Consider the following 72,089-nt stretch of genomic DNA (forward strand, 5'->3'; position numbering starts at 1 on the left):
AGACTGAAAGATTTAATGCCATGTTGGAGGAGTATCTCAGGCATTTTGTCATTGCCAACCAAAAGGATTGGACGAATCTACTTGATGTCGTACAGTTCTGTTTCAACCTTCAGAAGAGCTCTTCCTCCAACAAGAGTCCTTTTGAACTTATTACTGGCCAACAACCTTTAACTCCTCATACTATTGTTTCAGGATATCAGGGACAGTGTCCAAGGGCGTACAAGTTTGCTAAGTTTTGGCAGGACAACAATGAAATTGCCAGATCTTACCTTGAAAAAACGTCTAAGCGGATGAAGAAATGGGCTAATGAACATTGTCGACCAGATCGTTTCAAAGTTGGTGACTTAGTTCTACTCAAGACAGATCAATTGAGAAGGTTCAACCGAGTACAACGAGCACACAGGGGACTACTACAGCATTATGAAGGTCCAATGCTAATCCTCTCTCGAGTCGGCAAGGACTCCTACAAGCTGAAGTTACCGCACTGGTTACACAACATCCACCCTGTCTTCCATGCCAGCTGTCTCAAGCCATTCCATGCAGATCCATCAGATCCAGCACGCAGCATTCCAACACGTTCACCTTCCCGTTCAACAATCCAACCGGAATGTGTTGTCAACCAAGTTCTCGCCGAGCGTCAAGTCAGCAGCAGTTCAAGCAAGCAGTAGCACATGGAGTACTTTGTCACATGGAAGAACTTGCCAGAATGCGAAGCCACCTAGGAGAGAGCAGAGAACCTACAACCATTCAAGCAGAGGATTGAAGAGTTTGTCAGGGACAATGCGACAAGGACGTCTGCAGAATAGGTGGGGGAAACTGTAACGGCCATGTACTCTGACACCTAGAGTTTAGGTGTAGCTCGCCCAGGAGTCACCCGAGAGCACCCATGTAATACTATGTAAGGCTCGTTATGAAGTCATGTCAGCCCCCGTACTAGGGCATATCTGTTAGCTTAGGGTACGTGTCAGCCCCGTGCCAGGGCACACTTGTTAGCTTAGTGGCATTTTCGTAATAAGGGAGTATGACCGGGCTCTACTTTTGATGTTTCCTTCTGGAAACCTAGTAAAGACTTAGCATACACTTTGTAGGAAGGGTGTCAGTGCTATCCCAATCCCCGGCCTACACCCACGTTGTTGAAGCCCAGCTCTGTGGAAGTCCCGTGTGTCATAGGATCATCATTTGCTTGTAACGCATCTATTGCTTTTGTAACGCATTACACCGTGTAATTAATATTATATCAACAAAGTTGCCTCCGGGCTTTGCCTCGTATTGCCTCGTTTACTTGTTTGCTAGCTACGTGTGTGTGGTGTACGATTATTTTACAGGCTTGCAAGTGGATTTGACCCCCTTGCGCCGCACGACCCCGCTTCAAAAGAATAGGGTCGTGACAACGTGGCACATGTACCACGATGCTCACAATACAGATTCTGGGAGTTTGGTGGACATTCTTTTCTTCACCTTTTGGAGAATGGGATTGGATGAAAAGTTTTCCCTTGTCGGGTTCAACGAAGCTTCTACCAAGATCGAAAACCATGTTAATGTATAATCGAAGACAATTTACGCAGTCTTTTTGTTTTTGTTTTTTATAGGTATAGGGTTAATGATTAGCCAATGAAGTTGAATTCTAAAAGGTTTGAACCTAGGATATAAGAACAACACTCCACACGTCTTACCACTTAGTTAAATTGACACTTTGGACATCTACAAGTGTTGATACCACGTGAGTTCCAAACCCGCCTTCACCTACTAATTACCAATTGCTAATCTTATTTGCTTAGGGTAAAAAAAGACCACTGAATTAGTTGTAACACCTATCCTAGGAATCAGTTGCAAAATTAGGCATGCTATTCCACATTCACCGTTCAGACGTCCATATCCGTGACAAACAAAATCAAACACAAATGTTCTCAACTTTAAATTGTTTTAGAATTTTAATTCTTAAATATTAACATTATGAAACAATTGTTCTTTATTTCCCCATTTTCTCAAGCCGTTGTGTCAGATCCTCTCATGAAAATATTCAAAACTTGAAGAAAAAAAAAATCAAAATGAAATTAGTCACTCCTATTGTGAATATCATAATTAGTGTTACCCCATTCAACGGAAACATTGATCTTTCATGGGCTGGAGATCAGATAAAACTGAAGGAGAAACATTGGAGGAGATACAATAATAATAACATAATAATGATACATGGAAGTATAACTTGTTGACATTCATCCATGCTTTAAGGAGAGACATTGAAGTAGAAGGATTGGTAGTGACGCTGTGGGCACTGCATTCAGACCAGTTACCACTTCGTGACTACAATGCGATATGTCAACCTATTGAGGAACAATTCATGTCCAAAATTTGTTTGACTGCCACTCTCTCACTAACCCAAAAATCATTTACCCTTCTTCGCTTGAGTTCTCAATACCTTTGACATCTTATGTTGTTTGGATAAGATATCTGCAATTAAATGGCGCCCAAAGAGGTCTGAGTTCTTGAGAAGAAGATTTCTTGATGATGAGTCCACCACATACCCTTGTCCTGTCATCCATTGAAGCAATTGCAGAAGAAGTTCCTTCTTTTCAGGTTGTCCAATATAACGTGATATGGCCATATCAAACACCTCCTGATTTAACAAACCAAAAGCCCTGAGTAAGCTTTCCACTACGAAAAGATGTGAAATTAAAGCAGACTTATTTTTGAAAATTTCTAGGCTAAACCAAAAGTAAGATTAGATGATCTTTGACACCGTGAAGAGATATGGATAAATGATGCAGGACAACTAAATCTAGACCCAAATAAGTGGAAACCTAAAGAATTACAAATTTTCTGTTGGAACCCGTGATTGTTGGCTTGATTTGCGTCTCACATTAACAAAGTAACAAACACGAGAAGAAGAAAATAGTAAAAAAAGAAAAATTAAGTTCAGATTAGTCTAAAACAGCTATTGAACAACCGAACCGAATATGGGGGGAGTAATCTAAGAAAAAGAAAATAAAAATAGATAACTCTGAATAATTAGGTAAATTAGAATACCAAATAACTATAATATTTCATCCTACACAATCCATGAAGCAATAGATTTGCAGGATACGATCATTGTCTTGCAGTTGAAAGAAATTTACATGAAAAGATTATTTAAAACAATAATAAGGTTGCTTTTTTAAAAACTGAACCCAAATTTGCACACCTGGTCAATCATGTGGTCAGAACTGTGAACAGCTTTCATCACATCATTTATCAAGTTAATGTTACCCGATTTCATAAATGAAATTGCAAACTTCTTCAAAGAAGTACGAGAAATCCGCTCTGCATTGTCCTGATCATAATGTAAACTGTGAGAAAGTAATCTATAAACATAGCTTACAGGTTTGGACTTCAGAAAGCATGATTATTACCATACCTTTACTACTACATAAGCCTCTTTGAGAAGCCCTCCGGCAACCAAGATGTTTAACATCTTTCCATGAAGGGCCTTGCACATTGTTCTCTTACTATATCTCAAAATATTGTAAATAGAAAATGCTTCTGATGATGCACCAACTTTTCCAAGCTGTAAAATTAAGGATGAACAAAGTTCCTGCAGATGATAAACAATATCAGAGGCTTTTGAAGCTGAAGCCTTCTAATTTTAACTCGTCAAGAGCATTATCTACTTCAATATCATGCAACACTAGTAGAGAGAAAATAATAATTACGATAATATGCAACAATCAATTATTTCTATCCCATGTTTTGTTTATCTTGTATGATTATGTTCCCTAGACGTCCATTTGTATACCCATTCTCAGTTAAACATTACACATTTATTATACTAAAAAATGTATCAACCTTTCCTTTATTATTATAGGGATTATTGTTTAGACAGAACAAATAAACCTCATCGGTATCTGATGATGCCATGCACATCCATGTACCCCCCCCCCCCCCCCCAAGTTATTGAATCAACAAGATCTAATAATAAAAAAATATTGTGGATATTATTCAATATAATCATCGACAAATAAATAATGAAGGGAAGCTATTACCTCATCTGGCTGATGACCTTTACTATTCATGTCCACTATTGTCTTATATGCAAGCTGATATAACCTCTCCTTGAAGAAATATTTGATTAGGATGTGAAATGTATTCCAATCAGGAGAAATTTTCAATTCATCCATCTTTCTCAGCATCTGCATTACACTTTCCATTTCACCTGCTCTGCAATAGGCCCGTAGCATTGTATTCAACATGACCAAGTCATACTTGTCATATTTGGCTTCAAAATCTCTCGCAAGCTGCTTTGCTTCCTCCAAAAGTCCACTCCGACAAAAAGCTGAAATCATGATACTGTGGGAATATCCATCTGCTCATACGAGAAACGACGATAAAGTTACACCAAAGAGACTCTTAAAATCAGCGGTTCGTGCATAACATATGAACATTCAACAATCAATGCTTCACAGATAAAAATGATTTTCACATGAAGTCACTATTCTTTATTCTTACAAGTTACAAAGAAACATTTATGCCAAAAAGAGCATTTATGGGGAAAGGTTTCCTAAGCAATCCAGAAGCTTACATGTGGCACCCCTATTGTTAATGTCTGACTAGCCTAACTAAGTTAGTAAGGATTTCACCCTTACTAACGGTCCTTGGGCTCACCTTGTGGCATTCAAAAACATGTTCTGATGCTTCAGGGTTGTAAAGGACAAAATTTTATGAACTTGAATTTTGTTTTTCACTGTTGAATTTCAATTTCAAGTTTGGGAGTTATGTCGTTCGGTAGCCGTCCATTTTCAAAACCTTGGATTAAGCTCAAAAGAAATCATTTTTTGATTTTTGGATCTGAGTTTTTCGATGAAACTTGGAGGGCTGTGGTGTTGGATTGCTAATGTGGTAATCCATTTGAGCAAAACGACCCTAGTAAGGCTAAAAATCTTACTGTGTTAGTCAGGAAAGTGTTTCGCATTGTTAATCTGGACCAAGGTCACCAGGTCTGGAGTGGGTGCAGATGGATGAGCGGGAAAAGGAATTCGGGAGGATCACATTAATTCATATACTAAGCTATTAATAATAATAGACTAACAGGTGATTATTGCCGAGTTTTACTGTTCTTACACATTAAATATAGATAATGTGCGATATTTCCAACAGTACACGTACCAGATTTCACATCTTTTGCCTCCATTTCATCAAAAATTGATTTTGCTTCATGTATATGTCCAGCCTTTGCAAGGCCATCCATCAATAAACAGTATGGCATCTAATAAGCAAATTTGCATTTCATTAGTTAAATTAACAGATAATAATTAAAAAAAATCCAAAATAGATGCAGTAAAGACAATACTTTGATCAAAGATTTAAAAATCAGTTAATGTTCAAAATTTGTGTGATTCTGTTTCAGTGACAATCTCAAAAAGTTTAATCAATTCTGCCTGGGTTTTACGCAAAATTTTCAGTATCTGACATTCAACAAATTTTTTATAATTTTGAGTTGTTATTTCAATTTCACCCAGGACCAAAACTGATGAGAAAAGAATAACTTCCAGTAGGCATAATAAAATTGTTTTCCACAGATGGGTGTATAGCATTTTTACCTAACAGTTATCTTTAAAAGATTCTGTATGGGTTGCTTCCTAAACAAGAAAATTTTATAGGAGCTGCTTATCAAAACTAAAATTTACTAGGAACCAATGTTCGACCACCTAGCTTCCCACCCTAACACCCTTAATGCACAATTTTTATGTTATTGTACCACTGATACAGAAAACACATGATATAGTTTAGTTGTTTGTTTGTTGTGATACAGATGTAATTTTCATTAACCATGAAAAAAGATTATATAAAAGAGCCAACCCAAGTGGCCAACATGACCTACAAACTAGGCTAAAAAAATTATAAATTACAAACTACCCCTTAATATTTTGAATACCGCACATCAGTATTCCTTTATTTTTCTTTCACAAAGCATTATCTCAGAAAGTATTGTTTTGTTTTGTTTTTTTGATTGGTAAGCTGAGATCAGAAAGTATTGTACTGTGAGACGCAAATCAAGCCAACAACCATGGGTTCCACTGGGCATTTTGTAATTATTTAGGTTGCCACTTGCTTGAGTCTAGAATTATTATTTTTACCACTTTTATTTTCTTGAGATTAGTTTTAGATTTATTATATTCTAGTTTTGATTTGTCTTTTGGTTATTTTAGAAGTTTGAGTACTATTCACATCAGTTTTTTTAGGTCTTATTTTGAGGGGTTAAAACTTGTCCTATTAAAGTTGATTTTTTTGTCATTTACAAGGTTATTCAGTTTACCCATTCAGCAAGCCCAAGATTTTCCTAATCCGGTATGTTTTGAGAAAGTTGAGGTCAAGCATTGATAGGGTATCAGTTTTAGACAGGGTATGCATCTTAAGGTCAAAAAGTCAAATTTTAAGTCATATTAGGATTAGTGTTTGAGTCTAAAATGTGAGAGCCTATATATATGGCTATTGTAATTGATTTCTCTTAAGTATTTGAATTTAAAAAAAAAAATAGCTCTCTTCTAGAAATTTCTCTAGTGATTGGATATGGCTTGAAGCCATCTTGATGTGATGCCAAGAACCCTTAATGTGATTCCAAGATGATTTTTTCTATCATCTTCTTCTTCATCTCTCTCTTTTTTCTTTTTCTTTATATATATATATCAATTTCTCACCTTAATTTAAATCTAATTACAACACCCTATTGCAAATTTTTGCGTTTCACACATCCGATTGGCCTTGTTGAAACCTTTCACAATGGCCAATAAAATCTTTTAAGCCTGAAACTTTTTCTTGAAACCTCTTTCTGTGATTTTTCCTTCTTCTTCACTACCTAATTAGCCTTTCCCCACCCTTCCTAAAGTAGAAAAGACCTAGAATCGATAAAACCTAGGTTGTCCTACATCATATTGTTATCATACTGATAACATAAAATGCTTCCAGGGCACCTACTTATAAGCTTTGGGAACAAAGCTGACAACTATTATACAACAAATGAATCATAGAATGACTCAGAAAGGCTTAAACAAACACCACACATGAAATTTCCCAACTACATGTATAGAAAATAATGAAATATGCAGTACTTGTTATATTGATTTCTACATAGTAAAACGAAACAAAAAGTTTTAGCAGTACCTCATCCTCAGCATAACCCGACGCTTCTAGTTCAACAAATAATTCTCTTGATCTTTCAAACAGGCCAGCTCTCACATACACCTTTAATAAAGTAGTCAAAATAACCTGCAGTGATATGCCAATGCATAGTGAAGAAATGCTAGACAACAAAAAATGAGCTAAAAAAAAATCACTGAGATTTATATCAAGTGAAGGAGAAGCAACTGGTAGTAGAAGAAATAAAAATTTCCAGAAAATTTTGATTTAAAGATAACTTCCTTTCTAGGGGAATACCATATAATATACCTATAAAAATTTAATAAGTCAAGAAAGCCCTTATTCTTCACAATACCAAAATGGGATCCAACATTTTCCCTCTGATATTAAGAAGTACCAACTTAGCTAAGTTGGTAATGACGCGTGGAGTGTTGTTCCCATGTCCTAAGTTCAAACCCCCATGAACCCAACCTAACCTCGCGAACCATTAACCCTTTACCTATAAAAAAATTAAAAAATTAAATTGCCTTTTGATATTTAAAAAGGTTCCCGAGTCCTGACTTCTCACCTTTAACATCAGTTAGCATAAAATGGTTGAGGAGATAATGGAATAGAAACAAGAAAGGAAGGAAAAATTGTTTTGTCGAAAAAAGGAAATAGGAAAATAAATATTATAATTAATCTAACTATTTTATCACATGGAAAAGAGAAAAAAAAAACAATTGAAGACGTTTTGCATATGGGAAAAAAGGAGAGCTGCAATTATATCAAAAATTACAAAACTTGTATAATTTGATAGGTCAGAACACAAAACTTAATGAAAAAGGAATGCCCGTTTTATTATCAAAAGTAAAAGTTGAGAGCCCTTTATGGTATGGCACAAAACTGAGGGCCCATTTCGTTGAATGCGTTAGTAGGTGGGTCAGCAGGAATTGCGGCTTTATGATATTTTCTCTATTTTCTAATAACCAAAATAACATTTGTAGCCTTTGTTGTACGTTAGCCCATTGTCTTTTCTTCTCTATTTTTATAAGATTTTATATATTAAAGGAATTGGAATTATGACCCACATGATAAGAGAATACAAAGCAAAGAGAACATAAATGTTAATACCAATTATCAACAACATATGCACGGGCAAAAAATATCCAGAAAGGACAATTTTCATCACCTTGGATAAATGCTCATATAAATGAGTAAGACCCTTGAAGTTTATGTTATTTGTGAATCACAGTGCTAATGATGAGACTGGGAAAGGAGTCAACACAAAATTTGAAATCTGGGGAACTGCTTTTGAGTCCAAGGGCTTTAGAATTAGTAGAACCAAGACAGATAATGTGGCATGCAACTTTAGTAATGATACCCACATAAAGGAAAGCCAATAAGACAGCCAAGAAATACCCTAAAGAAATCATTTTCATTACCTTGATTCTATTATATATGGATGTAGAGATTGAGGAGTATGTCCAAAGAATTAAAGTCGGTGTTAACGTGGAGGTGTGCTTCGGGAGTACTATGCGACCACACATCCCAATCAAACTACAAGGATTTCATAAGGGAACAATAAAACCAACTAGACTTTATGGTGTTGAATGTTCAGAAACAAAGAAATGTGTTCATAAATCAAGTGTTGTGAAGATAAATATGTTGAAATGCAGAACCAACCAATTCAATTTGGTTCTGGTATAGGGCTGGTATAGAACCGAACCAAACTGAAAACCAAACCCCTCATAAAATAAATAATTATATGAAATAATATTACGAATTGGAGCATGATTGATTATTTGATTGTGCTTATAACTTAGGACTTAGGACATAGATTAATGACTTATTATGTGAAATATTTCTTGTTGATAATTTATTTTTTTATTAAAATATATACTGTTTGGAAGCAGCTTTATAGGATATTGGCAACCCAAGAATCGAACAGAACCAAAACGATCTTAATTCAATTTGGTTTGGTTCGGTTCTAAGGTATCTGGTTCTTGTTTAGTGGAACCGACCTAGGTCGGTTCGGTTGCGATTTGACCAAAACCAAACAAAGTTTCACCCTTATCAGTACTGTGTCTGAAAATATTGGGCCTATCCCACATAGATATGTTTGGAGTCAAGTTGGGCCTGTACCGGATGCACCAGGAAGCGGTTCTATGTTAGGTGTGAGAGAGTCATCCAAAACTAGGAATTCAACTATTTATGATCAGAAGCAAGAGAGGAGTGAGATGTTGGGTAGAAGATTCTTGCTGCTGGGAGCTGAACATAGGGAGACCCTTTGCCTGGTGCCACCCAGTCCATTTGCAAAATTACTTACTAGAAATTTTGAAAGATATTTCGATGAACTTTTCAGAATGTTCCACTAAAAGAAATAACGTCAACTAATCAATGTAAAATGATACATTAAAGAACTACTATTGCATCCCTGGCTAATTTTTTTCTGAATTATAGTGCAATTTTGATATTTTTATGATAAAGCAAACAGAAACATAACTTATCTGTGCTATTACTTACATAAACTAAACTAAGAATATAAATAACTAATAAACATCAAAACAAACCTTATTTGGTACCAACCCCGTGGATTTCATTTCTTTAACCAAATCATCGGCCTTTGTATAGTTTGCATCCATTGAATATGCATTAAGCAAAGCACTGTAATGGAATAAATTAGGAGAAAAGCCTTCATCCTTCATCTGCTGGAAAAATGCCTCTGCTTCTTCGCATCGATTATTTGAAGCACAAATAGATAAAAGTGTCCCATAGATTACATTGTCCATGTGTAAACCGTTATCTTTCAGTTCCTGGAGGAGCTGCAATGCCTTTGAATAGAGATGTTTGTTTTTTATGCAACCTGCAAGCAGCTAGCATGACAAGAGACAATGGTTAAAAAAGTGAAATGAGCATCTCAATTAAAATAGTATAAAACCACAAACCATAGAAGGTTTTTTTTTTTTTTTTAAGCATTAGCTTTTTTTTATTTTAAGAGAACAACAACATACAAACTGCCGAGTGTATATTTTCCTCCACTCTCAAGTGTCATACCCCAGTTAAGCCCCATGACCCTTATATCCATGGCTCACCCCTCTCCAACCACATATTTGGGACTACCGTTGGGAATGGGTTACACAAGCAAAGATATCTGGGAGTCGGTAATCGAAAGGATGAGAAAAAGATTAAGTACTTGGAAAGCTAAGCTTTTATCCAAAGGAGGGAAGATTACACTCATCAAAAGTGCTTTAGCGAGTATCCCGATATACATCTTTTCTCTCTTCTTATTGCCAAGGAAAGTAAAAGTGCAATTACAAAGAATTTGTTGTGAATTTTTGTGGCATGGCAAAGGAGGTTTGAGAAAACATCATTGGGTGGGTTGGAGTAAGTTATGCATGCCTAAGAAAAATGGGGGTTTAGGTTTTCAGAATTTTGGATTTATGAATTCGGTTTTATTGGGGAAATGGCTTTAGAGGTTTGGGGAAGAAGGGGAGAGTCTTTGGAGAAGAGTTATTGTTGATAAATATGGGGAAAAGAGAATGGTTGAGAGAGTGGTCCGGCGAGAGGCGCGATGGGGTGTGGGGTGTGGAAGGGTATCCTGAAAAGACTTACACTTTTCAAGAAAAGAGTGAAATATAAGGTTGGGAAAGGGAGTAAGGTGAGATTCTGGGAGGATTGATGGTGTGGGAATGGTCCTCCTAAGGACTTGTTTCCGGATCTCTTTAACTTGTCTTAAAAAAAGAATCAAGTTATCTCGGTTTACAAGACTTTTGTTAATAGTTTGACAAACTGGGATTTTGGGTTTAGAAGAACCTTCCATGACTGGGAGGTAAGTAGATATGCTAGGGAGGCTAATTGTTATGGTGGAGAATAACTATAGGCATAACTCGTTGGATGACAAGAGACTGTGAGAAGATACTAGGGATGGAAGGTTCACGGTTAAATCTCTGTACAATGGTATTCGCCCAAAGAGCACATCATCCTTCCCTCATCTAGTTGTTTGGGGTGGTAGGATACCCCCTAAGATATCTTGTTTTCTTTGATTGGCGGCATTAGGGAGACTCGCAACGTTGGATCAATTAATCAAAAGAGGCTTTATTTCTCCTAATCAATGTTGTATGTGCGGTTCTCAGGCGGAATCAGTGGATCATCTTTTCATTCATTGCCGGGTAGCTCATCTCGCTTGGTCGCATTTCTTGTCTTTATTCGGTAATGTGGGTTGTTTTCCCCGCTCCGTCAAGTCGACTTTGGAAATTTGGTTGTCATGGGGAGGTTCTTTCTTGTTATCGAAGCGGATTCTTTGGTATTTGACTCCTTTTGCAATCTATTGAAGCATTTGGAAAGAACGGAACCGACGTATCTTTGAAGGGAAAGTTTCCACGTTGGAAGGACTAGTTCATTCTATCTTGGAGTTCTTGTTCTCTTGGTGCAAACTTTATAAGGAATTCAAGGGAATCTTCTTTGAAAATTTTGTGGCAAGATGAGACAGGGTGTGCGCCTTGTCGTGTGTGTTTCATTGTTGTTGCTTTTGTGCCTTGCTTTCTTCGTTTCTTTTCTTTTCTTTGTATTGGTGGGTCTTCTCGACCCCTTGTTTTCTTAGCAATAAAATCATTTTTAACGATAAAAAAAAAAAAAAAAAAAAACATGGTATCACAATAGGTTCATATAGGTCATGGGTTTGATTCTTTCCAGCCTTATGGATGAGGGGGAGTGTTGAGTGTATATTTTCCTCCCCTCTCGGGTGTGTCATACCCAAGTCAATCCCTATGACCCTTTGATATTCATAATTCTCCCCCTCTCTCCAACAAATCGATCTTTTGGAGTAGTTGGTTGGTTAGCATAGTATCAAAGCACTAGGTTCATATGGGTCACGGGTTCGATTCTTTTCACCCTTGTGGGTGAGGAGGAGTGTTGAGTGTATATTTTCCTCCACTTTCGGGTGTGTCATACCCAATTAAGCCCCGTGACCATCTTATATTCATAGTTCTCCAACTCTCCAACAGATCGGTCTTTTGTAGTAGTAGGTTGGTTAACACGGTATCAGAGCACTAAGTTCGTATAGGTCACGAATTTGATTCTTTCCACCCTTATGGGTGAGGGGGAGTGTTGAGTGTATATTTTCCTTCACTCTTGGGTGTGTCATACGACCCATACCCTAGTTAAGCCCTGTGACCCTCCTATACTCATAGTTCTCCCCCCTCTCCAACAAATCGATCTTTTGGAGTAGTTGGTCGGTTAACATGGTATCAGAGCACTAGGTTCATATAGGTCATAGGTTCAATTCTTTCCACCCTTATGGGTAAGGGGGAGTATTGAGTGTATATTTTCCTCCACTCTCAGATGTGTCTTACCCCAATTAAGCCTCTCGACCCTCTTATATTCATACTCCTTACCCTCTCCAACAGATCGGTCTTTTGGAGTAGTTGGTTGGTTAACACAAACAAAATCATAGAATGGGAGTTAACGAGCATACAGTACTATAAGTGACAACATCTGGCATTAGACCACCATTCTTCATCTCATCAAACAATTTAAGGCTACTCTCAAACTTCCCATTTCTGACCAGGCAACCTAGAATAGAATTACAGATAAAGACATTATTTCTGGTCGATTCATCTTGAATGCTATTGTACACTTCTAGAGCCTTTATGGAATTGAAGCCCTTCCCTAGGAACTTGATGAAACTGCTATAAGATGCAACATCAACCTTCCCATGTTTCTTCATCCAACCAAACAGCTGCAATAATCATCACCAACCATAAGAAAATGAAAATGAATAAATCAAGTTCAGCTTTCAAAAAAAACAAGAAAATGTCAAAAATATAAGCACTAATGCATGTAACTCAATATTGTAATATTTTAACTTTAAGGCCCTGTATGGAAGTTCAGGCGAAAAAATCCTCCTTAAAATGAAAATTTCAAAGAATTTTAAAAAACTAATAATAATAGAAATTTCTTTTTAGAAAAAGAAAAATCAAAGGACAATTTTTCTAAGCTTAATCAAACCCTTTCTTAGCATATTATCTTGCTATCAAATATTAAGCATGGACAAGAGAATACAATCGACGATAAGCAGGTAAAATATGAAAGAATAATTCATGTTATAAGAAAGAGAACTTCCATTGCCACACCAGCTTTTACTAACAACACCCCAAGATGTGTGTTAATTCTTTGGTGATTTACATATGAATTAGGATGGCTTTAGCAAAAATTTGTGTGTCAATAGAATCTCTGTAAAAGAAATTTCTAGATAGCCATGCTTGTCCAATTCTAAAAATGAAGAGACAGAGTCAAAATAGTTGGAAACGCCAATATTTAGAATATCTTGTTATCCAAGAAAAGAATTGCAGTTTGTCAACTAGAAGCACCTGAGAAATATCCTTCCATCTTTTTAACTTCCCAAAGTAGCACAAAATATAATTTAAATCTTGCACCTGCAACATCTCTCCAGATCTGGGGAAAAAAAGGTCTCAATTATTATCGATTAACTGCACTCTTCAGCCATTAAAGGAATACTCCACTGATCATATCACATATGTAAAATAAAAGTAAAATCTTCCATGAGCTGAACAAGATTTAATTGATTTCAAGAACCTAAACTATACAGGCAGTACAAAAAATGGAGTGGAGTACTCGAGGACTACAAGTAACTTTGGGTGATTATACCATTGACCTGGGTAATTGGTTCAATTTCTACTAGCACAGAGTTACTGATCTCATTAAAAATAGGCTTACCCTGTGGCAACACCAAAACATAAAAAAATAAAAATAAATAACTGTTGACCAATTCACCGCTAGCTTTACGCATACAACAAAAGTCGACCAAGGTAATGCTCCTAACTCTATAATTTTCCAAAGTAAGGATTTTCCCTAGATGACTAACCATATAAAGAAAGCAACCTTAGAATTTAGAAACTTTGGACTCTAACCAACTAACAAAAAAAGGGAAATTAGAATGAGGGACTAGGGAGAGAGATTGATATAATGATCTGACTGCGAAGAATTCCTCCCGGAATGGTATTCCTCCAAGGGAGTGAGGGAATGGAATCGATGCAACTTATTAAATGAGATGCGTCCTCATCTCCCATTTGCTTAAATTTCTTTTGACTCCAAAGTCCGAAGATAAGTCACCCATGGCCCAAATGAAGAGTATTGAATGGGCAAACTTTTCTTAGGTGAAAAAGAAAACAAAATTGTGAATTGAGCTTTGAGTGGCGATGGTACACACCAATGGTCTTCCCATAATCTTATCTTGCACCCTTCCCCATCTGAAACCCCACCCTACAACGAAATTATGACAAGGTTTTAAGGATACCTCTCCACACATTACATCCAAAAGGGAGCGTGGTTTCCCCACTCTCCCACCCAAAACTATTTTGGACATATTTAGCTTGACATTGAAGAGCTCGTGAAAAGCCACCCCATTGATGACCCTTGGTGGAGTTGGTTCCATATTCCTACATTGTGTAAGGAGGCATCACATTGTGTTAACCTCACAACAAAGTGGTCCATGCTCATGAAGCATACATTCCAAGAGCAGTGTGACGCAGGTAAGTGGCATAGTTGGCGAGCGTGTAACTTACGGTGGCAGGTCCATGGAACCTAGCTGGCATACATATGGAACCAGCAGGCAAGAAGTAGTGTCAACTTAGCTAAGTGAAAAGACATGTGGGGAGTTGTTTCGACATCCTAGGTTCAGACCCCCTTGAACCCATACTCCTTATGCTAAGTTGCTAACCACTAACCCATCTTTACCTATAAAAAAAAACAGGTGGCACGTGCCATGTGGCATTTGTGCAGTGTGTACACGTGTCTGGTAAGTTTGCACTATCTACAACAAATCATGCTCAAAATACCAAACTTCTTACCATACAAACTTAGTGGTTTATTTAATCTACAATTAACAGATTTTTTTTTGGCTAGCCATTCATCATATTCTAGATGGAACAAAAATGATAAATTAATTTGCTAAATCCAAGTAATTTCGACATTATATGAAATTGGTTATAAATGGAGGATAAACCTTGCAAGTGCAGAATCCAAATTGTGGGCTCGTATGATGTCTTGGACTGCAGCTCGTCTCATTGAGTCGGTAATTGTGACTGATTTCCTTTGGAATTTGGAGGTGGAAGAGGAAGAAGTGACATTGGACGTTCTAGGGTTGATGAATTCCTTGAGATTAGTGTTGGCCGCTGAAGCGATGCAACAACGTATCTTCTTCTTCTTCTTCTTCTTATTGTAGTGGTTGTTGTTGTTATTAGTGGTGGGAATTGGAGAAGAAATGAAGGAGGGTATAGGAGATGAGCGAGTCAGGAGATGCTGAAACCCTCCGCCACCATTACTGCTCCTAATAAAGCTCTCCATTCTCTCTCTCTCTCTCTCTCTCTCTCACTCTTATGAGAGAAAGAAAGAGAGCATTTTGAACTTCGGATATTTGTGGATAATTGGATACACGGCTAATTGTCTGGTCAAAGGTTTTAAAAATGGGACCGGACAAGACCGAGTCAACTCGAATGAGTCACCGTGAGTTGAGTGACTCCTAGAACATGTGGGTAAGGCAGACTTTCAGCTAGATCGTGGGAATTAGTTTGAGTCTCGCACGAGTGCTTGGTCATAAGGCTTAGGTCTATGACAATTGGTATTGTGGGGGAAATTCTTGAACGTGGACACGTGGCTCAAGCAAAGCCCGGAAGTTATAATTTTAAGCTTGGATAGACTGCTACATTAGCCCAGTTGACTAAATTCTTCGGATGCACAGATGTCCAGCTCAGACCTGAGCCACCGACCAGTTGGGTAGTTCGGACAGTGACAGTATAGGTCGGTAAGACGGATCTGACAGATGTGCCATTGATTGACAGCTCTAACAACCCACATCATGTCAGATCAGCTCTGATTATCCCAGAAGTGGCAGGGCAGTTGTAACAACCCCTGCAGCTGACGTGTCAGAGAGTGGGCTAACTGCCCTTAGTAAACTAACTGCCCTGGGTCATTTCAAAGGGTGACACAGAAAACGATCAAGTTTAATGCCTATAAAAGGAAGAGGACTATGGGTAAAAGAGGTTCGAATTCTTCTTCTCTAAAAAAAAAACTGAATTACATTGATCAACTTGTTTAACTTGATCGTCAGAGTGGGCTGATTTGCAGGTCCGCCCGAGCTTGGAGAGAGGAAAAGTGTAGAGCAAATTCTTGCATCTACAGGTATCTAAGCAAAATTCAACTCTAGGGAAATTGATAGAGTACATGGAGAACTTAATTGAATGAATTCAGGTACGTGGTTAGTGTGGAACTGTGTCGTTAGAGGTCAATTGGTGGATGAACTAACAATGGGAGATGTAATCCCTAAAGAAAGACATGACAAGTCACGTGATGGTAGGCAAGACATATCGAGGGAGCTAGGAAGGGATGCTACCTTGGAGATTCGAATGGAAGTCGTGGAGGCATGCATAGGCAAAATAGGGAATGAGTCTATGGCATCAAGGGATGTTCCCCGGGTTAGAGCCCCAGAACCCAAATCATAAGGGTTTGGATAACTTTCTTTGGCATGCTGATAACTATTTCAAGGCCACTAGGCTCATGGACGAATAAGAACGAGTGCATGCGACTGTTATGTCTCATAGATGATGCGACATTGTGGTGGCGATGGAGGTCAATTGACGTCGAGAGAGGTCTTTATGCCATTTGGACATGGAAGGATATCGAAGGTGAGTTGATAAGGAAATTCTTTCTAGAGAATGTGGAGTACCTAGCTAGGAAGAACTTGAAGAGCTTGAGGCACATGGGATTGATACATGAGTGTGTGAAGCAATTTGCGACGTTGTTGCTCGACATAACCAACATTAACAAGAAAGACAAGTTGTCGTTTTTCGTGGACAAACTTCAATCATGGGTAGAACAAAAGTTACTAAGGAGAGGGATCATAAACTTGGCTTCAACTATGGCAACAACCGAACATTTACCTGATCGAGATAACAATAGTGAATCTTCAAAGATAACCATGGGAACTTTAGGGAAGGACAAGGCCAAAGTTGGGAAGCCCATGAGACCAAGGATGGATAGATGGACCAATAAAGGAAAACACCCTAAGATTAGCCAAGATCCCTTATGGGGTATTGGAGATGCTTCATATGTAGTGGAAACCACAAGGTGTTGGAGTGCCCGCATCAGGAGGATATGAACTTTGGGAGGGTAGAAGAACCACAGAGGAAGAAAATGATAATATAAGGGTAGGGACCCTACAATTATCAACACAATACATGGGATTTTGGGGGCAAAACCCACGAGGAAGGGATTAATGTTCGCAAATATGGTCATGAATGGGAAGGTGACACATGCATTGGTGAACACATGGATTACGTATAACTTTGTGTCCAAGGAATAAGCGAAAAAACTAGGCCTTTGACTAGCAAAGGAAACCAATAAGGTTAAGATAGTTATCTCAAAGGCTAAGGGCCCGTGTGGATACAGGAGCCAAAAATACTTAGAACATAAGTACTTTTTGAAGTACTGTCTGAAGTAGGTGGATAACTATTGTGTGTTTGGATGCAGGTTCTAAAAAGTACTGTTATAAGTATTTTTGATAGATTTTTTTATTTGTAAACTATTTTAGATTCTGTTAAAATGATCAAAATGCCCTTATAAGTATCAATTACTATTTTAACATTATAACTCAACAAATTATTTTTCAAAAGAAATAAAAGATATTATTTTTATCCATAAAAACTAATATAAACACCTAACAATTATAAATAAATAGAAGATATTGTGAGCAAATATATACGACTACTAAAAATATGAAGAAGCTTTCACCACATCAATGGATAGTAATTGTTCATATCAATCTTGCAATAAGAAAATTTCAACCATGGTTGGAATGCTCATGAATAAATCATTGAGTGAGCAATTGGAGGAGGTAGAAATTCAAATTCAAATGCTACACTAAAAGGCTACCACCACATCAATGGATAATAATAAAATATTATTTAATTGCATTTTTGAGGATATACTTGTAATTTTCAAAATTTATGAGGGGTATACTTGTCCCAAATGCTAAATCAATGGATAATAATATAGTATTATTGCAGTTGCATTTTTGAGAGTATGCTTGTAATTTTCAAATTTTATGAGGGGTATACTTGTCCCAAATGTTACACCAAAAGGCTACCACCATATCAATGGATAGTAATATAATATTATTCCAATTGCCTTTTTGAAGGTAGGTAATTTTCAAAATTTATGAGGGGCATACTTGTCCCAATCCCGCAAGAGTAATTTAGAGAAGTAACACCATCGGTATTCCGTAAAAAAACACTAAAATGACTCTATAGTAAAGTAGTTCTTTCCATGAGTTATTTATCCAAACACCTTTAAAGTGCTTCTGACTCCCCGCAAAAGTCAAAAGTACTTAGAAAAGTCAATCCACACAGGCCCTAAGTCTATTTACGGGGTAGCAAAAACCATGAAGGTTCGTGTTGGAGGGTGGTCTGAACAACGAACTCCAATCATTGGATGAATACAAGGTAATTTTGGGGATGGAAAACTTCAGGGATGCCAAGGTGATACCCATCTCAAACCTTAATGTGATGATGATATTGGATGAGGGACTACCGTGTATGGTGCTCTTTAAGAGAAGTTAAAGGGGAAGCTTATAACAAGTTTGCGGTTATTGAAGACGAAAGTTTACCAAGGTCAAGAAAGCTAGATGGGCACGAGCAACGAGCTAAGCGAGGGGTCAATGGGAGACTCAAGGAAGCAACACGATGATAATAAAGACAAAACAAATGAGTAAACTTGAATTGGGTGAGGGAATGATGAGCCTAAGAAATGTCTTAGATAGAAAATGGATGTTAACACACGACGAGGCCGTTCGCATAATAAGGTGGGGAAGTGTTGTCACAGGTTTACTGAGAAATCAAGAATTTCCTCATTTTTAAATGTTTTAGAAAAATTGCGATAAAAACCTAGATGGGTTCTAGAAAAGTGTGGCATACTTTGAAAAAATCTGAAAGGTTCTTGTTGTGTTCCATGTTGTAGTAGAAACATCTAGATTATGTGTAGATATTTCTTTAGGAGTATCCTAAATTTAGGGAGTGTAGAGATTTTAGGAATGTTCTATAGATTTAGATAGATGTAAAATATTATAATTAATTAATGTAACCTCTTTCAAAGTCTATGAATAGGGAAGGAGTCCTTATTTGTGATCAAGTTTAAAGAGTAAGTAAAGCTTCCAAATTCTACACAAGTATGCGAGGATTCTCTTGAGACTGTGTGTACCTAAGTGAGTTGGGATGACTCCCAAGACAAACGGGTAAGATTGCCTCGAGCTAGATTGTGAGGATTGGCTAGAATGCCGCATGGGCACTAGGTAATGAGAGGTAGGGTCTGTGACAAAGGGGATTAAAAATAAATCAATGAAAACATAAATAACTTATATTTCCTTGAGGTATTTGTCAAATAAACCAGGGGTTGAAGTCAAATGAATAATAAGATGAATGAATTAAAGAATGTTAGGCAATAGTCAAGATGAAGGAACTTCCACCATCTTTGTTAGTCGTATGTCTAGAAATCCTGAGGATCTGATATTGATATATATATATATATATATATATATACACACACATCAAAACCTAATGGATAAATGTAAAAAATACTCAAACTTTAGAAATATGTAATCTCCAACAATCGATGAAACATGAGAAAATAGTACGAGTCACCTTGACAATCGATTTCCATTATTTAAGTTTCCAACCTGTTTCTCAATAACAAAAGAATAAGCTTTTGACATAATGGAGTGGAGGAACAAAAAATGTTTGGCTGATCCCAAATTTTTGGGGAGGCTTTGGTGTTGTTTATGTACTTCTTAAAATCGTTAAGTCGCCCCCAAATCTCTGGTGTAAGGTTTTGTTGTTGTTGTTGTACATGCTTGTCAAAAAAGGGATTGTCACTACTTAGGTGACATACAACTAAAGTTTAATAACTAATTCGAAATTGTGATGACTTGGGGTTTGGTTTTGGAAATAATTGGGCAAGGTAGTCAGTGTAATTCGTTTATCAATTACCCCGTCCAAGATCCCAAACGACATATGATATTTTGAAAATATTGACCAAGTTAATTGACTTATTTTATTTTTAGATATTTTTAATTATTTTAATATCTATTGTTTATAAATAGTAAGATTTTTTAATGAGCATCTCCCATTCGTGGTTTTAAATATTGTTTGGGATTGAGATGAGATGCCCATCTTCTTCTTCTTTTGCTCCATTTTAACAATTTACACATATGAAAAAATTAACCATCTTCTCCAATGAGTCATCTTGATATGGTTCGTGAACAGGATGATACAAATCAAATATTGAAAACCATGCTCCCTGTCGGCCTTATAATAATATCATTTTAACATAAATTCTATCTTTACTAATACAATGAGAGAAAACAAAGTAGAAGTGATTTGACACCAATATTTGGATCTCATAAATACCCCCACATTTACATTTAGACTTAATATAATCGTAGTCATTTTGGTCAAAAATAAAAAATGCGTAATTTACCAAAACGTGCACTAAAAATTGAAAAAAAAAAAAAAAACAAAACAAAACGTTGCACTATTCCTCTCAATTCCAAAAGTGATAACTTACCGCTTTCAAAAATAAGTTATTTTATCAAAATATATTTTTTTTAAATGAATAGTGTTTTGATACCAAAATACCATTTTAGCATCTTTTTATAAAATAACAAATACATCCCTCTTTAAGTAAACACGTAGAAATATAACTATTTTAATACAATGATGTTTCCTTTCAATATTTTGTTTATTTATGCACTCGACACCCTTGTTTAGAGATCTACAATACCTTAACTCTAACGTAGATGATGATTTTTTTTGTTTTTAAATCTCTATTGACGTAGACAATTACCTACAAGGTCGTTGAGTGCTGGAATAAATTAAATCTTGAAAGAAAACATTATTATAGTTAAGCAATAATACTTTTATCTGCTTTTCTTAAACAATGTGTATATATTATTTTATAAAAATATGTTAAAATGACATTTTTGGTATAAAAACATTATTCATTTTAAAATTTATTTTTTTGGGAAAATAACTTATTTTTGAAAACGATAAAGTACCATTTTTAGAAATAAGATAACTAGTGCACCGTTTTGGTAATTTGCTAAAACAAAATGTAACCCAGGACACTATAATCATGGTGGCCAGTTTTCAATATTTAAAAAATATACTTTGTACTATGTAATCTTCAAAAATCTTTTAATCAATATTTTAAATTATGAATAAACCCTTTTAATATATATATGCTATTGCACATACCACTTTCTCATTGTCTATATAATAAAAAAACAATGTTTATCTTCCCAATTTTAATCCTTGTATAAGTAGGAGTTGGGATATAATCTCCCCATAAATTTCGAAGGATGACTTTTGTATTTTCTCTTCTCCCTTTTTTAGCCTCAACTTTATTATCTTTCTTCTTTTGCTCCTTTTCAATAATACCTCTTCCAACTTTATTTTATGTTCTCCCATCGCCTTTTTCCAAAAATAACCTCATTAATTTTGTTGCTTCCTCTTCTACCCCTTAACCTCAAAGAGGATGTTTTACGCCCCCAATGTTTGTCTCCCACAGAGCAGTTCATTTTCAATTTTGCATGCATCTTGAGGAATAATTTTAATTCTTTCTCTTTTTTCTTTTCAAGAATACCCTTCCATGCTTCAGTATTATTGTTATTTCTCTTTTACTCTTTTTCAATACTAACATCTAACTTTATTCTCTTTTTTCTGCTTCCCTTGCCCATGAATTCCCTCATTAACTTTATTGCTTTTACTTTTATACTCATTTTTTAATAATATATTTTCAAATTTATTATATTTTATTTTTTATCTCTTTTATTAGACTATGACAAATGAAACAACTATTACGTTAGATGAGTTGACTCGTTTAAGGCAGGCAAGATGCCTCGGACGAGTCAAATCTCTTTAGCGGGGAACGAGACGAGATTCCGGGTTTTAAAAACCTTGATAACGAGAACGCGATGCCAGTTTGTTTGAAGTTTCAACCCCTGTGAAATCTACTAATCTTTGAAAATACTCTTTCGACTTCCGATTCTGTGAAGAGAGAGAGAGAGAGAGAGAGAGAGAGAGAGAGAGAGAGAGAGGGATGGAGTGGGCAGGGAAAGCGTTGGGTGCGGTGTCGAAAGGAAGCAACAACAATCTGGTGATCAACACATTTCTAGTAGGAGCTTTCGTGGCATTGAGCATCAGATCGATGAATCAACAGAAGGAAATCCAGTCACTCGAAGCAGAGAGGGACTCATTACTCAAAGCCAACAAATCAATGAAGAAATCAATGTGGGACTGGAAACAACAGCTCTTCGCCGAAGCCGCCGCCACCACCACCACCACCACTGACGCTTCAACCATTTCCCTCTCTAAACTCAAATCCATCTATGGAGAATCCCCAATTACCCAACAAGGTAATTATATAATCCTCTCTCATTGGGAGTGTTTGGTTGCTGGTTTCAAATTGTGCTTGTTCCGTATAGGTTTAAAGTAAACTGGGTTGCTTACCAAACAGCCTCTTAGGATTTGGACCCATAGCTTAATTGGTTGACATATTGCAGTGTAACTTCGAGTTGTGGGTTGAAGTACGGCTTACCCATAAAAAAAAAAGTAGAAAAAGAAGAAACATTAATTAAATATCAAAGAACACAAACCGATAGTGGTGCAAAAAGTTAAGCCCATATCTTTTTAGGGTCTTAACATTCCATGTTACCACGACGGCGTCTTGTTATTGATGATCGCAAGGGGCCCATTTTCTATGACAGCTTTCATTGTGGTACCCTTCTCTTTGGCCTCTCCACTAATGCCCCACAATGCTCATTTTGTGGCACCTTTCGCTCCCCAACTAATCCTCTGCCTAGGTCTGAGACGTAGTGTTGGCTTTGATACCAAAATGATATGAATCCAACTAATGCACACACACACAAATCCTTGGTGTTAGTGGTGCATAAAGTTAATTATGTATCTCTTTGGGTTCGTAATATACCCCCACACTCAATAGTCGACGTTTGTGGTGGCCCACCCACTCAATGGTGACTTTTACTTTGGTACCTTTCTTTTAGGGCTTCCAAGTAGGTCGCCCTTTCCACCAATGTCCTTGATTCCCACTTTGTGGCAGCTTTCTTTATGAGTCCCTTTTTTTGGCCCCTTAAGTAACCCTTGCCCCAAGTCATTCCTATTGATGTTTGAACTTGAGAGTGGTGCTAGCTCTGATACCAAATGATACTGCTGTGCAGAAGCGTAACAAGAGTAAAAATAAAGAAGAAAAAACAACACACACAAAATTTACGTGGTTCAACAAATTGCCTAGGTCCATAGAGGAGAGGGAGAAAAAATCCAATATGAATGATAAGGATTATAGATTCTCTGTTCTCTGCTACAAGGAACCTCACAGAGCAAAAACATAAAGAAACCCCATCCGAAAATACATACATATATATATATACCTAAAAAATTTGCCATACACCAAAAATACCTTAGGTATTAATGGTGTAGAAAGTTAAGTCCATATCTCTTTGGGGGCATAACCAAGACTCTATCAAATTCTTTCAATATGTTTATCTATCTTGGGTTTGGTCACACTAATTGGTTCATAATATCTAAATTGTTTGTTTGTTTGTAGTGAGTTTACGTTCCTTTTGCGGCTAACCAATCAAAATTTCCCATCCCACATGGTTGGTTGTAGGTTCTGAACTATTCCGTGTAGACTAGTAGGAAGCATCACCAAACGCTCTATTAGTGCTCTGCTTTGATTCACTCTTATTAACATTAGACTTGGCTTTAAACAGAGTTGAATGAAGGAACAAGATTCATTTAGCCAACCCCCAATCTTTGGGATAAGGTCTTGTTGTTGTTGTTGTGGTATTGTTACACAACCTTTTTAAATGTGAATCAATTGAAGAAGAGTAAGGCGGGTTTTGCTAGAAATGTCGAGAAAAAAGAAGAGTTTTTCCTTTTGTTTTATGTGTGTGTGTGTGTGGGGGGGGGGATTTGACGGATTTAATATATGTGAGAATAGGGGCTAATGATGAAGAATTCCAGAGATGATAGGTTCCAAGAGCTAGGATTAGGGTTATGGATGTAAGGAGTTTGAAGTTTGAAATGCCAATTTAAAGTAGGATTCAATGATGGTTGTTGAATAGTACGGATAAGGTTTTTAAATTATTAAATTAGAATCATTACAAAGACTCCAAGGTCTCACAAAGCTTATCGTAAATAGTCGTGTGGACCTTGTTACGTATAAAGAAATGTGAAAACAAGATATGAAGAGGGAAAGAGAGATTAGAGAGGTGGAGGTCCAACCCTTTCAATGACAGCTTCACGATCCTTTTATATTGGGAAGAGAAAGGTCTTTCCTTAGTCAACTCCCTTGATATGGTAGTTGCGAGCTGTCGTTGTTAGTGTCAAGTCTAAGATAAGGTCACGTCCTGTCATGGAGACTGTAATTGTCTCTTTCAAGTTCGATGCAAGCGACAATGTTGTCGGTTTCTATAGCATGACAGTCATCTATGTAGTCCTTATAGGGTCTGACACATTCTCCTTATAAGTGACCCTATGAAGGTGCCATACTTGAGGTGTTAGGACATCCCTTCCTTTCGTGCTTACTGGGGTTAGAGCCCTCAAAAGATGCCACGTGGTGGCTTTAGAGGTGATACGTGGCGGCTTTAATGGTGCCATGTGGCGGTCTCAACAATGACATGGTGACTTTATTACCCATGTCTACAATAGTCTTCTGTGCGATACGGGAGTACATTATTCTTTGTGTGGTCAAGTAGCATGCATTCTGATGCTTCGTTAGTCCTATAGTCAGTCGTGTATTTAAGCACTTTTGTAGATGATGCCCAAAACCTTTTCGAAACAATTATTAATGTGATGTATGAAGCGCATAGCACCATTTGTTGATTGCATACGGTGCATTCACGAGAAGGTTCATGGCCACGACGCCTTGTCTAGAGTAAATACGGTGTATTTGGTTAAGAGGGTGCTTGGTGCCTCATGAAGTACAATGGGCACCAAATTCTTTTCATGAAAGGCGCATGACGCTGTGCTTAGAATACACACGATGTTTCGGTTAGGAGTGCACGGCGCCGTTTAAGAGTGCACGCGGTGCATTGTTTGGGAGGGGTGCTTGGCACCTTGTAAGGTACGAATGAGCACAAAGTTTTTTTTACATGAATAAGGTGCACAACGCCTTTTCTAGAAATTACACACTGTGTATTCGATTTGAACACGTTTATGCTACTCAAGAAATACATCGTTTGAGAAGTCCCCAAGTTGCTGGTGCCTTAGAACTTGCCATCACACCTTGCTAGTATAAAATGAGAGGATGTCCTAACACCTCGAGTATGGTACTCTCATAAGATCATCTATAAGGGGAAGACGCCAGACTCTATGAGGGCTACATGGACGATTGTCATGTTACAGAAGCCAACATCACTGTTGCTTGCAGACCCCTGACGTGAGCATGAGTGTGACCTTATCTCAGACTGGAAAGAGATAGTCACAACCACCATGTCAGGATGTGACCTTATCTTGGACTTGATAGTGACAACTCGCAATTATCATGTCAGAGGGGTTGACTAAGGAGAGACCTTTCTCCTCCCACTATAAAAGGATCATGAAGTTGCTATTGAAAGGGTTGGACCCTTGCTTATTTAATCTTTCTCTCTCTTTCTTTTCATATCTTGTCTTCACCTTGCTTTGTACGCAAGAAGGTCTACACGGTTGTTTACGATAAGTCTAGTCGGATCTTGGAGTCTTTGTAACAATTATAATTCAATAATCTAAACACCTTATCCGCACAATTCAACATTTGGCGACTCCACTGGGCACATTAAGACTCACGTCACAAGATGAGGATAAGAAGCCAATAGGAACTTACGTGTGATCATGAAACCAATGAAGACACTAATCATGAACAACGATGTGACCAAACAATGAATACGGTCGATACACCAACAATCCATGAGGAAGGCGGTGTCGCAATTATGGCCATTATGGAGTCATAAGCAAAATTCTTCGTGGATTTGCAAAGACGAACTTGGAGATTTTGGCAAGGTTGCAACATATGGGCAAGTCACCTCAAGATTTGCCGAATAACCAACCTACACTCGTTGTCCGTTGTTTGGTGGAGCCGCATTGCCTGACCTAGCGAGAGCAATATGAAGCATGGAGCCAAAACACATACCCATCGAGACAATAGACAGCTTGGGTATGTCACAGTCGACGAACTAGCAAGGCTCTGAGAAAAAGAACGCAGTGCCACAAAAGGAGACATGTATGAATATCACCCACCGTATGCTGAAGATCTACAACACAAGCCTTAACTGAAGGGTTATGTTACTCCTACTTTTCCCTTGTATGATGGGAAGGATAATGCATGAGAGCACATATCTCGATTTTTGGAGGCGCTTGGGGAACATGAGTACGATGAAGATCTGTGACTAAACGAGTTCTCAAAGTGGTACAATAATTTGGCAGCCGGTTCTATGCCTAATTGGAGGCACCTTGTGAATGCCTTTCATCGAATTTTTTTCCACATGTGCGAGCACGTGACCCTAGCAGATTTGGGTCATCTTCAACAAAATGGTGGCGAACATCTCAATGCATATGTGAGGCGATTCAAGAATAATGTGATGGATTGTCATGAAGCCGTCGAGGAGTCACGATTAGTGGAGATGTGCGTCGCAGGGATGGTAGTTTCCTTTCGAGTTCACTTAGAAAACTTGAAGATATCATCCTTTTCAAACCTCCATAACGTTGGTAAGTGCACCACGACTTCAATGACTGTTAGTATTGAAAAGTCAAGGGCGTGGAAGGCGCCCAACACACATTTGTTGTTGATGATAGAGTGAAACGACGACCGAATGATGATCGAAAGACATTTCAAGAAAACTGTAGAAACGACAATGATGAAAACCCTAACTTCCCCTGCACATAGAGGAAGTCGAAGAAATATTAGATGCATGGATTCGAGATGATGTCACACGTCTACCGCCTGCTAGATGGGAAGTCATGCCTCCACTTCTTTCTAATCCACGGTTCTGTTGGTATCATAGATTTCTTGGACATCCGACAAGGTTGTGTAATGCTCTAAAAAGGATATTTTCGAAAAAATACTCGAATGGGGAATTATAGTTTGAAGAGACTACCAAGGAAATGACTGACAAGAATCCCTTGCCAAATCATAATCGCCATGCTACGATGATGACAATTGGGGAGAAAAGCTTGGGTGGCGTGACTATGGAATTCGCTCTCATCACGTCTAAATTTCAAAATACTGCCATATTTTAACAATTTTTTGATAAGTTAGAGTTTATTGAGGAAAAAACGTTACGAAGCAGTGTTAGCCTTGACATCGATATCAGCTCAAAATGAGGGACAATTGGTAGCAACACTAGATCACAACATTGATGGGTCTATTACCTTCAAGGATTTGGAGGTACCCGCAGATGCGAATTACACGCGTTTATTGTATGTCACAACACTATTAAACAAATGTGAACTTAGAAGGGCTTTTGTTGACATCGAGTCTTCTTTGAATCTATTACCAATTGGGACATTGGATGTCGTCGGTATACCACGACATAAGTTGGTCCAAGGGCAGACGAAGATACAAGGGTTTAGCAGGCACAACTTCAGCACGGTAGGCTACATCACGATTGACTTACACGTCGGACGTATACGATCCTTCATGGTACCACATGTTATTAGGGCACTTGTGGCTGCACGCGAATAAGGCGGTTGCCTTGATGTTCCATCAATGGGTTTTCTTGAGACTTGGGCTTTTAGAGAAATTTTAACGGTTAAGAAATCAATGAGGTGGCATCACTCCTTGATCTTCTAAACTCCCATCATTTTGTTGAAAAGGAAGAGGATCGCAGAGAGTGGTGTGTGAGCAAGGACAAAAGATTCACTGTTTGGTCATTCCATAAAACGCTCTTGCCTTCTTTTATTTTAGCTTTCTCGGAAGTTGCAATTTGGTATCCTTTTGACCATTCTAAAATCGCTTTCTTCATTTGGCCAACTTCTTATGGGAGAATTCTAACTCTTGACAATTTGATTAAGTGTAGCTTCTCAACGCCAAATTTCTGTTTTCTTTGAATAACTGGGAGTCAGAGAATCATCTTCTATTCATTGTCCTTTCTCCTTCGGGATTTGGTTGTACTTTCTTTCATTTTTTGAAGTAGTTCGGAAGGGGCCAAAATTATTTGGGCTTAAAATCCTAGGACAATCCGGGCTTGGATTGATTTTGGGCTTGAACCAAACATTTAATTCTCTAGTGTCTTAGTCAAAGTCTTTGGTGTCTCTTCTCTTCTCAAGAAAGTGTAGGAAAAATCCATTATCTTGGGTTTGGTGTTAGTGGAACTATTTGGGAAGAAGAATTGGGTGATTAGTTCTAATTAGGTGGTAGGGTTTAAACCTATTGTTCAATTGGTTTAAAACATTGCAAAGCAACTTTGAGGTTGTGGGTTCAAGTCCACCCTACCTATCTAAAAATGAAAAATAAAAGGTGGTTGGTAAGTAGGAATTGATTTCATTTTGTAATCGATTGGGGTGGGTGGTAGTCGTGCAAAATCTATATAAGGAGGCTAAGGGGGGAAGATGAGATTCATTCTAGATTTGTATCCTTTTTTATATCTCAAGCTTGAAGCTTGTACTAAGGACTTGAGTCCCTTGTACCATCCTTTTTTTTTGGAAGGATGCTTGGTTCCAATGTTGGTGTTGTCTTGATTATCCTCTTTTGATGGTGGGCTCGACTTTGATCTTTTGACCAGTTCCTCTCCAAGGCAGTGATCTGATTGTCCTTTGCTCCTTTGTGGTTTTTGGGACGGTAGAAGGCAAGAAGGGGGGAAGGATGAGGCCCCGGTGTGGTGCTTGCTAATGATCTTCCGAAGATTTTGTTAGTTCTCAGATAAAAGAGAGAATGAATGAAGAAACATATGAATAGTAAATTTTTAGAGTGATTTTTTTGTAAGGTTCTAACCAAATCAGCCAACAGCCAATTAATCAACCCCTTTCTCTGTTTGGTAGGTTCATTTTTATAGACGAAATCCAAAGACAGGTGTCACTACAAGGCTGATCCATTAGATTTTTAGAAAGAAAGAAAATAATGATATTGCTAAGTATAATGAAGAGAATGATGCTTAATGCAACAACAATACAAATAGAAATAATTAACTATTTACTAGGTATCCCCATCGCCTCATAAATGTAGCCCGTCGCGGGATTAACATCACCAACCACCAAGACTATCTCACACCACCTCTTCCCATTTTGATGTTTCGACCATTTGTAATGTAAATAAGCTTGTTTTAAATTGGTTTGCAACTAGCAGCATTATATCCCTTTTCTGGTGAACATCCTCATCATATGCAAAACTTGGGTTTGACAATACATGAAAACTACCAATGCTTCACCTTCTTTTATCATATTTGGGCGGTTGGATCAATCAATTCCGAAAATATTCCCAGTAAGACAATTTTACCAAAGTCCGTTAACTTCTTATCCACCCATCCATTTGACATAATCCTATGACCATCTTTGGTCTAATCTTCTTTTTGCCTTGCCGAGCTACGTTTTGTATATTCAACCTCTATTTTCAGAAGCATTTCCCTCAACTCGTGTGCCAATACAACCTGTCCAAGTTGTCTTCAAAACTATCAACCGCACTTCATTAAATGGTATACCTGCTTGATAAAACAACCAAGCTATGCATTGACACACTTTATCCCTTATGTCTTTTTGCACTTTTTCTCCAATTTACTCTGCTTCTCCTTATTGTTTCTTTCTTGTCTCTACCCTTTCTTCAGGTATGGAGTAACTGATGCTCCTTTTCCTTGGCTTATTCTGAAATGAAGTCCCTTTGCCTTGTACTTCATCAATACTATTTATATTTTGCATTTCCATCAAGCTTTCATGGTTTATCCCAAATTCGTTTGGACTATGACTTTCTTCCTTGCTTTTATGGCTTGATAAGTATTCATTTACCTCCAAATCTCTTTCTTGACATCATTTTTTAACAACCTATTGCATTTCTCACACCCCTAGCAAGATGTTCATGCTGGGGAGTGACGGTGTTGTTATCTAATTGATTAATATTCTTCCCAAACTTCTTACCCGAATAGACTTTTGAAGTAGTAGAACAGGAGGACATGACCGACAGTAATTCTCCCCTCCTCCTCCTCCACCCAACAACGAAAAAAGAAAAAAGAAAAAAAAAAAAAGAAAAAAGAAAAAGAAAAAGCACAACTTATTTGATGGAAATATACCAAATCTTCAATCTTTTGCCACTTCCCCTACAAAATAGTCTAGATGGTCCAAAACAACTCCCAAAGTTTATTGTGAAAGAGCTGAAACAAAGCAAATGGGGTTGGAAATGGTTTGGAGGGATTAAAAAAAAAAAAAAAAACAATCTGCACAAATTTAAGAACTTGGTTGATGTGGGAATTTGGTTAAGGATTTGGGCCACAGTAGGGTTACCTCAAACGTTTAGGGTAAGCCCCAAGGGTTTGGTTGTGGGAAAAGAAAAGAACTCTAGACCCAAAAAAGCTGCAACCTAAATAATTCCAAAATTTCCATTGGAACCCAGGACTGCTGGCTTGATTTGTGTCCCGCATCATTGGTTTTACTCCACTTTCTATTAGTAGGCTAGACCCAGGCCCAACAGATAGAGGAGGATAACTACATTACACTCTTTATCAGTATCTCGCAAGGCTGGCTCAACCAGCCCTTGATCCTAACTCTTGGAAGGGATAAGCTGGCGAAACCTGAGGTGGAGGAAGCAAAGGAGGCCACTTTAGCCGAAGTTGAAGGGATGTGGGGTGCTTTGATCTTCAAAATGGGTAATATTCAGGTTTATTTCATGTATTTAGGGTTCATAACCCAAGGGGTTTCACTTAAAACAAAAAAAACAAGATGCACTCAGTAATCACATCTCAGTTTCATGTTCAGATTCGGGGTGTTGAGGTTTGTACGTAGGCTTGTCTTTGTCTGGCTTCACCTAAGGGCTTGTCTAGGTTAGGCAAGGCACGATGGCCGTGCCTAGGCGAGTGCCTTCCTTGCCTTTAGTAACACCGGACAAGATGTAAATACAGCTTAACTGATAAAAGATTTGAACAACCTAAGAGACATGTAACACACACACACACACACACACACACACACAAAACAATGGATTGATCTCAGTAATCATACTGAGAAGAAAAAAGAACACTAAGGGATGGGTCAAGGAGACCTACCAGAAGATCCACAGCAGGAAAGGCATGGGAAAATCAAACACATGACTCCATGTCATCCTGATAAACAAGCTCCTATCCCAAAATGAGATCCTTGAAAAGAAAACCTTTAGTTCACAAATGTGCACCAAAAGAAATGAGGCCTAAAATGTTGACCTGATCTATTTCTGCCAAAAAAATTCGTCCATTTTTATCCTTGCAGATGTCCCAACAAACTGCAAATGGGATTATACTCTATGATATCCGTCTTTCTAGAAGCAAAGATTATGGACTGCAAACTTTGACGAGAAAAGGAAATAACTGATTGGGGAAGTATCCATTTTTATCGAAGTACAAGTCAGTCCTTTTTGCGGGACCAAAAATAAAAATTATGATGAAACAGATCTTGCGGTAAGACCATAACCCATGTAAAGGGTTTACATGTTTTTATTTTAACCACTCGCCTTTATGGGATGCAGGTGCAACTGGGGTGTTTACGAACGAAGATTCAAAATCACCTCCATCGAAATTTGTAGTATGAAGTGTATTTTGGAGTTCTCAGAGGTTACTTGAATTGTCTTTGAATGAGATCCTTAATGTCTTTCAAAATGTGGCGGAGGGACTACCAGTCTTCATTTCGACAGAGTATTTTGGGGGGAATGGATAGGGACTCGATATTCTTTGGCAACTAATCTAGTTCTTATGTTTTTGTTATAAGATCTGTGAGTTTCGTGGTCATTTCTGAACACAACTTGCAAATTTATTTCATTTGAAATTGGGAATCCAAGATTTGAGCACCACCATCCATTGTTTGAAGAACCAGTTTTTGGAAGAAAAAAAAATTGAGTTACATGGACCAAAGGATCCTACAGAGCCTAGACTGAGGTCCACATATGGACCACACGGATTGCTACCCCTCAGTCCTCTATGGTATATTATTTCGATTAAGGTAAAAAAAAATTCAAATTTTATTTTTATTTTTATGCTTTACACCCACTCGATCATGTTTTTGGGGTAGCTGGATCTTCGGTTAAAGATCGAGAGACTGAAATTTCAACGTTGCACCTAGGCGTCCATTATAAAATCCACTTGCTCATGTTGTCGGAAAGACGAAAGAACCAGGTTTGGATTGATGATTGGTTGGTGGGAGGAAGAATGACGGTCCCCTTGTACGATTGAATCATTTAGTGACATTTCACCACTTGTTGGCCTTAGTTGAGAATGAAAGCTCGGTGGCTGCATTTCCCAGAAATTCCTTTCTCCCGGTTTCTCCTCCCTCTCCATCAACCGATAGCGATTCGGCCCTTGATGAGTAAGCGGAGTTGTTATGTTAGCAGTTTCCCATCCCTGAGGTGGGGAGGTTCTATCGTTCGTCAATGCCTCCTCAATTCATTGATATGTAGGGTGGTTCATGGGACATATGTAAAAACAATGGTTTTTCAAAATATGGGTTAGAGGTTTTGGATTGAGCTGATTTTTAGTGAGGATGGCCACTATGATGAGAAGATCATCCTCACAAAATATCAGCTCAATCTAAAACGTCTAAATCCATCAAAAGTGATTTACAAATTTATTGGCAAAAAATTGAAGGTCCACATTCTAAGTCACTTTTAATGGGATTGGAAGTTTCAGATTGAACTGATTTTTTTTGGATGATATTCCCATCATAGAAATCGTCCTCACAAAAAATAAGTTCTATCCGAAACTTCTAACCCATATTTTGAAAATTTATTAATGTTACATTGTTTTTACATATGTTTTTTCATATGTCCCTTGATCGGTCCCGTAAACTAAACTAGCCAACTAAAGTTGCAAGATGAAATTTGGGTCACACTCTAGATTCTAATTCGATCCGCATTTTAAAAATAGGTCATGGTGCAAGGATCCAAATATACTAAATATGTATTCAAATTGAGTTTTACGTTGGGTTGAGTTGGATAACTTCATGCTTATAAATCCATGCGAATAGGAAGTCAAAATTGTTCTTATCTGGGTTATAAATTCTTCATCAAGGAAAGTTTAAGTTGGGCAATTTGAGAATTGTCTGGATTAGGCCCGATTCATGTTTATTTTTTGGATCATACGGTTGATGGGTTTTGAAGGGTCCATTGTGGAAGTTGAAATGAAGGTTTCTTCTCTGGTGCAAACGTTTCCAACTTCAAATATTTACGTTGATTATTTGAGCTCGAGTGCTTGACCCATAAATGCTAATCCAAACTACTCCAAATGAAAATCCTTTCATTTACCATCCCATGGTACTTGTCTCTGATAAACCAACATAGACAAGACAACCTCATGGGTATTATGTAAACACGTGCAAGGGATTGAGATCCACTATTTTAATAGCCCCAACAAGAAGATTCCATTGGCAAAAGAACCTCATGGGATAGATTAAAGTGATTCTATTAGTACTCCAACTTTTTCTTACAACACACCATTCCTTTTATAGTTAGTCTGTTTGCATATAGATTAGTGTTTTAAAAGCAAAAGTTGGTGTGTTAATTGAAGCTCTCTATTATAAACATTTGGATGACTTCTTTTCTTATCATTCTTTACGAAAGAATCGCTGACAATAAATCAGTTTTTCCCTTGGATCACACCAAAACAAGTCATGTGGCATGCTCTTATGAGGGATCAAACTTGTGGATGATTTTTTGAACTTCCACTTCTCAAGCTGAGAATTGTCTTCTGATTGTAGGCTTGATCTTGATCTAAAGATCTTCCTTTTTTGTTGGTGTTGACTTGATCGACCTTTTTTGATGGTTGGCTCTTTTTATTTTGTTGACGAAGGTTGATCTTTGTTCTTTAGTCATTTCTTGGTTGATAGAAGGCAAGAAGGAAAGAAGGATGAGGGGCCCCGGTGTGATGCCTGTCAAGGATGCTCCGATAGTTAAATTAGTACTTAGATAGAAAAAAATAAATGAAGAAGAAGAGTTCTCAGATATGAATATCAAAACTTAGCCAAGCCAACCCACTAACCAACCCTCTTGTTATTTCTAAGAGTGTATACTTATAGGCAAGTATCAGAGACAAGTGTCACAACTTTACTTGTCCAGGTGTATGATGAGCTGGATATTGAGATGTATTTGAGTGCTTTGGAAAATGGGTTTATCACTTATAAGCAAGCACTTGAATATGACGTGTAAGTGTTGTAGATTATTAATACAAAGTTGAAAAACGAAGAATTCTGATATGTGATGTCCCATCAATCTGATAAGATTTGCATCTTATTTAATGTGAAAATATATGCTTGAATTTAGATACTTGTTACGGATTATATATGTGTTAGGGATCATGTCAGATACGAGTTAGGGATCAAATATGAGCTAGGGATTATGTTAGGTATGACCTAGGGAACAGATCAGATACAAGTTAGGGATCAAATATGATCTCGGGATTATGTTAGATATGAGCTAAGGTCATATATGAGTTCGAGATTAGGTCCCTATGTGATATTGTATAGATTTGAATTGCTTTGACATATTGATTTAAATAAGTTCGGGAGCTCGGGCTCCGTCTTTTTTGTGAGGATAATTTTACATTTTGGGGTATACGTCATAATCTTAAGGTGAGACAAAAATGTTTACCATGACACTTTTTATGATTGATTGGTTGGATTCAAACGTGATATAAACACCTCATTCCAACTAAAGCTTGTTAAAAAATGCTTGAAACTATGGCTAGATCTCGTTGATCAATAATTTGGGGGCCAATTTTCCACACAATCCATCTCCCATCCACATGCCACCTCTAGACCCATTCCATCATCACTGTCGATCGGACATGCTGTGTCTATGGTAGAACCACAAGCTTAGCCTAGGGGCTGCCCACCTTGCATGGTTTGAGGGCATGTTTTGGCGCAATTTGACAATATTTGTAGTAGTTTCACCCCTGCCAATACTATTATCTCATTTCCGAGATTTGTCTATTAGGGACCTCATAGGTTATCTTCTAGGGGTTTAGCTATAGTGCCTATGAGAGTACCTTGATCTAGTTGGCCAAGTCCTTTGCATAACAAACTACTCCACTCGAGCTTTTTTTAATGGAAAAGATGGGGAAGTACCTTCCTCTTTTTTACTAGATATGGAACATCTTGGCCCATTTTAGGGCCATGGAAATTGTAGGTGGGTAACGCAACTTGGTTGAGGCTGTGCTACCTACTCTTGGGCCTTAGGAACTAAGTGAAAAGAGTTTTTTGCTGAGCCTCTTTTCCTTCATGGGTGACAAGTCGGCCTAGGATGAGCCAATGAGTCTTCCTCGGCTAGGTCTTATAAATTATTTCTTCATCCGAGGTGGGTGCCCCTTACCCTAAGCTTTTTGTTTGGCAGCAAGAACACCTGAGTGCGATCATTGGTAACGATTGCACGTATCTTGATTTACGCAAAAACATTAGTTGTATGGATCCCTTTATGACATATTTTCCAAGTTTCAACGGAGAGAAGAAATAATTATTAGTTCGAGATGTTTTTCTTACCTCATCAGATCTAAGTTGTTTAGATCAGGATCCAAGCTGATTTGCTTGCCTTGGATTCGAGGTTTTTACAATGAGGCTCCTTGGGTTTTCCTTAGGGAATTTTGAGAGCTTTTTCTTTGATTTCATTGTAGCCCGAAGTGGTCGAATAACCAACAATCCTAGTCGATCGCATTTTATTTGGGGAGGTCAGGTAGATTAGATCTAAGTTAGTCAATTTCCAAACTTAAGAAATTTTTGGAGTGTAAGCTTTTTGGCATTCAAGCTGGTAGTATATTGATACATATTTGATGATTCTTGGTGGCCTTTTCTTTAATAATAGTCCGGAGAGTATTGTATTTTTTCTTTGAAAATAATGGATACAAGTTGATGACCAACGTTGTTGTAGTAGGAATCTATTTCCTAAGGTACCATTATTATTTTTATTTATTAGAAGGGTATCTGGGCCAGTATTAGCAACTCATGAACTTTGTCATCTCGTTGACCCTTAGGGTTGGGGTTTGCTCTCGAGCAACTCAAACCTTGTTGGAAGCCCTCATTGCAGAATAGTGGTTAATTAGGACCATTAGGGGTCTCCATTTTCTTAAAATGAGATTTAAGGTTTTCTTCTTATAAGGTTTGAGAGAGAAAGGGAAAGGGATGTGTAAGGGTTTCAGGACTTGGGATTAAAACTTGAGTTATTATTTTTTATATTAGTCCCCTTTGATTTCTTAGTGAAAAAGATTAGATCTATTCATGGATATAGACATCATTGTCAAACCATGTAAATTTTGGTGTTCGTTGATTTATTTCTTGTTTTTTTTTGTTATTTTCTTCATAATCATATTGAATATAGATCTCCAAATTCATAATAATTAGTATCAGAGCATTGGGTTCGTATAAAGAGATTGACTATATTTTGGAGATTATTTTTATCTTATTTTTTGTGTGGGGGAATGCACCATAAAATTAAGGTTTAATACAATGATAGTAAAGACTTCTAATATGAAGTTCCAAGTTGGAAGATTCGACGGGAGTGGTAAATTCAATTTGTGACAAAGAAGGATGAAGGATGTCTTGCTTCAACAAGGCCTGGCTAGGGTATACGAGCCTGGTCTGGTGCAAATCTGGTTTATATAAAATCCAAATTTGGTTGATGTGACAAGTGCACAAAACTGTAGATATTTTTTCCTTAGGTATCCCGAAGAAAAAGATCTATTGTGCACTTGCCACTTCAATTGCGTATGTTTTAGCTTGTTAGTTTAGCACGACGCAATCCAAATCATAAGTTTCAAATAGGGCTCTCTGCAATGAGGTAGTCGTGACCTCTGATTTCAATAAAGACCTAGAGACTCAAGTTAAGTGTTGCACTCAGGCGTCCATTGTAAAATCCTCCCGCTCTCGTTGTTGGGAAAGACAGACAAAAATAAATCAAGTGAGGGATTTGGGTAAATGACTAGTTGGTGGGAGTGATAATGAAGGTGCCCTGATCCGACTGAATCATTTAATGACATTTCACCACTCGTTGGCCTCCCCAGTCCCTGGGCCACAGGTCGAGAATGAAACCTCAATGGTTGCATGTCCCAAAAATTCCTTTCTCTTGGTTTCTCCTCTATTTCCATCAACCAATAACTATTCGGACCTTGATGACCAAGTGGAATCATTATGTCAGCAGTTTCGCATCCCTGAGGTGGGGAGGTTCTATCGTTCGTCAATGCCTCATCAATTTGGGTCACACTCTAAATCCAAATTTGACCCGTATTTTAAAAATGGTTCCAAATATACTAAACATTTATTCAAATTGCTTTGGACATTGGGTTTAGTTGAATAACTTCATGCTTATAAATCCATGTGAATAGCAAGTCAAAATTGTCTTAATTTGGGAAAAGTCTTCATCAAGGAAAGTTCAAGTTAGGCAATTCGAGACTTGTCCGGGTAACAAACAAAAGAGAAATAAAAATAAATACAATTCTTAAAATTCAAAGCTTCTTAAGAATATGGAGAAGTAAACAAAAGTAAGGTGTTCATATCCCAAGAATACCAGCTGAATGAATCCTGTTCCTCCATTCAATTATGTCTAAATTCATTTAATTCAAGGTGTTTTCAAATCCACTTTCAAAATGATAAGAAATGGTCTTGCCATGTTTCTTATTTTCAGTCAAATTTTGATTCTAACTATGGGTAGGAATTGAATTCTACAACCCCAACCCAACTTTCCCCTAACATAACAGACCTAATCCTATATTTCACCAATGTGTAGGGCTATCAAGAGACTATGATTAGGCGTGAGTCATGTTTATGAGTGGGGTCGAACTTGGGAATTAGGTCTATTGGGTGAATTTTTATTTGACTTAGTCCAACCATTAATTACATTGATTGATCTTCGATTAGGATTAACGGTGTCAATGGGTACCCCGATTACCCGATGTAATTAGTGTCTGGTTTTGGGTTGGGTAGCCATCATAAGGACCCGATAAGAATCGTGTCTCCTTTAGGTATCCGATGAGTACCTGACAAATAAATTTGTTTTATTTATAATAAAATTAGTAGTCTAATTAAAAACAAACCAAATACATATTTGAAGTAAATATAATTTGACTAAAGTTGAAATATAAAGAGAATGTGAGATATTTAATCTTTATATTCCCTCCATTCATTTTTCACATTCTTATTCAATTTCAACAATAAATACATTTTTTATATCTTAATTTTTTAATATTTTATTCTCAAGTTCGAATAATTTATTGTTGATCTTAACTCTCAATCGAGCAATTAAAAGTTACATTGTTATATTTATAAATACTTATCTATTTATAAGATATTTATCTTTCTTTTTTTTCTCATATTGGAAAAAATATTATCTATCTTATTGGGTATTTGTAGGGTTGGTTCTGGTTTCAATGATCTAGTTTCTGAAATCGAAATTGATAAGAATCGGATTCGAGGTATAAATGGACCCGACCATTGACACCCCTAATTAGGATTTTGAGGGCCTATTTACATCAAATCCAAACTTGGCCCAATTTAACCTGTTAACCATCTCAATATCTTGATCGCTATTGTGGGTGTCGAAATCAAATTAGGTTAAATATTTTCCAAATTCAAATATTTACGTTGATTATTGAGCTTTGCGAATCCAAATTATTCCGACTGTAAATCTTTTCATTTACGATCTTGTTCTGATAAGCCAACATGGGCAAGACAAGCTTGTGGGTATTATCAAACACGTGTCAAACGTACAATGGCATGAGATCCACAATTTTAACAGCCACCACCAAGAAGATCCCATTGGTAAAAGAACTAATTGGATAATATAGGGTGATTCTATTAGCATGCCAATTTTTACTTACAACACACCAACCCTTGAAGTTATTTGGTTGCCTATTATATATTTTGGTGTTTTAAAAGTAAAAGTTGGTGTGTTAATAGAATCTCTCTATTATAAATGTGTTGTTGACTTCTTTTCTTACCATTCTTTACTAAAGAACTAACTGCCGATAATAAATCGATTTTTTTCCATTGGATCACACCAAAACAAGTCATATGGCATGCATTTTTTAGGGATTTATATATAAAAAACTCAAATTTTGATTATTGATTGATTGGAATCCAGAAAGATGAAAACACTTGATTCCAACCAAAGCTTGTTAAAAAAATGGTTGAAACTATGGCTAGAACTCGTTGATCAATAATGCGGGGGTCAATTTTCTACAGAATCATTGATAAATAACATTGGGCTAGGGGTTCGTAGATTGGGGATTATGAATAAGGTCTTGCTGGGAAAGTGGTTGTGGAGATTTGGGGTGGAGCATGGTAATCTGTGGAGGAGGGTGGTAATTGCCAAGTTTGGGGAAAGTTAGTTTGGGTGGGAAAGTGGGTTGAAGCAGGGTTCTTATGGGTGCGGGGTGTGGAGAGGGATTTTGAAAGTGTTAGATCTTTTTCGGTATAGGGAAATGTTTAAGGTAGGGGATGGGATGGAAGGAGGGTGAGGTTTGGGAGGACCCGTGGTGTGGGGATGTGGCTTTAAACGACAGGTTTCCTTGACTATTTGAGATCTCCATGAAGAAGTGTTTCCTTGCTCCAATTGTTGGGTGGTCATGAATGGGTTGGGTAGCTGCGATTTTGGGTTCAAAAGAGACTTCAATGACTGGGAGGTGGAAGAGCTAGCATCTTTGACTACTTTATTGGCGGGTGTGTCCATTTTTTGTTGGCGCTAGGAATATGTGGATTTGGAGGGTGGCTAAGGATGGATTGGTTTTTGCGAAGTCTTTTTATAGATCTTTATATGACGAGAATGTGCTAACTTTTTTAGGGGTTGGCTCAAAGTTCCATCAAACGGTTCTTTTTTCATTTGGATAGTCGCTTGAGACATAATCTTAACTTTGGATAGTATAATTCATATATGTTTCTATATTATATTCTGACTTTTTATTATATGTGCCGGAAGGATGGAGAGTCTGCTAGTCATCTCTTGTTATATTGCATTGTAGCACAGGATGTTTGAATGCATTTTTGGTTGTTGTTTGGGGTGGTAGGTGATCAGAGTCTAGATAGTGATTTCTAGAGCCCTTATTGCATGAACTTTATGGTTAAACCATACACTAAATTCCCTTATTAAATAGAATTCATTGTTAGTCCATATTTATTATTGATTTCTATTAAATAATGTATATTGGAACTAATTATTATTATTTTCGTGTAATAGAAAATGTTGTAAAACTCCGAAAATAAATCAGAAAATTTGAAGAAGCCATTGCAATCAAAGACCCGGGAAAAGCCAACTGACCAAGACTCAAGTCAATTGGGCTTACTTTGACTGCAGCACCCTAGTCAATGTGGGTGGTGCAATCATGTCGATGAGTCAACTCTCGAGATTTGTGCAAAAGTTTTGCAATTGAAGATTATTCGTATTGAATTAGGGTTTTGTAATTTTTGTGTTTACAAAAGGGTCCCAAACCATAGAAACCCTTATCTGATCTTTATAAATAAGAGATCAGACCAGAATTGAAGATATCTAGAATTTTAGGAGTTTTATTTCTTGTTTTTCTTTTTTTGCTTTTAAAAGAAGTTGTAATCGATGAGACTCTACCAGTTTCAGAATCAAGAGCAATAAAAGAAGATTTTCTATTCTCTCATCTCTACTCTCTCTCTCTTTATGTTTCTTTTATTTATTGTTCTTGTGATGATTATTGGCTAAGCTCTCCAATTAAATAGGTTAAGGAAGTCTAAGCAAGTTTTTGTTAATCATTTTTCTATTATTAAATTTATGCTTTATTGTTTTATTGTGAAAATTACTACGCAAAATTATTGGATAGAATATAGACTACTCTACCATTTTGATGGTTTATACTTTGATCAGTTCAAGATAAACCATGCTTTACAAAGAACATTTAATATTTATTCCATAATTTCAACTTAATAATTGATCATATATTTTGGAATCCCTTCATGATATAATTGATAAATTTTTCAATATACGAACATTAGTTTTGTTCAATGGATCGAGATACATAGAGAACAGTTAAAATATTGACAGAACTTATAATGGTGGATTAGATCGATTTAAACTTTTTCATAATATTTTAAATCTTTTATTTTAGTGTCTGTTTAGATAGGTTATTCTTGCAAATTGTTTTTAAATTGGTTACGTAAATCTAAATCGGATTTGAAGTAAAAAGAACATCGGTTCAACGTTGTCTCTGGGGATTGATCCTTGCTTACCAAGATTTTTATTTTGTTATTTATTTTAATTGATAATCTACACCGAACAGTAAGCTGTTTACCTTTGTTTGTTAGAGATATCTTTGAATCTGGGCTGAGTTTGGTCTACCCATATTCGACTTCAAAATGAATTATGTGGTCCATCACATTTTTTGCGATTTGCTAGGGTATTTGGAAGGAAAGAAACAAAAGAATTTTCGAAGGGAATAAGGCTATGGTTGAGGATTTGATAGTGTCTCTTAAAAGCTTTTTGTTATTTTGGTGTGAAGTGTTTAAGGAGTTTAGAGACGTCTTCTTTTTTTGATTTTATTGAGAGGTGAGATTGGGTTTGCAGATAAATTCGTCATTTTTCCTTTTCTCGCGTTCTTTGGAGACAACAGAAGTTTCTTCTAGATTTGGTGGAGACAATTCGAGTAGATCTTTGTCAATGAATACAACATTTAGTGTTGTGAGGAAGATCAACGCCTTCTGTTGCCAACAAGTAATTGTTATAGCCTAGCTAAGTCTTGATTTTTCATTTGGATTAATGCCACTGATGCTTCCAATGGAGAAATAACATTTAAAATTGTTGTAAAAGTAGCATGGCAACAATAAAAGATTGAGAAAAGACAAAGAAGATTGATTGTTCTTCGAGGCACGTTGTAACGTCACTTTCTTTAAACGTTATTTGTCCCCTTTCAGAATAAAATCGAGAATGCAAAAGGGTTCTTACAAACACATTCACAGGATACAATAAAGCCCAATCTCTCTGTTATCTCCCAATTTTTTTTTTTTTTTGCACTAACAGGAAGAGATCTGAACATTAAAAAATTATGCCCAAAAAAGAAGTGAAAGAGAAATTTAAATATACAAGAACTCTATAATTTTTAGTGTATTGAAATAATTTCTAAAATTCTGAATTTATAATATCTTTTTGGATATGCATCATGACCGTTGTTTCAACAATCATCTAAGGGTTCCTCTTAGATCATCACACTCTTTTGGAATGGACACCAACAGTTGTAGAAATCTTATTAACTCACGGTCAACTCTATTTGACTCGCGATCATACCCATTAACAAGTCATTGTGCGGTCAAACCATGTTGACATATAGTCTTGACTATGGTCAACTACTCTGAACCACCAATAAACCTGATTGTCCATCCAATGGTCAAGATCGAACCTTGATGATACACTTAGCAAATATGAAAGAGCTCCTTTAATGCTCCTCGCGATGATGCGAATTGCGCCTCTAAAATGCCTTAAATGTCAAATAGTCATTTTGCATGACGCAAGTTCGTGAATGCGACAACGAGCTGCCGATATGCATATACAACAGAGTCTTTATAATAAAATGATTATTATTATAAGTGATGAGTCATTTATTAAATTGAGGCAAGTCCTACTCATATTCCATATGGGACTAAAAAACTAAAAGTAAAAAAAAGTTAAGTTTCCACAAGACTAAATGTTTTTTTAAAGAAATATCAAATCCTTCTAAAACATTTGAATTTTATAAAAAGACAAAAATTGTTAAAAAGTTCAATCACCTTTTTTTTAAACAACCTTTTTGAAATTCCAAGAAGAAACTTTAAAATAATAAATAAATAATTTATTTTTTAAAATTAAATCCTTTATAAATTAAAATTAAATAGAAAATTTCTAAAATTGTTTGTAGGGCGGATTTACATTAGGGGCGTTTATGAGTATACATGAGTTATTGCAACAGATAATTAACAGTAATCATTGTTAAGAAAATCTGTCCCTAATGCCCCCACAATTATTTTTTCTCTATTAATTTCCCCTCACATTTTTTTTTTGGCCTTTGGTTGCCCTACGAGAGCAAAATCCTGGCTCCCCCCTTAGTTGTTGGTAGCTAGAGCATCAAAGTGTGATCTTGGGTGATAATTGTATGTATCTAGGTTTGTGCAAAAATAAATAAATTAGGGGTATAAATCCTTTAATGGCATATGGGCTAAAGCTTCTATTAACGCGGGAATATAAAAAATTGTTTTTTGGTTCGAGATAATTTTCTTACCCTGGATCCAAGTCGTTTAAGATTGGGATCCAAGCTGATTTGCTTGCCTTGGATTCAAGGTTTTTACAATAACGTTCATCGGGTTTTCTAGGGAATTTTGAGAGCTTTTTCTTAGATTTCCTTTTACCCTGACCTACATGTAATCTGAGATTATTGGATGGCCTTCCATTCGAAGTGGTTGACTCATCAACAATCTTAGTTGACAACGTTTAATTCTAGGAGGCCAAGTAGATTGGATCTGAGTTAGTCGATTTTCAAATTAATTTTTTTTTTGAGTGTGTTCAAGTTGTGGTATATTGATACAGATTTGGTGGTTCTAGTTGTGCTATCCTTTATTCACACTTGGGAGAGTAATTTTTTTACTTAAAAAAGAATGGATACAAGTTGACAACCTAAATTGTTTTGGTGGGAATCAATTTCCCGAGGTACTGTTATGGTTTGATCTGTTTGAGAAGCGGTCATGGACTTTGTCATCTCACAACCCTTCAGAGTTAGGTTTTGCTCCCGAGCAACTTAAACACTCGTTGGAAGCCCTCCTTGCTCAAGAGAGTGTTATTTCTGATGTACTGATTTCTTATGGCAGAGAGAGAAGAAGTTAGAACAAATCTTGATTTTCAAATTGAATGTAATAGAAAATATTACCTAAAAAGAAATGGTTGAGGCATGCACAAAGCACTCTCCTAAAACGAAATTCGCCCCTGCTACGGTACCACAGTTTGTAGGCGTTCGTTCTGCAGGATTCAACAACCCACGTATCCAAAAGGGTACTCTAAATTGGAACGTAACTTCGAACTTGACGAAGTTGTGTGCTCTCACAACGAATAATAAATTAATGATAATTCGAGAATATAAAATAACAGAAAAATTAAGTAGTTTAAATCGATTAAACAATTGATATAAATAAAAAAGAAAGTGACTGTTTAGAACAGTCACAAACTAGTTCCGAATAGACACATTGTGCTGATTCAGAATAAACACATTGGTTCAAAACAAAATTTAAATTTAAAAAACGTCTAGAGTTTCTAAATAAAAACGGATCTTGAAAATTAAAGCAAAAACGGGCCTTTGCGCGCACCCACGTGAGGTGTAAATCTGAGAATTTGCACCCCCCCTACGCGCACCCATTAAAGTTTTCGGATCGGTGGATCCAAATTCCAATTAGAACCATGGGTTTTCCTTTTGGACCCCCGTGTGCGCGCGTGAGCCCACCCACTACTTCTATCCACTTTAAAGCTATTAGAAGCACAACTACTTAAGAATTGCAACTCAATTCTTCTCCTAGTTGATGTGGGACTAAAATTTCTCAAGGCAAAATCAAAATATTCAACTAAACATAAAGCAATAAAGTAAAAAGCATAAAGCATAAAGTAAAAAGCATAAAGCAAACATGGGATTTAAGTACCCTATGGTTAATAGATTGATTTACCATATGGTTGCAATTAAATGAATATTAAAGGGTTTTCTAATTCAACCCTCTAAATTCCAACAGAGAGCTTAGTACTACTAGGGAGCCTCCACTTGGTTTAGTATCCGAGATGAAAGTTGTCATCCTAAGGAGCGAGGACCTCCCAACAATAGTAAGATATTTGTCAAAACTGAGGATAATGAAAAAAAAAAGAAAAAGAGAAAAATAATAGCTTAGCTTACTTCCTACCAACAACAACTAATAAAATGCTCTTATGATCATCGTTTTAAAACTTGATTTCATATCTCGCCTCGTCCATGCCAGATATCGAGTCATTTCGTGAGAGTTTTTTAATTTAAAAATGAGAAAAATAAACGTGGGGTTTTAAATTTCGTTCAAATAATTGACATGTCCATCCGTCTAGTCCATGCCCGATATCGAGATGACTTGGGTGATAAATCTCTGTCTCGGATGAATTTTAAAATCAGGTTTACGGTTGCAAAGTCCATCAAAGGACCTTTGAGCTAGAGACATTGTGATTCCAATCTGGCCTACACCAAGAGATTTCATGTAATTTAGGGATTTTTAGAAATGTTGGAATATTCTAAGGTGTCTACAAGTGTTGGAAACTCTTAGAATCACTTCTGGGATATTTGGAGGGAGATTTTTCGAGTGCAAAACTATAGGGCTACTAATGATTGAGTTTGAATGAGCAGTCCCTGAGGTTTTAGCTAATATGCTATCAAGGAGATTGTTGAAAAGTGATTGAAAAGTAATGATTAACCTAACAGAGTGGATATCTTTCAAATTAGTGACTGAATTTCATATTTGGTCACAACCCATTAGGGTTCAAGTAAGACAAGGGGTCTCCATCTCTAGAAATTTTTCTTTCATCAGAATGATACAATTTATATACATTAAATACAAGAATTCATCTCATTTGATCTAATAAAAATATTCTCAAATCAAAATTTAGAAAAGATAAAAATTTAATTTTTAAGTTCAAGAGCAAAACATGATTTTTAGTTATTTGACCAAAATTCCAATTTTCAAACGCTAAGATCTTTTTTTCCTAATCTTAGAAATTTATAAATTTTGTCATGTCAAAAATATTACTAAAATAGCAATGACCGACAAAATATTTTTCTTTTAGGTGAATTTTTGCTAGGGTGTGAGAAGAAGGTAAATTCTGAAAAAATAAATTGATACCCTTTTGAAGCCTATCTTGAATTTTGTTGGGAAATATTCTAAGATCCCCCTATTGAAATATTCTTGATTTCCTCAACTATTGAAGATTTCTTGAAATTTCAATTGTTCTCCTTAGTTTTTTTATTTTTCTCGATTTACTAAATTTTACGAAGTATTTTTTTTAAACAGATGTCGCACAATTTTGGGGTTCTTACAACAAGTATCATGGTTCAATTATCTATGATTTGGATTGGCAATGTCATCTACAAAGCATTATCCCAAGGATTAGGGTCGACTTAAAAAATCTAGCTCCTCCATTTCATTATGTAGCCACGTCTTATCTCAAAGATTCGGTTTACGACCGACTTGGACTCTAAAAAGTGGGTCAAAATCCGATCTAAAAGTCAAAATTGTGTATACCTAAACCCAATACGGATTTGACCCATTTCATATCCTAATTGAATGGGTGAAAGCGGTTCGGATCTGAGCCCAACCCATATGAACTCGAGGTTTGTGTTTGTCAAAGCTTTTTCAACGTTATTTGTTGTAGTATGACTTTGGAGAGTTTCCTTTGGTCCCATTTTTCACCATGTGCTGTGTTTGCCCCAAGAGGAGATAACACCTACAATATCTTATTTATCATAATATGCAATGTGTCCCACCATAGCTTCGCTATTGATCGTAATAAACGGCTCTTTATAAGGTTCAATGGGCCAATTCAAAATGAGGATATACCCCCCTTGACTGGGGTCTTCTATTAGAGAGTGACAAAAATTGACAGAAATGTCCCCCAAATCCTTCCTCAACCCCCCAAGAGCTTTAACCAAGAAAAAAGACAAAAAGACCAAATTGGGAAGAAGGCTTATTTTTCAATTTTTCATTATTTTATACCCCTATCTTGCTCCCTCACTTTAATCTAATGCCCTTCTTTAACTTGCAAGTAGTCTTACTTTATGCTCATTTACTTTCATATAATGTACATCTAAGTTTTCTATAGCTTGAGGGTTGGGGGTAGAGAATAATTCCTCTTTGAGAGGTAATATCCCCCTATACGTCATCAGTAAACTCTTAGTAAGAATTTAATTTTCAAGCACTTATTAATTTAATTTCATTTACTTTTGCAAGCTATCTTTTATGTTTATTAGTTTAGCTTTCTTTTTTTTCCATGGTTGAGGAGAAATAGAGTAATTCCTTTATATGAGGTAATTTTCTCTCTATTAATCCATGTAATAAGTTCTAATAGAAATCCCTCATGTATACACCATGTGCACACATATTACATTTTCCTATTTTAAAAAAGCTAAGAGTTAAAATATGGAAATTTACTTAAATCTACACCTAACTCTCTAAATCAATAAAAGAGTCCCATGAGGACAAAATCTCATGTATGGAGGTTTAGTTATAGTTTTACCATAAGTGGTGTCTAACTCATGGACATAGACAAATCAATAAATAAAGAATCCTAAAGGAGTATACGTAATCCAAACACATCTCATATGAAGAATACATTAAATTGCTAGAGAAAACAAATTTATTTATTACTTCTTGTTCTTCCAAAGAAAGAGAAATCCTACTCTAATTGGCATACTTACATAAAAGAAATCAAATCTTAAAATAGTAAATATTATTTATAGTAAGTCTAAAATAGTAAATTTCTAATTGTATTAAGAATCCTAAATACATTAAAACTCTCTTCTGCTTTAACTTCAGAATCATGATCATGCTAGAGTTATTCGCAGTCAAAGATTCTATAAATTGAAAGTCGAACTTTGACCAATTTTGGAGGGATAAACGATGCCAAACGCTTCTGTAAGTTACGCTCAATAGAATGAACACTTGGGCATTCAATCACATAGTCCTTTGAGTCATCTTTCCAATGCTTTTGGAATCGTCAAATTCTGAGTCTATATAACAAAATTATACTCAAATTACTATAGGCTATGTATGCTGATCCTCGTAGATCAATATGAGTAGAAAATGAGGCTTGAGGCTCAAAATGGTGTAATCCAAATGGATTTCCACTAAAGTCTTAAGCTTACAATATATATATATATCCAACAAGCATACACCAAAGTGTATGGCTTGCTCATCATCTTAATTTCTCTAGTTTGTAAATCGAATTATAATTCTTTTATTTCTTAACTTTCTCTATTTTCGAATCCAAAAAATGATTTCTAATCTCACTTACGGTCAATATATGGTAACCATCCTTGGATGGGAGGGACACGGTGCCTAATACTTTCCATGTCCCTCAACCGAACCTCCTTACCTTAGTTTTCTAGGTATACATTTCCTTTTTTATCTTTTGGATATGATAATTACTACAAGCTGAGAAAAATAAAATTTTAAAACTCATTTATAGTTCTAATTCACAACTTAATTGAATGGTGTCAACTCTTTAACCCATGTAGATGAGCTCAAGCCTCTAAAAAAAGGTTTTGAAATTTATGTATCTATACGACGCACTATAATACCTTTCATTAACTCGTCTAGATATTTCTTTCTCAGTTAATAAAGTTTGTTAGTTTATACAAAATCCAGCAATAGATCATTGGACTACAATCAAATTTTTTTTGCATTATCTCAAGAATACAATTGGTTATGGTATTATGATTTGACCTTCTCAATCATTTCGTCTCAATGCATCCTTTGATGTTGATTGGGTTGGATGCCCTGATGATCGTCGTTCCCAAAGTGGTTATTGTGTTTATTTTGGACCCGACCTTATTTCTTGTAGCTCTCGAAAACAAGCTACAATTTCACGATCAAGTATGGAATCTAAGTAGCATGGTCTTGCACTTGTTATTGTTGAAATCATGTGGATCCAATATCTTCTACGGGAATTACAGGTTCCCCTAATTAGATCGCCAACTCTTTGGTGCGACAACCTTGATGCCACTTTTCTCACGGTCAATCTGGTATTCCATGCCCGTACCAAATACATTGAGATTGATTTTCATTTTGTTGGGGAGAAAGTCAATAGTAAAGACGTGGGCATTCGATTCATTTGCTCTCAAAATCAAACAACTGACATTATTATTAAACCGTTAAGTGTTCCCCGATCTAGTGTGTTACGTTGACAAGCTCATTGTCACTGAAAGACAGTTGAACTTGAGGGGGAATATCGAAGGATATCTTGAATAACAAGTCCGTATGAATCTATTGTGTTTATTCATTTATTTTTTCATTTGTTGGTTTAATTTTTTTATTTTTTAAATTAAGATTGTTTAAAGATTTTTACTTAAATATTTCTAATGTTTCGTTCAAGATTTCTAATTTAAAATTTTGCAGTTTCTTTCAATATGGAATGGGTATGGAACCCGCAAATGGGGGTTAATTTAGTATTTGTATTGAAAAGTTTAACGAAAAGTCGTTGAACGATTAATCTAATCTCAAATGATCATTTTTTGTGTTCGGAATTTCTTTCGTAAGTGTAATGTCATTTCTAGGTGGTCTCGATATTGGGAGCACTTTGACAAAAAAAATTCCATTTTTTGTGTAAAGTTTGGTCGTGATTATTTTATGTTCTGAAGTGTGGTTTTCCTAATGTAGCACAATTTCTATGCGTATTTGGTGGTTTCAAGATTCTCATGTTACGAAACTATGAGTGTGAAATTTTCAAAGTCTGGGAATGTCGTTGAACCGATAGAGGACTCAAAATAGAATTAGGAACTTGGGAACTTAAAGAAGGGATTTTGAAAGGTAGCTAGAAAGTTGGATTGGACATCATTGCACAAGCTGTCAGGTTCACCATCCTTCTTTACTCATCATTAAGAATCTACAGCAACCAGGATGACAAGTTGAGAAATTGAGCGAGTGCAAAAATGGTGATAACCACAAAATTGTGAAATATAAGGGAGATTTAAATTCATTTTTTTTTTTTCAATTATTTTTTTGTTTATATTTTTTTAATAAGTTAAGAATATCGTGTAATTTATGCTCATACGATAAGGAACAATATGCAGTTTAGACTCTTACTGAACAACTTGTTAGCTACCATATTTGTTTTCCTCCATGGGATGTAGATCACAAAATTTTAAGAACTTAAAAAAAAAGAAGTTAATTTTCACTATTTAAATTTTATTTTAAATTTAGCAGTTTGGCGGCCATCCCATTTTCAAAACTTTAGATCAATCCCAATTTTATTTTATTTTATGATTTTTAAAATATGAGTGTTACCATGAAATCTTGGTGGTTGATGAGGTGTTGGATTACGAATGTGACCATCAATGTGAACCCAATGACCCTTTGTACAAATCTTACCAATTTATTAGACTAATCTTACTTGTTTAAATTTTCATGCACTTGCCTGGTGACTTGACTTTGTCTTACCCTTCACCATCTATAAACTGGACAAAGAGAACTCTAGCTCCCAACTCTTTCTCTTATCAGCTCTTCTCCCTCAAATCTCTTTTAAAGATTTTGCTGTTTTTTCTTCCATTATTAGGTAGAAGAAGATGAAGATTAAAGTCTCTGAATTTGTACTATTGTTTTTGCTTGTGTTGCTCTTTGGTAAAACGTGTGTGTCCCGGACTTGCGGAAAGAACGAGTTGATCCCTTGCAAAGAGGCAATCAACTATGGGACGCCCCCATCTGCCACTTGCTGCAGTAAGTTAAGGGCACAAAGCTCATGTATTTGCTCTTTCAACATTCCAAACATTAGCAAGGTTGCAAGCGCATGTGGTGTGCCCATCCCCGATTGTATATCTTGAGTTTCTAAGTTCTCTTTCCTCGTTCAATCGTAGCGCTTGGTATTGTGGAATTGAATAAAAGGAAAAAATATTTTCCTAATACTATTTAGTGAACCACTAGTTGATAAATTAAGTTTGTAAACTTTCATTCCTCGTTCAATCTAAGGGAGTCCAAGAACCCCTTGTTGTATTGTTTATTCCATTAAATTACTCTATTTTCTCTACTGTTTCAACTATTATATCAATGATAAAGATATTTTAAGTGAACCTTTTAAGTTACATCACTTGATCAAATATATCAATGGTTCAATACTATATGTTTTTCGACAAGAAATCAAGAATTTCTAAAAGTAAAATGAAAGATTTTTAAATAAATCAATTTTTTTAATCCAAAAATGAAAGGTTGAAGATGATAATTTTTTGTGGGAAAATCAAGGGTTTTTGGTAAGGGGAGTGCTTCCATCATTTTCTATTTATCTCTTATAATGGACCATGTCAAGGGACAAATGACATGGATTTGAAAATGTTGGAGATATCTCAAATATTCACAAAAACATTGAGAAGTAAATATGAATTACCGAAACAATTTTATGCTTGAGAGGAAGTAACTTATTAAACATTGGAAACGAATAAGGTTTTTGTTGGCATGGGAAGCCAAGTGAATTGTGATGAATTACCTAAACTAAATAAATGGTCCAAGTGAATTGTGATGAATTACCTAAACTAAATAAATGGTCGTTTTGTCTTTATTGCAATGTGAAGTGTCAATATAGGAATGAAATTCTGTTTTTTGTTGTGAAGTCAATATATTTTATTGTTATAAAAATATTTTTACAGAATGAAGATTATGCTTCACTGTAAAATATTTTTATTTGTTTTTCTTCAGTTGCATTAAAAAAAAGTGTAAGATGGGGTTATATAGACGAGCGTGTGAGAGGTGTTCACTTGAAGGGGTATTTTGGAGAAAACACCTCTCTTTAAGAGTGATATTTTGGACCAGTCTTGAAGAAGTATTCATGGAAAAAACATATGATCCTAATCATATAAACACAAAATCCAATGGATAAGATTTTTCCTCAAGATCAGGGCAGAGCCAAATGGGCCAATTGTCTCCCCCCCCTTATTGTGTTGCCCACCTCACAATTCCAATTTTTGCCCTCTTAGATATCACCTTTGGGTTGGGTGAATATTAATTTGAACTTCCCCACCAGTCATCTAGATGACATGCCCATTATGACCTTGTTGTCCCCACTCTTTAAAAAAATTCGGATGATGTAGGAAACCCTCTATTAAATTGGTGAATATTTTAAATACCCTTGGGTTTGGAAACTTTGACATGGCCCCTTTAACCTTATTTTTCTCTTCTAATCTAAAATAATAATAAATAAAAAAACTAGATATTCTCATTTTTCAATTTTGTAGCCAAAAATCCTTAATTTTTCTTACTAAAATTAAATATCATCAAACTCTCCCACCTCTTGGTAAATTAATATTAATTTATTTAACTTCATCTTCTATCCATCATTTTGAATATGGCCTAAATCACTTGTAGACAATTTTATTAAAATTAAAATTCTTGTCATCTTCCACCTAAAAAAAAATCTTATTTTATTCTTAGAGTAGAAGATTAAACAAATTTTATGAAATTTACCCAAGAGGTAGAAGATGACAAATTTTGCAAAATTTTTGGTTTCATGTTGAAAATGAGGGTATTGAGGGCATTTTGCATTAGCCTAATGTAGAAAACTAAGGTCAAGGGCATGCAAGCATTTTGGTGAATTTGAGATGCCCTATGTTTCTAAATTGAAGATCCTTGACTTGAATCTTCTATATCTAATGAGAAATGACCTAGATGCTTCTTTCTTCAATTTCTAACTTAAAAACCCTTGACTATTCTCTCTTAAAAAGTCATCTTCAAACTTTAAAACTTAATCTTTAAGGAAAATGCTGAAGTGACATTAATATTGACATCATTTCACACATTATTGATGTAGATATGTCATATGCTTTTCATCGAGATATGAGTGAAAAGCACATATGGTTATGTGCACACCTCCATGTCAATCATGTGTGAAATGATGACAATTTCAATTTCACTCCAACACGACTCAATCATTAATATAGTTTGCCCCCCCCCCCCCAAACAAAAATCCAGACTCCACCCCTATCCAGATGTGTATTATTGAAAGGTAAATATGAATTACCGAAACAATTTTACGTTTGAGAGGAAGAAACTTATTAAACATTGGACATGAAAAAGGTGTTTGTTGGTATGGGAAGTCAAGTGAAATGTGAGAGGTGTTGAATAGACTAAGAATCTGGTGGATTACCTAAATCAAATAAATGATCGTTTTTTCTTTATTGCAATGCGAAGATTCAATATAGGAGCGAAATTCTATTTTTTGTTGTAGAGTTAATATATTTTATTGTTATAAAAATGTTTTTACAGAATGAACATTATGCTTCACCATAAAATATTTTTACTTGTTTTCCTTCAATCACTTTAAAAAAAAAAGAATAATTTATCAAAACGGTACAGTTTTGGAAATTAATTACCAAAACGGTAAACTGTAGCAATTAATTCCGAAAATGGTAATTTTACCGTTTTCGGAATTAATTTTTTTTACCAAATCGGTAAAAACAGTAAAATGTAATTTTTTAATACCGAAAATACCCTTTTTTGTTTTACATGTGCATTTACCATTTTAACCTTACAATAAATCAAATCCAACTAGTTCTTTGTATTCTTTTCTGCACTTCGTCTTCTCCGTCACAAAAACCTGCACTTCGTCTTCTCCGTCTTCTCAAATCTGAGATGTCTTCGTCTCCTCTCATCTTCCCAAATCTGAGACGTCTTCATCTCAGATTTAAAGGACTAGTTGATTCCGGCATCACCTTTATTCCTCGAATCTTCCATCACCCATTCGAAGTGACATTTGATCTCAAACCATTAGCTGCATTTTCTAACTTAACAGCCCCCATCATCGATCTATCAGGGTTGAATTCATCAAATCGATGGTCACAAATCATCGATGAAGTAAAAGAAGCATGCCACATGTGGGGATTCTTCCTACTAATCAACCATGGAATACCCATGCAAGTAATGGAGGAGACGATCAAGGTCGTCCGTTCGTTCCATGAGCAACCAGTGGAGATGAAGAAGAAGCATTATGGGAGGGATGAGAAAGTCTCATTCTACAGCCATGTGAATCTGTTTTACTCTAAAGCAGCCAACTGGTGGAGATTGGGTGGAGCTCCAACCCATCCATGGTGCCATCACAGTTAACGTGTAGGTTGGGTGTGAGTTCATCAAATTGACGGTCACAAACGGCACCAAAACAGAAATATGAAAGATGAGAGGTCTTTTTCGTAATTTCAGTCAAACAATAAAAAAGGGTATTTTCGGAATAATCTTTTTTTTATTTTACTGTTTTTACTGATTTGGTAAAAAAAATTAATTCCGAAAACGGTAAAATTACCGTTTTCGGAATTAATTGCTACAGTTTACCGTTTTGGTAAATAATCAAAATGTGGTGCATGTTTTGGTAAATTTGCCTTAAAAAAATCTAAGATGGGGTTACATAGACGAGAGTGTGTGAAAGGTGTTCACGAGAAAGGGTATTTATAAAAACACCTCTCTTTCAAAGTGATAGCTTGGACCACTCTTGAAGAATTACTCATGGAAAAAACATATGATCTTGATGGTATAAACACAAAATCGAATGGATAAGATTTTTCCTCAAGATCAGGGGTGAAGCCAGAGGGGACAATTGTCTCCCCTCAAATTTTTGAATATTTCAAACATCATTAGAATTTGGTTAAAATTTGAAATCCCCCATACTTCAAACTGATGACTTGCCCCCCTAATTGTGTTGCCCACCTCAAAATTCCAGTTTGTGCCCCCCTCTAATTGATGTAGACATCACCTATAGGTTGGGTGAATATTAATTTGAAATACCCCATCTGTTATCTAACTGATGACATGCCCACTTTGTCCTTGTTGTACCCACTCTTTAGAAAAACAATGGATGATGAAGTTGGGAATTTAAAGAAAGGATTTTGAAAGGTAGTTAGAAAGTTGGGAATTTGGAAAAGGATTGGAGAGCATTGCACAAGTTGTCGGATTCTCCATCATTCTTTACTCATCATTAAGAATTTACAGTAACGAGGATAACAAGTTGAGAAATTGGACGAGTGTACATAAAAGTGGTGTGTCTATAACTATAAATCGGTGAAATTTTAAAGAGATTAAAATTCATTTTTTCTCAATTATTTTTTTTGTTTGTATTTTTTTTAACAAGTTAAAAATATCGTATAGTTTATGTTCATGCGATAAGGAATAACGTGCGGTTTAAGCTCTTATTGAATCACTTGTTGGCTACCATGTTTGTTTTCCTCCATGGGATGTAGATCACAAAATTTCAAGTACTTTAAAAAAAGGTTATTTTTTGCCATTTAAATTTTATTTTAAATTTGGCAGTTTCATGGCCGTCCTATTTTCAAAACCTCAGATCAATCCCAATTTATTTTTATTTTTATTTTTATTTTATTTTATGATTTTTAAAATATGAGTTTTACCATGAAATCTTGGTAGTTGACGTGTTGGATTACGGTTGTGACAATCAATGTGGGCCCAACGTCCCTCAGTAAGTAAGATTTGTAATCTTTCTAATTTAGTAGAGTAATCTTACTTGTTTGAATTTCCATGCACTTGCGTACTGACTTGACTTTGTCTTACCCTTCACCATCTATAAACTGGACAAAGAGAACTCTAGCTCCCAAGTCTTTCTCTTATCAGCTCTTCTCCCTCAAATCTCCTTTAAAGATTTTGCTGTTTTTTCTTCCATTATTAGGTAGATGAAGATTAAAGTCTCTGAATTAGTACTATTGTTTTTGCTTGTGTTGCTCTTTTGTAAAACGTGTTTGTCCTCCCCAAGTGTTTGCGACACAAATGAGTTGAACCCTTGCGAGGAGGCCATCAATTATGGAACGCCCCCATCTCCCGATTGCTGTAGTAGGTTAAGGGAACAACAACGATGTCTTTGCTTTTCTGACAATCCAAACACTAGGAAGGTTGCAAACGATTGTGGTTGTAAATTGTGAGTTTCTAAATTCTCTTTCCTCGTTCAATCATAGAGGTTGGTATTGTGGAATCGAATAAAAGGAAAAAATATTTTCCTAATACTATTTAGTGAACCACTAGTTGATAAATTAAGTTTGTAAACTTTCATTCCTCGTTCAATCTAAGGAGTCCAAGAACCCCTTGTTGTATTGTTTATTCCATTAAATTACTCTATTTTCTCTACTGTTTCAACTATTATATCAATTATAAAGAAATTTTTAAGTTAAAGACTATATGTATTCCGACAAAAAATCAAAATTTTCTAAAAGTAAAATGAAAGATTTTTAATTAAATCATTTTTTTTTATTCTAAAAATGAAAGGTTGAAGATGATAATTTTTTGTGGAAATATCGAAGGTTCTTGGCAAGGGGTTAGATGGAGTGCTTTCGTCATTTTCTATTTATCTCTTATAATGGACCATGTCAAGGAAGAAATGACATAGATTTGAAGATGTTGGAGATATCTCAAATATTAACCAAAGCATTGAGAAGCCAAGTGTACAATATCTAAAACTCTAATATATTTGTTGTGAGAATGCTGTATTCAAATATTATGGAGGCAAAATATGCTAAGTAAATACACTAGCTCAACTAATAATCTCTACACACAAGAAACAACAAGAGGGATGCTAATTTACTAGTTTATATAAATTTCAGTCTAGTTATTGTTTCTATTCTCTGTTATCACTTATCAGCTAATTAACAGTCACACTTAGCCAAACAAAAGAACAAACTATTATTACCCAATGTTCAAATAACACAAGAAATTACAAAGAATCATCTTTCCTAAGAAAAATGATTTTCTTCATCAACTTTAGGGAAAATCTGACATCTGGCACATAAAAAATTTCATAATTCCACAGAGGCATGTAAGAGAGACGTGTCTGATGTCACGCACCATTACAAAGTGCCAAATAAACCAATCACACAAACTCTTTTTGTCAACATTACCCATATCCCTAAAATGCACTCCATGGCCCAAAATATATATTTTTCCTGAAGGACTCATTCATATTCGAGTATATAAAGCATAAAACAGAATGTAACTAAATAAGGTAATATACATCACAAAATTATATTGCCAATATATAATAGAATCTGGAACCAAAACATTGAACAAATTAAGATTTGTTCAATCGCCAACATTTGTCCGACATCTGGACATGGTGTGGTTTTGATGTGACAAATAATTCATAAATGGGTAGTAATTGTTACATATAAACAGAGAACAAACAATAGATAGACTTCAAAAGAGGTAGTGGCTCTCATTCATCTAGAGTTTTTATCCCAATGATGATTTACATATAAGAATAGCGTATATTGCCAGAATTAGGCACGTAATCATAGAGCCACTAACGTAAAGATGACCGAACAGAGTAACTTCATTTTGACTTCTCAAACAAACAAAACATACAAAACATTAGAACCTTACAGAATAAGCACCAAATTAAGTAATAGAGGGTATAGAGGGAAAAGAGGGAGGGAAAAGGTGAAATGTCTTCAAAAAGAACAAGCAACGGTGCTAACAAGGGATGGTAGCTTGGTTCAAAATATTCAACTTATCAGGAATGTAACGTCATTAGTATGTATCAAAATGTATAGATCCAGACAGTATCGGTTTCTCTTGACCGAGATATAGACCAAAGAGTTTCTTTCATTACCCGGTGCATTCACAGCCTTTTTTGGAGACAGAAAAATCAAAGAAGGAAGAAAATAGTAAAAAAAAATTAAAATTAAAAATTAACAAGAACATGAGAATGATAACCAAAACAATGGACCTATCAACATAAACAGAATTATAACCAACAAATTTATTATTGGAAAGATGATGAAATCTCATAAGAAATTCAATAAAGTAAATGAGGGATGCAATGATCAGATTTATTCACCATCAAAGCCTTATTCCAAAGAATATAAATATCACCTAATGATCATACTTGTATTCAAACAATGTAATACACAATGGCTCCATGCAATCTCAAAAATAAATTCTAGGCATAGTGAGAACTAATAGTGGATTTGAAAAATTAAAATACAGGTTGATTCCCAATATTAATAATGCAATTGGTGAGATACACATGAAGATGAAGTAGAAAAAGTAATTCATTTTAAATTAGTAATTATACACGGTAAAACTGCTCATTCTCAATTCTCAACAACAATATGTCAAATATCAGATCCCAAACTAATAATTCAACAAAACCTAAATTTTCTGTATGATGGATATATTTATTTCCTAATTTAAAATAAGTACACAATTCTAATTTCTCCAAGAAACTTCCATATCATCTTAGATCAGCATTTCGATGTGTCCGCATTGATCAATCAATATGGAACCCTAGTATATTAAATGAAAATTTAACTGTAATCAAACGAAGATTTTGTACATATTTTAGTAGTAATCAAAATGAAAATTTAGCAGAAATCGATTCGAATTCAAAATCTTGAATGATTTCTTTTTTAGGATTTTTAGAGGGATGAACTTACATAGCTTGATGAGAGTGAGCTTCGATTTAAGCTCTGACCTCCAGATGTAGCACTTAGAAGAGACTCTAACCCATCGATCAAGCACGAATAGCTAGTTATCGTTCAGTGTTCTTGAATGCTAGGATGGATCGACCACAATCAATAGAGTAAGTACACGAAGCACACAAATTGGTCGATCGAAAATGGGAGAACAATCGAGATTGGGGTGTTTGGATAAAAAATCCGTGAGTTATTTAGGGTTTCCCAACGCTCACCTTCGAAATTCTTCTTGTATTCAGGGTTTCTGCAACAAATTCGAAGAGGTCCTTCCGTGAGTTCTTCTCCCAACTCTCACCTTCAAAATTCTTCTCGTTCTTAGGGTTTCTTCAACAAATTCGATTCAACCTTACAAAACCAGCTTGTAAATGAGTATGTTTTCTTACAAAACCTTACACCGAAGTTTCCTCAGTGTTTCTGCAATCGGATAGATAGCAATGCGAACTTTTTGGTTCGAAGAAGACAATCAGTCTGAGATTGACGATCTCAGTTTTTTGGTTTGAAGACAGTTAGTTTGAGAGACGATGAACAGCTTAACTTCGTGGGCTAAGGCCGACAAAATTTGTCTTGGGCCTTAAACGAGGGCTTTGGGCTGGCCAAAAACAAACGACAGACTTAGGCCGCCGATTTTAACGCTAAACAAGTATCAAATTTGGGCTTTTTTGACGTAGTGCAGGGAACAAACAAAAGAGCCAAAAAAAAAAAAAAACAATTCATAAAATTCAAAGCTTCTTAAGAATATGGGGAAGTAAATAAAATTAAGGTGCTCATATCCCAAGAATACCAGCTGAATGAATCCTGTTCCTTCAATCAATTATGTCTAAATTCATTTAATTCAAAGTGTTTTCAAATCCACTTTCAAAATGATAAGAAATGGGTCTTGCAGTGTTTCTTATTTTTAGTCAAATTTTGATTCTAACTATGGGTAGGAATTGAATTCTACAACCCCAACCCAACTTTCCCCAAACATAATAGACCGAATCCTATATTTCACCAATGTGTAGGGCTATCAAGAGACTATGATTAGGTGTGATTCAGGTTTATGGGTGGGGTCGAACTTGGGAATTAGGTCTATTGGGTGAATTTTTATTTGACTCAGTCCAACCATTAATTACATTGATTGAGCTTCGATTAGGATTAAGAGTATCAATGGGTACCCGATTACCTGATATAATTAGTGTCCGGTTCTGGGTTGGGTAGCCATCATAAGGACCTGATAAGAATCGTGTCTCCTTCAACTAATAAATTTGTTTTATTTAAAATAAAATTAATAGTCTAATTAAAAACAAACCAATATATATTTGAAGTAAATATAAACACACTAATTTGACTAAAGTTGAAATATGAAGAGAATGTGAGATATTTTATTCTCAAGTTTGAATAATTTATTGTTGATCTTAATTCTCAATCGAGGAATTAAAAGTTACATTGTTATATTTATAAATAATTGCCCATGGTAAATCGAATTTTTTTTTCCGTAGTATTACACCAAAACAAGTAAAATGCTCTTATGATCATGGTTTTAAAACTTGATTTCGTATCTCGTCTTGTCCATGCCAGTTACCAAGTTATCTCATGCGAGTTTTCCGATTTAAAAATGAGAAAAATGAACGTGGGATTTTAAATATCCTTCCACTTGTCCGTCCGTCTAATCTATGCTTGATACCGAGATGACTTGGGCAATATATCTCGGTCTCGGACGAATTTTAAAACCATGTTTACAATTGCAAAGTCCATTGAAGGACCTTCGAGTCTAGAGACATTATGATTCCAATCTGGCTTACACCAAGAGATTTCATGTAATTTAGGGATTTTTAGAAATGTTGGAATACTTTAAGGTGTCTACAAGTGTTGGGAACTCATAGAATCAATTTTGGGATATTTGGAGGTAGATTTTTCGAGTGTAAAACTATAGGGCTACTAATGATTGAGTTTGAATGTTCAGTCCCTGAGGTTTTACCTAATATGCTATCAAGGAGATTGTTGAAAAGCGATTGAAAAGCCATGATTAACCTAGCAGAGTGGATATCTTTCAAATTAGTGACTGAATTTCATATTTGGTCACAACCCATTAGGGTTCAAGTAAGACAAGGGGTCTCCATCTATTGAAAATTTTCTTTCATTAGAATGATACAATTTATATACATTAAATACAAGAATACATCTCATTTGATCTAATAATAATACTCTCAAATCAAAATTTAATTTTTGAGTTTAAGAACAAAACATGATTTTTAGTTATTTGACCAAAATTCCAATTTTCAAACGCTAAGATCTTTTTTTCCTAATCTTAGAATGTTATAAATTTTGTCATGTGAAAAATATTACTAAAATAGCAATGACCTACAAAATATTTTACTTTTAGGTGAATTTTTGCTAGGGTGTAAGAAGAAGGTAAATTCTGAAAAGATAAATTGATACCCTTTGAACTTGCATTTGAAAGCCTATCTTGAATATTGTTGGGAAATATTCTGCAAATTGGTGGGGTGGGGAGGGGGGTTCTGCCATAACTTTTAGCCTTTAAGATCCCCCTATTGAAATATTCTTGATTTTCTCAACTGTTGAAGATTTCTCGAAATTCCAATTGTTCTCCCGAGTTTTTTATTTTTCTCGATTTACTACATTTTATGAAGTATTTTTTTTAAAAACAGGTATTGCACAATTTTGGGGTTCTTACAACATATTATGGTTCAATTATCTATGATTTGGATAGGCAATGTCATCTACAAAGCATTATTCCCAAGGATTAGGATCGACTTAAAAAATCTAGCTCCTCCATTTCATTATGTCTAGAACCACGTCTTATCTCAAAGATTCGGGTTACGACCGACTTGGACTCTTAGGGTATGTTTGATTGCATGGAAAGTGATTTTCCATGGAATTTGAAATCCATGAAAAAATAGTGGTGGAACATAGGTAGGATTGGAAAATCAAATTCCATTGTTTGATTTTACTTGGAAAAACTCATGGAAAAATTATGAGAAAAAAAAGAAGAGAAGATGAGGAGGAAGAGGGAGGGGGGAGGAAGTGGCGGCGGTGACAACGACAGAGACGGTGGTGGTGGTGGCGGCGGCTATGACAACGGGGACTGCGGCGACGGTAATGATGGAGGTGGAGGTAAGTAAAGAAGAAGAAGGGAAAACGTGATGGTGATGGTGGCGGCGGTGGAGGTAAGTGAGGAAGATGATGAGAAAGATGGAGGGAAAATGAGGTGGTGGTGGTGGTGACGGAGGAGGTGAGGGATGGAGAAGAAGAGAGAGAGAGAGAGAGAGAAGGTGGTCGGAGATGATGATGACAGATACGACGACGACGACAGTGATGACGATGACGACGAGGTTAGTATAATGGTGGTGGTGGTGGTAGGAAAGAAGAAGATATGAGTGGGGAAGAATTGGGGATGGAAAATATGGGTGGATTTCACTTTCCCACCCATATGGGTGGGAAAGTGAAATCCATGTTTTGGTGGACTTTTTGATTGGGGTGGAAAATGAATTTCCATTTCCATGTGCAATCAAACACTTGAAAAATGTCATTTTCCATGGAATTTGATTTTCCACCCTATTTTTCATGTGCAATCAAACATACCCTTAAAGGAAAATCCAATCAAAAAGTCAAAATTGTGTATACCTAAACCCAATACAGATTTGACCCATTTCATACCCTAATTGAATGGGTGAAAGCGGTTCGGATCTGAGTCCAACCCATATGAACTCGAGGTTTGTGTTTGTCAAAGCTTTTTCAACGTTATTTGTTATAGTATGACTTTGGCAAGTTTCCTTTAGTCCCATTTTTCACCATGTGCTGTGTTTGCCCCAAGAGGAGATAACACCTCCAATATCTTATTTATCATAACATGCAATGTGTCCCACTATAGCTTCCCCAGTGATCGTAATAAACGGCTCCTTATAAGGTTCAATGGGTCCCAATTCAAAATGATGATATACCCCAATTGACTGGGATCTTCTATTACAGACTGACAAAAATTGACAGAAACATCCCCCAAATCCTTCCTCAACCCCCCAAGAGCTTTAACCAAGAAGAAAAACGAAAGAAGAAAGACAAAAAGACCATGTTGGGAAGAAGGCTTATTTTTCAATTTTTCATTATGTAATACCCCCATCTCACTCCCCCACTTCTATCTAATGCCCTTCTTTTACTTGCATGTAGTCTTACTTTATGCATAATGTACGTCTAAGGTTTCTATAGCTTGAGACTTGGGGGTAGAGAATAATTCCTCTTTGAGAGGTAATCACCCTCTATAAGTCATCAACAAACTCTTAGTAAGAATTTAATTTCCAAACACTTATTAGTTTAATTTCATTTACTTTTGCAAACTATCATTTATGTTTATTAGTTTAGCTTTTTTTTCTTTTCATGGTTGAGGAGAAAAATGGTAATTCCTCTACATGAGGTAATCTTCCCTCTATTACATCATGTAATAAGTTTCAATGAGAACCCCTAATGCATACACCATATGCACACATATCACATTTTCCTATTTTAAAAGAGATAAGAGTTAAAATACAAAAAATTACTTAGATTTACTACACTTAACTCTCTAAGCCAACAAAACAGTCCCATAAGGACAAAATTTCATGTATGAAGGTTTAGTTCTGTAATAGATTGTGTCTAAGTCATGGACATAGACTAAGGGTAAAACCAATAAACAAAGAATCCTAAAGGAGTATATGTAATCCAAACACATCTCATATGAATAATAAATTAAATTGCTAGAGAAAAAAATTTATTTATTACTTCTTGTTCTTCCAAATAGAGTTACCAACATAATTAGAAGAGAAGAAAGAAACGAAATCCTACTCTAATTGGCGTTCTTACATAAAAGAAATCAAATCCTATTCTAATTGCATACTTACTATAAATAGTAAATATTATTTATAGTAAGTCTAAAAATAGTAAATTTCTAATTGTATTAAGAATCGTAAGTACATTAAAACTCTCTTCTGCCTTAACTTCAGAATCATGATCATGCTAGAGTTATTCACAGTCAAAGATTCCATAAACAAAAAGTCGAACTTTGACCATGATTTTGGAGGGATAAACGATGCCGAAATGCTTCTATAAGTTACGCTTAATAAAATGAACACTTGGGCATTCAATCGCATAGCCCTTTGAGTCATCTTTCTAATGCTTTTGGAATCGTCAAATTTTGAGTCTGTATAACAAAATTATGCTCAAATTACTATAGGCTATGTATGTAGATCCTCTTAGATCAATATGAGTAGAAAATGAGGCTTGGGGCTCAAAATGGTGGAATCCAAGTGGATTTCCACTAATGTCTCAAGCTCAAAAAAAAAAAAAAAAAAAAAAAAAAAATCCAACAAGCATACACCAAAGTGTATGGCTTGCTTATCATCTTAATTTTTCTAGTTTGTAAATCGAATTATAATTCTTTTACTTCTTAACTTTTTCTATTTTTGAAATCCAAAATGATTTCTAATCTCACTTATGATCAATATATGGTAACCATCCTTTGATGAGAGGGACAATGTGTCTAACACCTTCCATGTCCCTCAATCAAACCTCCTTACCTTAGTTTTTTAGGTATACATTTCTTTTTCTTTTTTATCTTTTGGATATGATAGTTACTACAAGCCAAGAAAAAAATAAAATTTTAAAACTCATTTATGGTGCCAATTCATACCTTAATTGAATGGTGTCGACTCCTTAACCCCTGTAGATGAGCTCAAACCTCTAAAAAAAGGTTTTGAAACTTACGTATCTATACGACGCACTATAATACATTTCATTAACTCATCCAAATATTTCTATCTCAGTTAATAAAGTTTGTCAATTTATACAAAATCCAACAGCAAATCATTGGATTGCAATAAAATTTTTTTTGCATTATCTCAAGAATACAGTTGGTTATGGTATTATGATTCGACCTTCTCAATCATTTCGTCTCAATGCATACTTTGATGTTGATTGGGTAGGATGCCCTGATGATCATCGTTCCCAAAGTGGCTATTGTGTTTATTTTGGACCCAACCTTATTTCTTGGAGCTCTTGAAAACAAGCTACAATTTCATGATCAAGTATGGAATCTAAGTAGCATGGTCTTGCACTTTTTACTGTTGAAATCATGTGGATCCAATCTCTTCTACCGGAATTATAGGTTCACCTCATTAGATCGCCAACTCTTTGGTGCGACAACCTTGATGCCACTTTTCTCACGGTCAATCTGGTATTCCTTGCCCGTACCAAATACATTGAGATTGATTTTCATTTTGTTCGGGAGAAAGTCAATAGTAAAGACGTGGGCATTCGATTCATTTGCTCTCAAAATCAAACAACTGACATTATGATTAAACCCTTAAGTGTTTCCTGATCTAGTGTGTTACGTTAACAAGTTCATTGTCATTAATAGACGGTTGAAATTGAGGGGGAATATCGAAGGATATCTTGAATAACAAGTCCGTATGAATCTATTGTGTTTATTCATTTATTTTTTTCATTTGTTGGTTTAATTTTTTTATTTTTTAAATTAAGATTGTTTAAAGATTTTTACTTAAATATTTCTAATGTTTGGTTCAAGATTTCTAATTTAAAATTTTGCAGTTTCTTTCAATATGGAATGGGTATGGAACCCGCAAATGAGGGTTAATTTAGTATTTGTATTGAAAAGTTTAACAAAATGTCGTTGAACGATTTATCTAATCTCAAATGATCATTTTTTGTGTTCGGAATTTCTTTTGTAGGTGTAATGTGATTTCTAGGTGGTCTCAATATTGAGAGCACTTTGACAAAAAAAATTCCATTTTGGTGTAAAGTTTGGTCGGGTTCCAAATGATTATTTTATGTTCTGAAGTGTGGTTTTCCTATCATAGCACGATTTCTATGCATATTTGGTGGTTTCAAGATTCTCATGTTACGAATCTATGAGTGTGAAATTTTCAAAGTTTGGGAATGTCGTCGAACCGATCGAGGACTCAAAATAGAATTAACAACTTGGGAACTTAAAGAAGGGATTTTGAAAGATAGCTAGAAAGTTGGATTGGACATCATTGCACAAGCTGTCAGGTTCACCATCCTTCTTTACTCATCATTAAGAATCTACAGCAACCAGGATGACAAGTTGAGAAATTGAGCGAGTGCAAAAATGGTGATAACCACAAAATTGTGAAATATAAGGGAGATTTAAATTCATTTTTTTTTTTTCAATTATTTTTTTGTTTATATTTTTTTAATAAGTTAAGAATATCGTGTAATTTATGCTCATACGATAAGGAACAATATGCAGTTTAGACTCTTACTGAACAACTTGTTAGCTACCATATTTGTTTTCCTCCATGGGATGTAGATCACAAAATTTTAAGAACTTAAAAAAAAAGAAGTTAATTTTCACTATTTAAATTTTATTTTAAATTTAGCAGTTTGGCGGCCATCCCATTTTCAAAACTTTAGATCAATCCCAATTTTATTTTATTTTATGATTTTTAAAATATGAGTGTTACCATGAAATCTTGGTGGTTGATGAGGTGTTGGATTACGAATGTGACCATCAATGTGAACCCAATGACCCTTTGTACAAATCTTACCAATTTATTAGACTAATCTTACTTGTTTAAATTTTCATGCACTTGCCTGGTGACTTGACTTTGTCTTACCCTTCACCATCTATAAACTGGACAAAGAGAACTCTAGCTCCCAACTCTTTCTCTTATCAGCTCTTCTCCCTCAAATCTCTTTTAAAGATTTTGCTGTTTTTTCTTCCATTATTAGGTAGAAGAAGATGAAGATTAAAGTCTCTGAATTTGTACTATTGTTTTTGCTTGTGTTGCTCTTTGGTAAAACGTGTGTGTCCCGGACTTGCGGAAAGAACGAGTTGATCCCTTGCAAAGAGGCAATCAACTATGGGACGCCCCCATCTGCCACTTGCTGCAGTAAGTTAAGGGCACAAAGCTCATGTATTTGCTCTTTCAACATTCCAAACATTAGCAAGGTTGCAAGCGCATGTGGTGTGCCCATCCCCGATTGTATATCTTGAGTTTCTAAGTTCTCTTTCCTCGTTCAATCGTAGCGCTTGGTATTGTGGAATTGAATAAAAGGAAAAAATATTTTCCTAATACTATTTAGTGAACCACTAGTTGATAAATTAAGTTTGTAAACTTTCATTCCTCGTTCAATCTAAGGGAGTCCAAGAACCCCTTGTTGTATTGTTTATTCCATTAAATTACTCTATTTTCTCTACTGTTTCAACTATTATATCAATGATAAAGATATTTTAAGTGAACCTTTTAAGTTACATCACTTGATCAAATATATCAATGGTTCAATACTATATGTTTTTCGACAAGAAATCAAGAATTTCTAAAAGTAAAATGAAAGATTTTTAAATAAATCAATTTTTTTAATCCAAAAATGAAAGGTTGAAGATGATAATTTTTTGTGGGAAAATCAAGGGTTTTTGGTAAGGGGAGTGCTTCCATCATTTTCTATTTATCTCTTATAATGGACCATGTCAAGGGACAAATGACATGGATTTGAAAATGTTGGAGATATCTCAAATATTCACCAAACCATTGAGAAGTAAATATGAATTACTGTAACAATTTTATGTTTGAGAGGAAGAAACTTATTAAACGTTGGAAATGAATAAGGTTTTTGTTGGCATGGGAAGCCAAGTGAATTGTGATGAATTACCTAAACTAAATAAATGGTCCAAGTGAATTGTGATGAATTACTTAAATTAAATAAATGGTTGTTTTGTCTTTATTGCAATGTGAAGTATCAATATAGGTACGAAATTATGTTTTTTTGTTGTGAAGTTAATATATTTTATTGTTATAAAAATATTTTTACAGAATGAAGATTATGCTTCACTGTAAAATATTTTTATTTGTTTTTCTTCAGTTGCATTAAAAAAAAGTGTAAGATGGGGTTATATAGACGAGCGTGTGAGAGGTGTTCACTTGAAGGGGTATTTTGGAGAAAACACCTCTCTTTAAGAGTGATATTTTGGACCACTCTTGAAGAAGTATTCATGGAAAAAACATATGATCCTAATCATATAAACACAAAATCCAATGGATAAGATTTTTCCTCAAGATCAGGGCAGAGCCAAATGGGCCAATTGTCTCCCCCCCCTTATTGTGTTGCCCACCTCACAATTCCAATTTTTGCCCTCTTAGATATCACCTTTGGGTTGGGTGAAAATTAATTTGAACTTCCCCACCAGTCATCTAGATGACATGCCCATTATGACCTTGTTGTCCCCACTCTTTAAAAAAATTCGGATGATGTAGGAAACCCTCTATTAAATTGGTGAATATTTTAAATACCCTTGGGTTTGGAAGCTTTGACATGGCCCCTTTAACCTTATTTTTCTTTTCTAATAATATAAACTAATAAAAAAAAACTAGATATCCTCATTGTTCAACTTTGTAGCCAAAAATCCTTAATTTTTCTTACTAAAATTAAATATCATCTAACTCTCCCACCTCTTGGTAAATTAATTTTAATTTATTTAACTCCATCTTCTATCCATCATTTTGAACATGGCCTAAATCACTTGTAGACAATTCTATTAAAATTAAAATTCTTGTCATCTTCCACCTAAAAAAAAATCTTATTTTATTCTTAGAGTTGAAGATTAAAACAAATTTTGTGAAATTTACCCAAGAGGTAGAAGATGACTAATTTTGTGAAATTTTTTATTTCATGTTGAGGATGAGGGTATTGAGGTTATTTTGCATTAGCCTAATGTAGAAGACTAAGGTCAAGGGCATGCAAGCATTTTGGTGAATTTGAGATGCCTTATGTTTCTAAATTGAAGACCCTTGACTTGAATCTTCTATAAGACTAATGAGAAATGACCTCCATGCTTTTTTTCTTCAAATTCTAACTAAAAAACCCTTGACTTTTCTCTCCTAAGAAAGTCTTCAAGCATTAAAACTTAATCTTTAAGGAAAATGCTGAAGTGACATTAATATTGACATCATTTCACACATTGTTGATGTGGATATGTTATATGCTTTTCATTGAGATGTGAGTGAAAAGCATCTATGGTTATGTGCGCACCTCCATGTCAATCATGTGTGAAATGATGACAATTTTAATTTCACTCCAGCACGACTCAATCATTAATATAGTTTGCCACCCCTAAACAAAAATCCAGGATCCGTCTCTATTCAAGATAAATATCTCTAAGATGTGTATTATTGAGATATGTATCAATCTCAAATATTGGATTTCGTGTTTACATTGTTGATTATTTTATACGTTCAAATATCAATATGACTATTATTTGTCCCAATAGAATCAATCAAACCCATGTCTCAAATAATCATTCATGAACAAAAATCTAGTTCAAGTTATCGTTAATTAAATGGAGTTTTAGGAATTATTTTACTGGGAACTCTGTTTAAGATGTATATTGCGGTCTTTAATGCTTCTCCTCTCAAAAATTCTAGAACTGCTAAATGACTCAACATACTCCTAATCATGTTCTTAAGTGTACGATTACGCCTTTTAGTTACATCATTTTGTTGAGGTGTTCCAAACATTATATACTGTGCATAAATACCTAACTTTTCTAAGAGTTTAGCAAAAGGGTTACGGTTCTAACCTCATTTATTAAATATATCATAGTATTCACCTCTTATATCTAATCTAACTATTTTAACTGTCTTGTCTAATTGTCTTTCTACCTCAGTTGTAAATATCTAAAAGATATCCATAAACTGAAATTTTTCATGAAATAGATAAATATAATCAAACCTAGAGAAGTCGTCTATAAAGGTGATGAAATATCTTTTTTTATTTCAACATGTAGTGGAAAAATGTCCATAAATATTAGTGTGTATGATCTTAAGAAGTTTTTTACTTTTTGTAGGTCATTTCTTAGTATGTATGATTTCTTTCCTTTAATGCAATTTACGCATACCGAGAAATCCATGAAGTTCAAATTGTCTAAAATTTTATCCTTCATTAATCTCTCTATCCTAGCTCTAAAAATATGTCTTAGACATTTATGCCACAAAATTGAGAAATTCTCATTTATCAAACTACGTTTCAAACTATTATTTGAATGCAAAAAACTAAAGACTAGGCATAATCATAATTTAAATTTATTTTATATAAACCATCAATTAAAATCTCAAATTCAACCAAAAGTTTTCTTCCACATTCTTCAAGTACTCCAATGCACTGTTAGTCGGAGGTAGGGAGGTCTTGATGTTGTTAACGATAACTATCCTCTTGAACATCAAACTAAGCCTATTCAATTTTTTTCAAACGAGAAGCAAGCTTTCTTGTTCTATCGTACTGTTTTTAGTTAGGTCTATTGGTCTTGTAGATAAACGCTAGGCCAAGATCCTGAACTCCTATAGTGAATTGAATGTGCTCATACCATTTTAAAAAATTCGATACGATAAGGATTAGGACGGTGGATGCATAAAAACGCAACGAACTGAGAACTGAAATTTTATAAGAACAATGCTCTACTTAGTGCTTTGAATTATATTAAATAATTATGAATTCATTAATATCACATAAATTTATCATTTGTATTAAATTAAGTATATTTATTGTTCACTCATCTAAGAGTAAATACTAAGTTTATTCACTCTATAAGACTAATATAATTCATATAATTTAGTCAGTCAATTTCGTTACCTTTGGGTATCCAATCCTAACTCTGTTAAATTATGTAAATTATATTATCTTACCCAGACTTTAATAAGTTAAATGAAATTCTCCTGTAGACTAATCACATTTTTTTAATTGAGATTGCAATTATAAACATTATTATTCATCCCAATGATCAAATTTAATATAATTAGAAAACACATAAATGTTGTTAATTAAGGCTACTTTGGTAGTTAAAAAATTAAGAAATTTATATTTCTCTAAATTGTTCAATAATATTTATTAGATTGGTTAAATCAAACTTTAATGTTTCACTAACATGATATGACATAGTGTTTTGACAATAAAAGTCTAATGCCAAAATTAATGGTCAATTGGTTAAGAATCTTAAAATAAAATATCAATTTATTTTACTATAATCTTGTATACCAAAACAAAACAATGTCAATAACCAAAATTTGAATCATATACACATAACATCAAAATCCTAAAATCGAAATTGGCAACTTAACATACATGTATTTATCAAATTGAAATTAAACATATATGCATAAACCAAAATTGAAAATTATATATATATATATATATAAGGCCACACTGTTCACAGAATTGACCTAGTTCTTTTCTGGAGGAATATCTATCTTGTTTTAATTTGTTTTGGAGCCTAAGATCATTACAGAGTTTGAGTCCTTCTGAGTGTATATAAGCTATGAGGTGTCCATAGGTGAGGTTATCATATGGAATTGTGCCATTGTTTTGGGATTTAATTCTGACACGAACCTTTTCTGCAAAAAGTGTAGGTAATCCTGAAAGGAATTTTCTTTCCAGAAACTTTGTGCACAATCTGTTCTTTGCATTACTTTGGTAAGAAATACATCTTTGTACCATCGGAAATCATGGAGTTTTGGACACCTAAGATTTGTTAATAGTTCTGAGGTTCTTTCTCTATATGGATCTGGGTCTCCTATGAAATGTCTTGTTATAGCTAGTATGAGGGTATTGACAGCATCTCCTATATCTTGACCTTGTTCATTTTTTATTAGGATTCTTGTTTCAGTTGTTTTATTTTTGGTAAGAATGAAGTTTCTTTGTTCTTCGGTGACATAATGATCCCACCATCCTTTTAATTGGCCCGTAAATCCTGATACTAATCTTTGAGCTATCTGGTGATCTGATGCATATGGTTGTGCAGCTGTGCCAACCATAGTCATTTCTTGTAGTAAACTTATAATATTGTATTCTGTCAAGCCATCTATGTTCCATTCATATAAGGATTTTCCATCATATATCGATTGGGTCATCATGTTTCTTTCTTCGTATCCTATGTCTAGTGGTGTAGGTCTACTATAATAATTTGGAAAATTAGGTCTGCTTCTTGCTCTATGGATGGTAGAGGCCATATTGACTTCATCTTGGAATTGGTTTGAGATTTGGTCTAGATCTTTTGTTGTATATTTTTGTTCTTCATCGTCTTCTGAGGAACTTGTTTCTCCAACTGATATTTTATTTACTACTGTAATTTCTTTACCTTTTCCTAAGTTTAATTTGGCTAATTTTTCGCTTATTTCTTGTAGCATTTCCTGCTTATCTGGAATTGTTATCCTTAATTTTTCTGGTATTTCATATGGGGTAAATAGGGGAGTCTTGTTTTTTGGTTGATCTATCACAGGTGTTTGTTTTACTTCTGTGGGTTTTGTATAATTGTTTTCTATTCTTGTTAATTGTTCTCCAATTGAATTGAGATATCTGTTTCTATAATTATTTTGTTTCATTATGTTATCTATGTCTTTTCTTGTGGATACCAAGTCTAATTCTTTGATTGTTATTGCCTTATAGGGTGATCCTATTACTGTGTCTTTATCTACTGGAATTATTATTTCATTTATTGGCGGAGGGTGTATATATTCTATTTGTCCTAATCTGAGAACATCCCATAGATTTAACTTTATGACATCAATTTCTTTTTGTATTGGTTTCTTGAAATATT

The 72,089-nt window shown here is 35.4% G+C and overlaps 3 protein-coding genes, 1 long non-coding RNA gene and 1 other non-coding gene across 6 annotated transcripts; 2 read left to right on the forward strand and 3 right to left on the reverse strand.

Moving 5' to 3' along the window:
- Positions 1–2,142: 2,142 nt before the first annotated feature.
- On the reverse strand, positions 2,143–15,536 carry EMB3103 (Pentatricopeptide repeat (PPR) superfamily protein). 2 transcript variants are annotated; one of them, XM_086434467.1, is made up of 10 exons: positions 15,116–15,536; positions 13,461–13,545; positions 12,566–12,829; positions 9,663–9,965; positions 7,135–7,239; positions 5,140–5,239; positions 4,020–4,339; positions 3,395–3,571; positions 3,182–3,310; positions 2,143–2,617 (listed from the first exon to the last, which is right to left on the reverse strand). In XM_086434467.1, the coding sequence occupies exons 1-10, from the start codon at positions 15,454–15,456 to the stop codon at positions 2,387–2,389; spliced, it is 2,055 nt and encodes a 684-aa protein (XP_086290593.1). In that variant the 5' UTR covers positions 15,457–15,536; the 3' UTR covers positions 2,143–2,386. The 2 variants fall into 2 exon arrangements, with proteins under 2 accessions (XP_086290593.1, XP_086290594.1); XM_086434468.1 differs by lacking the exon at positions 12,566–12,829.
- Positions 15,537–22,105: 6,569 nt separating this feature from the next.
- LOC147406430 (uncharacterized) lies at positions 22,106–32,113 on the forward strand. Its single transcript, XM_086434469.1, has 2 exons — positions 22,106–22,573; positions 31,855–32,113. The coding sequence occupies exons 1-2, from the start codon at positions 22,258–22,260 to the stop codon at positions 31,914–31,916; spliced, it is 378 nt and encodes a 125-aa protein (XP_086290595.1). The 5' UTR covers positions 22,106–22,257; the 3' UTR covers positions 31,917–32,113.
- A 21,550-nt stretch (positions 32,114–53,663) lies between these two features.
- LOC147406431 (1-aminocyclopropane-1-carboxylate oxidase homolog 3-like) lies at positions 53,664–54,134 on the forward strand. The gene has a single exon (XM_086432543.1). It carries the CDS (start codon positions 53,664–53,666, stop codon positions 54,132–54,134), a length of 471 nt encoding a protein of 156 aa, XP_086288669.1.
- A 2,460-nt stretch (positions 54,135–56,594) lies between these two features.
- LOC147406432 (uncharacterized) lies at positions 56,595–59,158 on the reverse strand. The gene is made up of 2 exons (XR_015176467.1): positions 58,711–59,158; positions 56,595–58,574 (listed from the first exon to the last, which is right to left on the reverse strand). It is a non-coding gene; the product is annotated as an uncharacterized LOC147406432 (long non-coding RNA).
- LOC147406433 (small nucleolar RNA U54) lies at positions 57,230–57,320 on the reverse strand. Its single transcript, XR_015177176.1, has one exon. It is a non-coding gene; the product is annotated as a small nucleolar RNA U54 (small nucleolar RNA).
- Positions 59,159–72,089: the final 12,931 nt, after the last annotated feature.

This window comes from Akebia trifoliata, chromosome 3, assembly GCF_017979445.1.
Source record: "Akebia trifoliata isolate Shusen 1 chromosome 3, ASM1797944v1, whole genome shotgun sequence".
Taxonomy (NCBI): Eukaryota; Viridiplantae; Streptophyta; class Magnoliopsida; order Ranunculales; family Lardizabalaceae; genus Akebia; species Akebia trifoliata.

Excerpts from the sequence above, each read along its gene's own strand:
- LOC147406430 (XM_086434469.1), top strand. The coding sequence starts at position 22,258 with ATGGAGTGGGCAGGGAAAGCGTTGGGTGCGGTGTCGAAAGGAAGCAAC. Across the intron at positions 22,574-31,854 it reads ATCCCCAATTACCCAACAAG|GTGCAACTGGGGTGTTTACG; the intron begins GTAATTATATAA and ends TATGGGATGCAG.
- LOC147406431 (XM_086432543.1), top strand. The coding sequence starts at position 53,664 with ATGTCTTCGTCTCCTCTCATCTTCCCAAATCTGAGACGTCTTCATCTC.
- EMB3103 (XM_086434467.1), bottom strand. The coding sequence starts at position 15,456 with ATGGAGAGCTTTATTAGGAGCAGTAATGGTGGCGGAGGGTTTCAGCAT. Across the intron at positions 12,830-13,460 it reads GATGGAAGGATATTTCTCAG|CTGTTTGGTTGGATGAAGAA; the intron begins GTGCTTCTAGTT and ends TGATTATTGCAG. Across the intron at positions 5,240-7,134 it reads CGGGTTATGCTGAGGATGAG|ATGCCATACTGTTTATTGAT; the intron begins GTACTGCTAAAA and ends TTTGCTTATTAG.